Consider the following 65127-nt stretch of genomic DNA (forward strand, 5'->3'; position numbering starts at 1 on the left):
CCGAAGCAGCTCGAACCCCTTCATATGCTGCCAATATCTCTTTTTCAGTTGGAGTATAGCGGGCCTTGGATCCTCTGTATCCCTGACTCCAAAACCCAAGGGGTCGACCTCGAGTCTCCCCTGGTGCTTTCTGCCAGAGGCTCCAGGTAGGGCCATTCTCCCCGGCTGCGGTGTAGAGCACATTTTTTAGGTCTTGCCCTGCCTGGACTGGCCCAAGGGCTACTGCATGAACTATCTCCTGTTTAATTTGTTCAAAGGCTTGTCGTTGCTCAGGGCCCCATTTGAAATCGTTCTTCTTCCAGGTCACTTGATAGAGAGGGCTTACGATCAAACTGTAATTTGGGATATGCATTCTCCAAAAACCCACAATGCCTAAGAAAGCTCGTCTTTCCTTTTTGCTAGTTGGTGGAGACATGGCTGTTATTTTGTTAATCACATCCATTGGGATCTGACGACGTCCATCTTGCCATTTTATTCCTAAAAACTGGATCTCCTGTGCAGGTCCTTTGACCTTACTTTTTTTTATGGCAAAGCTGGCTTTCAGGAGGATCTGGACTATTTTTTTCCCTTTCTCAAAAACTTCCTCTGCTGTATTGCCCCATACGATGATGTCATCAATGTACTGCAGATGTTCTGGAGCTTCACCCTGTTCCAGTGCAGTCTGAATCAGTCCATGGCAAATGGTAGGGCTGTGTTTCCACCCCTGGGGCAGTCGATTCCAAGTGTACTGAACGCCCTTCCAAGTGAAAGCAAACTGTGGCCTGCACTCTGCTGCCAAAGGGATTGAGAAGAACGCATTAGCGATATCAATTGTAGCATACCATTTGGATGCTTTTGACTCCAGTTCGTGTTGCAGTTCCAGCATGTCCGGCATGGCAGCACTCAGCGGCGGCGTGACTTCATTCAGGCCACGATAGTCTACTGTCAGTCTCCACTCTCCATTAGACTTTTGCACTGGCCATATGGGACTGTTAAAAGGTGAACGAGTCTTACTGATCACTCCTTGACTCTCCAGTTGACGAATCAGCTTATGGATGGGAATCAGGGAGTCTCGGTTGGTGCGATATTGCCTCCAGTGCACCGTTGTGGTAGCAATTGGCACCTGTTGTTCTTTTGACCCTCAGCAACCCCACAACAGAAGGGTCCTCTGAGAGACCAGGCAAGGTGGACAACTGTTTAATTTCCTCTGTCTCCAAGGCAGCTATACCAAAAGCCCACCGGTACCCTTTTGGGTCCTTGAAGTACCCTCTCCTGAGGTAGTCTATGCCAAGGATGCACGGCGCCTCTGGGACAGTCACAATGGGGTGCTTTTGCCACTCATTCCCAGTTAGGCTTACTTCAGCCTCCAAGACAGTCAGCTGTTGGGATCCCCCTGTCACCCCAGAAATACGGATGGGTTCTGCTCCTATATAGCTTGATGGCATTAGGGTACACTGTGCACCGGTGTCTACAAGAGCTTTATACTCCTGTGGGTCTGATGTGCCAGGCCATCGAATCCATACAGTCCAGTAAACCCGGTTGTCCCTTTCCTCCACCTGGCTGGAGGCAGGGCCCCCCTAATCCTGGTCACAATATTCATTACCCATTTCTTGTATATATGAGTCAGGAGTTTCTTCATTATAATCAAGAGTAAGATCATCCCTTTTACTCTGTCTGGGGACCTGTCCACTGGAAACCAGAGCAGCAATTTTCCTGGAAGAACCCCCTTTGGTGATTGTTTTTCCTTGCAACTCACGTACCCGTGCCTCTAGGGTTGAGGTAGGTTTTCCATCCCACTTCCTCATGTCCTCTCCGTGGTCACGCAAGTAAAACCATAGGGTGCCCCGTGGTGTGTACCCTCTATATCCTCTCCCTTGAGCAGAGGAACGCTGACTCCTAATAGCTGAGACACTGGTCCGTATAGGTGGGGAGTAGGACTTATCTTCTTCGAGTCGCTGGACCTTCCGGGACAGTTTCTCCACAGCTGAGGCAAGGGAGGAAGAGATACTTTCTTCGTATTCCCGGAGGTTACTAGCAGCTTCATTCACTGTTGGACCATCTCCATCTCTCCAGGTCAGTATTGCCAATGAGTTGGCACACGACGATGGTGCATTCCATACCAACTTCCGCCACATAAGTCTTGTGCACTGGATCTCATCTGGATCTGTGGGTGACTGCACATCGTCCAGATCACCATAAATCACTTCCAGCACAGCTAATTCCCTCAGGTACTGGATACCTCTCTCCATGGTGGTCCATTTCCCGGGGCGGTATACAACATCTTCCTTAAAGGATACCTTTCCTTTATAGCTGACAGGAGTCACCTCCAGAGGCTGCGGGCTGGTTCCCCTTTTCCAATCGCTTTGTCAATGGCCCCTTCCCTAGAAAGGGATCCCAGCTGCTTGGCTTCCTTACCCTCTAGTTCCAGGCTACTGGCCCCGCTATCCCAGCATCAGAGCAGCCAGGTGACAATGTGCTCCCCTGGATGACAGCTGAAATCTTTTCGCATATCTCACAGCTCACTCAGGGATAGGGATCGGGTGGTTTCCGTCTCATTTACGAGTTCTTCGTCTTCCTCTTCCTCTCTCTGTGATGGCCCTGGTCCTTCATCTTCCCTTTCTAAACGAGCTGACTTTCACTTCCAGGATTTCTTTTTATGTATAGGGGTGACTGATACTGACACAGGTTGGTTCTCTGTCTGAACTGCAGTGCTTGTAACAGAGTTGTCTGGAGCAGCTGCAGCTGCAGTGCCTGTCGCAGGGGGGGCTGGAGCAGCGGCAGTGCCTGTCGCAGGGGTAATCGGAGCAGAGGCAGTGCCTCTTGCAGGGGTGATCGGAACAGCCGCAGTGCCTGTTGCAGGGGTAATTGGAGCAGCCGCAGTGCCTGTCACTTTGTCACCAGATCCTTGAGGGTTCTGAATAGTGTTGAACAGGGCTCGGTAGGCATGGGCCAGGCCCCAGCACATTGCAGTGATTTGCGTCTCCCTAGAATTGGCAGGGTGACGACATACTTTTTCCAAATATTCTACTAATTTTTCAGGATTCTGCACTTGTTCAGGGGTAAAGTTCCAAAACACTGGAGGTGCCCAATAACTTAGGCATTTTCCCATGCTATCCCACACACCCTGCCACTCATAACTATCTGGCCTTGGGGCAGATCTCTGGATGATATTCTTAAATTGCTTACTAATCTTGGACAAGATCGAAACAATATTCCCAAGCAATACCAATAGAAGTATCTTAACTACCCAAGGATGTTCAAGTTACTGAAAAGTTATTGCAAGGAAGGAGGAAGCATTGTAGAAGAAAGTAGTGAAGGTACAATTCTGCATTTCCTCCATAAGGTAATACCCGACATACAATAACGGTTTCAGTACAGCACTTAGATTATACCAAAATAAATCCAAGATCACTGTTTTAATAACAAATTTCACAGGCAAAACATCACCAATTAAAGCAGAGCACAGAAACAGCAGCGATGTCCTGGCCATCTGCCAGCCCAGGCGCATGGCCATTGCTGTTATCAAAATGTTCCCAGGCACAGCAGAATAAGGTGATAAGCAGCACAGCAGCACGGCAAGCAGCGAAAGCAAAAAGCAGCCACTAACGAGCCCTAGACTCTAATATACAGTAAGGAAAGCAAGCCTTATGACAAGCACAGAAGCCTGCTGATTAATAGCTAAACAGCAATAACAGCTATAAATTCTATCATCTAGCACATTCCAATCAAATCTGCTGTTATCTCAAACCCTTCGTGCCCCACGTTGGGCGCCAAAAAGAACTGTCATGGTTTAGCCCCAGACAGCAACTAAGCACCACGCAGCCGCTCGCTCACTCCCCCCCGCCCCCGCGGTGGGATGGGGAAGAGAATCGGAAGAGTAAAAGTGAGAACACTCGTGGGTTGAGATAAGGACAGTTTAATAGGGAAAGCAAAAGCCGCGCGCGCAAGCAAAGCGAAGCAAGGAATTCATTCACTACTTCCCATGGGCAGGCAGGTGTTCAGCCGTCTCCAGGAAAGCAGGGCTCCATCACACGTAATGGTTACTTGGGAAGACAAACGCCATCACTCCAAATGTCCCCCCCTTCCTTCTGCTTCCCCAGTTTTATATACTGAGCATGACGTCATATGGTATGGAATAGCCCTTTGGTCAGTTTGGATCAACAATCCTGGCTGTGTCCCCTCCCAGCTTCTTGGGCACCTGGCAGAGCATGGGGAGCTGAAAAAAGTCCTTGACCAGTGTAAATACCGCTTAGCAACAGCCAAAACATCAGCGTGTTATCAATATTATTCTCATACTAAAACCCAAAACACAGCACTACACCAGCCACTAGGAAGGAAATCAACTCTATCCCAGCCGAAACCAGGACACCAGAACAGAACAGTTATAAGGAATTCTTACCAATCTCACACAGAGAAGTTTAGCAGAGATATGGAACTATCGGCACAAAAGCTAGGAAGTATTTGTTTATTTAAGGCCTCCTGGACACACTGTATTAAAGTCTCCTATAGAATTCAGGGTAAACCCTGTGCAACTGGTTATTTTTTTTGTATTATAAAAAAGTAGTTCTCAGAACACTTGCATGTAACTATTCAGTATGGAGTTCTTCTGAGCACCTATCCTTCAAAAGCCTGTGAGATCTTTAAACATGAAGGTTTGTTTTCATGGTGCGGGATTTCATCAACGGGATTTCTTTCAGCATAATTTAAGTTCTGTCTCACAACAATCTACATTTTTAGTGTGATGTGTATTTCTCTTAAGGTGTTCAGTCAAGAAAAACAACTTTTTTTTTTTTTTTAATATTGTCGTCTTTAAGTCCAAAATGAATACAAAACCATGTATTTTCCTTCAAATAGTAAACTTGTTAAAGAATTAGTCTCAGCACATTTTCACATTTATTTGGGCTAAGAGTACCCAGTTATCAGCCAGTATTTCACAGTTGTGCAGTGTAGTTCCATACCACAATCCAATTCTGTATGGTTCTTGTGATCTAGTATACACAGTTACACCTTTTCAAAAAAACATCCAGAAGTTTTAAAAACTGTAGACACACAACTTTTGCTGATGTTGCTGAATAACTAGTTGATCATTAACTAGTTAGTTGGCAGCTTAAAGTTTACCCATACATCTATGATACCAAGCTACAAAAAACTGAGATACCCTGCAAGTGAATACTCCAAGCATTTATAACTGTACACTGAATTTCAGTGTAAAATGTCAGGAATATGATTGCTATTTTGTCCAAAGAATCGGGGTTGTTTTGTTTGGTTTTTTTTCATTCTCTGTTGAAGAAAATACCCATTTTAATTTTCAAGGTACAGCACATTTGCTATAAAGTTGGATTCAAACTGAGGAGTTCAACGGTTTTGGTCACTACCACGGAAATGTGACTAGAGAGGCACAAGAAATTTCTTGGGTACTTTTTTTTCTTTTCTCTAAGCACAGCACTGCTGACAGTTGTTCTAAATTTAGATATGTACCTGGAACTAGAACTTTTGTCTTTTCAAATCAGATCTCCCTCCACATTCTCCTTGGCATCCCTGCACAAAGATTAACGTACCTCCTCTAGCTGAAGAATACTCTTCAAAGCAGTACTCTCTGAAGACAAATAATCTAATTCTGTAAAAATAGTTTAATTTGTTCTAAAAATTGGCACATCAATGAAGGATTCCTCTGAAAAGATTCTATTCTTATGAAATGTAACATCTCTAAAACGTCAAAGTTCTCAGTTCTGAAGTGTATGCCACTTAGAACTGCTCCACATCATGTGCAAAAAAGATGCAACAAGCAGGAAGCATCAGATTTCAGCGAACACTAATAAATAGTTCCAGTGCTTCTGATATCATAGAATCATAGAATCATTTAGGTTGGAAAGGACCTTTAAGATAATTGAGTCCAACCGTTAACCTAGCACTGCCAAGTCCATCACTAAACCATGTCCCTGAGCACCACACCTACATGTCTTTTAAATACCTCCAGGGATGGTGACTCAACCACTTCCTGGAGCAGCCTGTTCCAATGCCTGACAACCCTGTCAGTGAAGAAATTTTTCCTAATACCCAATCTAAACCTCCCCTAGCACAACTTGAGGCCATTTCCTCTTGTCCTATCGCTTGTTACTTGGGAGAAGAGACCAACATGCACCTCACTACAACCTCCTTTCAGGTAGTTGTAGAGAGCAATAAGGTCTCCCTTCAGCCTCCTTTTCTCCAGGCTAAACAACCCCAGTTCCCTCAGCTGCTCCTCATAAGACTTGTGCTCCAGACCCTTCATCAGCTTCGTTGCCCTTCTCTGGACATGCTCCAGCACCTCAATGTCTCTCTTGTAGTGAGGGGCCCAAAACTGAACACAGTATTCAAGGTGCAGCCTCACCAGTGCTGAGTACAAAGGGACAATCACTTCCCTAGTCCTGCTGGCCACACTATTTCTGATACAACCCAGGATGCCATTGGCCTTCTTGGCCACCTGGGCACACTGCTGGCTCATATTGAGCTGACTGTCAACTAAGACTCCCAGGTCCTTTTTCACCAGGCATCTTTCCAGCCACTCTTCCCCAAGCCTGTAGCATTGCATGGGGTTGTTGTGACCCAAGTGCAGGACCCAGCACTTAGCCTTGTTGAATCTCACAGTTGGCATCAGCTCATTGATCCAGCCTGTCCAGATCCCTCTGTAGAGCCTTCCTACCCTCAAGCAGATCAACACTCCCGCCCAGCTTGGTGTCATGTGCAAACTGACTGAGGGTGCACTCAACCCCCTTGTCCAGATCATTGATAAAGATATTAAACAGAACTGGCTCCAATACTGAGCCCTGGGGAACGCCACTTGCGACCAGCCACCAGTTGGATTTAACTTCATTCACCACCAATCTTTGGGCCCGGCCATCCAGCCAGTTCTTTACCCAGCAAAGTGTATGCCCATCCAAGCCATGAGCAGCCAATTTATCCAGGAGAATGCTGTGGGAAACGGTGTCAAAGGCTTTACTAAAGTCTAGGTAGACAACATGCACAGCCTTTCCCTCACCCACTAAGTGGGTATCATAGAAGGAGATCAGGTTAGTCAAGCAGGACCTGCCTTTCATAAACCTGTACTGACTAGGCCTGATCACCTAGTTGTCCTGTACCTGCCGCTTGATGGCACTCAAGATGAGCTACTCCATAACCTTCCCTGGCACCAAGGTCAGACTAACAGGCCTGTAGTTGCCCAGATCCTCCTTCTGGCCCTTCTTGTAGCTGGGCGTCACATTTGCTAACCTCCAGTCAACTGGGACCTCCCCGGTTAGCCAGGACTGCTGGTAAAGGATAGAAAGTGGCTTGGTGAGCACTTCTGCCAGCTCCCTCAGTAACCTTGGGTAGATCCCATCCGGCCCCAGAGACTTGTGTGTCTCTGAGTGGTGTAGCAGGTCTCTAACCATTTCCTGTTGGATTATGGGGGCTTCATTCTGCTCCCCATCTCTGTCTTCCAGCTCAGCAGGCTTGGTACCCTGAGAACAACTGGTCTTACTGTTAAAGACTGAGGCAAAGAAGGCATTAAGTACCTCAGCCTTTTCCTCATCCTTTGTCACTATGTTTCCCCGCACATCCAATAAAGGATGGAGACTCTCCTTAGCCCTCCTTTTGTTGCTAATGTATTTACAGAAACATCTTTTGTTGTCCTTTATGGCAGTAGCCAGATTAAGTTCTAGCTGGGCTTTTACCCTTCTAATTTTCTCCCTGCATAACCTCACAATATCCTTGTAGTCCTCCTGAGTTGCTTGCCCCTTCTTCCAAAGGTCATAAACTCTCTTTTTTTCCCCTGAGTTCCAGCCAAAGGTCTCTGTTCAACCAGGCTGGTGGTATTCTCTGCTGGCTCATCTTTCGGCACATGGGGATGGCCTGCTCCTGCACCTTTAAGAGTTCTTTCCTGAAGACTGTCCAGCCTTCCTGGACTCCTTTGCCCTTCAGGACTGCCTCCCAAGGGACTCTGTCAACCAGGTTCCTAAACAGGCCAAAGTCTGCCCTCCAGAAGTCCAATGTGGCAGTTCTGCTAACTCCCCTCCTTACTTCTCCAAGAAGAGAAAACTATCATTTTGTGATCGCTGTGCCCAAGACAGCCTCCAACCATCACATCACCCACAAGGCTTTCTCTGTTCACAAACAACAGGTCCAGTGGGGTGCCTTCCTTAAGTTGGCTCCCTCACTAACTGTGTCAGGAACTTATCTTCTACACACTCCAAGAACCTCCTGGACTGTTTTCTCTCTGCTGTATTGTATTTCCAGCAGGCATCTGGTAAGTTGAAGTCCCCCATGAGAACAAGGGCTAGCGATTGTGAGACTTTACCCAGCTGCTTATAGAATATTTCATCTGCTTCTTCGTCCTGGATGGGTGGTCTATAACAGACTCCCACCATATCTGCCTCGTTGGCCTTCCCCCCGATTCTTATCCATAAGCACTCAACTCTGTTATCACCATCGTCAAGCTCTAGACAGTCAAAACACTCCCTAAGATCCAGGGCTACCCCACTGCCTCTCCTTCCTTGCCTATCCCTTCTGAAGAGTTTATAGCCATGCATTGCAGCACTCCAGTTGTGTGAGTCATCCCACCATGTTTCCATGATGGCAACTATATCATAGTTTTCCCACTGCACAATGGCTTCCAGCTCCTCCTGTTTGTTGCCCATGCTGTGTTGCCCATGCTGTAGATGCACTTCAGTTGTGCTATTGATCCTGCCACCTTTTCGGCAGGAGAAGCCCTAATTCCTACGTGACCATTCTCAGGCACTTCCATGGTTTCTAACACATCAATAACCCTTGTGTATTTGGATCTCCATCCCCTACGTCCACTGAGATGGCAGACCAAAGGACCTCACTAGCACACTATCCCTCAAACATTGGCATGCCACCCCCAGGCTTATCTCTAGTGAGCCCAGTTTTATCCCCTTCCCCCTTTAAATCTAGCTTAAAGCTCTTTCAATGAGCCCTGCTAACGCCTGTGCAAAAATCCTTTTCCCCCTTCAAGACAGGTGTATCCCATCTGTTGCCAGCAGGCCTGGTGTCGTGTAAACTGACACATGATCAAAAAACCCAAAATTCTGCTGGTAACACCAGGCTTCTTCCCCAATAGCACCAGAGGTAATTGCTACAAACTAGTGCTGGTATTTATTAACATCAGGCATAATAGGGCAGAACTCATGAGAAACAAGCTAAATGTACTGTCCAGTATTCTTTTTTAAAAGGAAGTTTGGCTTTGAAAAGAAAAAAATGCGTATGCTTAGATAAAAGTGCAGGCAGAGATGTCTAGTCCCAGCCAAACTGAAAGATAACTACAAACCACATGTAAATCACCTGTGTGACATGAAAAACAGCTATATACCAAATGCTTGCAAATAAAGTGTCAAAGTAAACCAACAACAAAAATATTGAAATGTTTCTACTTGCTATCTGTAAAGATTTTTAAAAGTGCCAGATAATTCACTCTTCATTTTAAAAAAATAGAAAAATATGAAAAATATTTACTTAAGTAAATGAAGAAAATCTAGACCAGTGCAATGCGAATTACAACAGTAATTCAGTTATTTTTCTAGTTAAAGGCATTAGTTCGGTACATTTTCATGGTTTTACAGTGCAATGTGATTAAGCCTTACTCAGATGATGACTTTCTTATTTGGGACATGCTGCTGTGAACACTTGCCAGTGCAAATCCATGCTATCCAAATGAAACATGGGGGGGGGGGGGGGGTGTGTGTGTGAAACAAGTGATATATCAGAAAAAATAACAAAGCTGATTGTCACATTTTGAAACTATCTTTTTAGCACGAAAGCACTTAAAGTTATCATAAATACAAAATTTAGTAAACTTGTAACCACTATAAAAATTTGTAGTTTTTAACTTACAAATCCAACACGTGCATTTAGACATCTGAACAGTAGCTTACAAAACACATTCTGAAGGTGAACAACAACACAGTAGTATACAGCCCTGTTCTCTCCTCACATGCAGTTCTTTAAACAAATTTCTCAGCCAGCCTAATCTGAAATACAAGCATCTTCAAAGGTTATGACCATCAAGGATTTTAAGCCACTTATTCTGTTTTCTTTGCCTGTCTTTTCTTAACACCATCACGGTGCTGTTCAGAAGAAGACCGGTCACAGACTGAAGAGCCATTGGAAGATGCAGCACCTTCACCCTTCACTTTGGATGGTGTCTTTTGCAAGCCAAAGAACATATGGCCTATTGCAGCCTCAAAGGGAGCAAATGGAGAAGTTGCAGATCTTGTCAACATCATTGTTACCTATGAAGAATAAGGATCAAGTTACAATAAAAGTTTTAATGACTTCACATCAATTGAGAACAAGTTCAAAGCTGAATGGATGTATGGCATTTCTAAATTTCTACATGAGCACAAGGCCATGCCAAGAACAGAGTATGTTCATTTTAGCTTGAATTTATCAAAGAATGCTTTTCTTTCTGACCTACACTCTTCACTCAGCTATACACAAACAATGTGCACAAAAAACTTTCTATGTAAGTTTACTAAAATCATCCTAAGAGTAAACCACATTTAATGTCATACAACTAAGGTGAAGAGCAACTTTTATGTGTAAGTTTTGTACCTTGTTCAAACTGAAGAACTGTAAACAGAGTGGCTACTTCCATTTTAATTGAAAGAATGCAGTGTGTAACCACATAAATATATATGCACAGCCAGACTTTAGTTAGAATTCCAGACAGCCACACTCATTCCATGAAGTTGAGAGATTTAGGTGGAAATTCCTTAGGATACATAACTTGGAATCAGGATAGAAAAACCTGTTTTGTAGATCCAAGTACTGGACAAGTTTATATTGCAACAGCTTCTACAGTTTTCAGAGACTTGAAAAGTTTCTAAAACAAGACACTACTACAGGACTATGCCAGATCCACAACTGTTGCTTTGTTAGTTAAGTGGATGCTCAAGTTCCTGATTGTCAGTATGACCATCAGTTTAAGAACTTATTCACTTCAGTGCAGCCTGACAGCCAGCTTCTGAAGACAGCTGTAATTTCTCACTTCCAGAACAACATTCCTTTACTTGTCCACTCCCAGCATCCCCAGTTCAACAATGCCTTTATTGGTTTAGGTGGAGAATCATGAGTATCAGCTGCAAGTCTTGGCTCCCTAAAGCAACTTCTCTAGAATTCAACTTGTCAGCTACTTCACAGAAAGGGGACTTGAAACCACCACTTAGTCTCTAGTCTGTTAAACAGAAGCTCTGAAGCTCTTAAGATCGCCAGACTTCTGCTAACACAGAGACTACACTGTCTTATTAGCTAATAATCCTGAAGACAGGCATCATCCTGGAAATGAATAAGACTGGAGGGATTAAAGGATTCAATAGAGGAGTAGTATCTATTTTATTATAAAAGTAGTTACAGCTACTTCAAAGTGGTTTTGATACACTTTCTTTTCCCACCTAAACACTTACATTGTGAACACTTTAAGCTAGATGAGAACCTAGTTGGCTTGTTTTGCAAACCCACAGATGACTGCACAGGTACAAGGAAGGCATTAAGCAGCTAGCAAAAGGCTAGAACAGGAGAGTTTCCTTCTACAAGCAGAAGCTTTGTTTGAGATTATGGACATACAAGCCTGGCGTATCAACTGTTGGGTGCCAAAATTCCTGATTTCCCCTCCCCCCTCCGCCACACATTGAACAGTCAGTAACAGAATAGGTCTTCTGTTCTGCTCATGTATAGAAGACTAAACACAGGTTAAAGACTTCAGTAGGAGCTGGCCTTCCCATCCAGAAGCACACATTCTAACTTGCAGTAGAATGTTTGAGAGCATATTTTTTGCTCTGAAATAATTAAATAAAATATTTTCTGTTATTCAGTTATCTGCAACACTTTCACATTCTTACCTTGGAGACGACAAGAAAGACAGTGTATAAAAACACAAGGTTGTGTCTTGCTATTGGCAAGTACTGGCAGTGTTGCAAGGTGAAAAGAACTGCTCCTATCAAAGTTACCTTCACAGGGCTGGAAATCAAATAAACAATGTTAATTTCTCTTCTCTACTCTACAGTGAAAGCTGCCATGGCCTAGAAAGCAATAAATGTTCTTAGTGTGCAAAAGAATTATTTCTGAATAGAACTAATGAAAACTTGCGGTAACAGTGACAAGGTCCAAAACCTAGCTATAACTAAAGACTTTCACTTTATATACTATTACTATGCTTTCTCTCCATAATATGGACAAGCATCAAGTTCAGCACTACTTTACACACCCAGCAAACTCATATTTGACAAATCCTCCTCAAATCAATGCCTCTATTCAGACTCTATACATTAGCTTGCTCCCCTTCTTCCTCTCCCAATGTATCTTACTGAAGGGTTAAATCACAAAGCTTGCACTACTCAGACTAGACCTAAAAATAGGTTCCTCTCCTGTACTCCAGGTGTTAGTTACTCCAAGGAGTTGCTTAGGATGTTGAAGAACAACATAGTCCAAGTCTCAGTCCGCTGTGACACTCCAGCAGTTCTAGGGTTGTAGTCAGCGTATACTTGACTTGAGCCAGGCCTGTTACCAGGTTTTGCCAACATAGCTGTGTTGACTTGAGACATGTAAAGATTTGTATCTTCTAGCTATCTCCATTGTGGTGGTAAATCCCTTGCTAGGTATGCAGTCAGAAAATAAAAGAACTTTGGTCAGTTATCTAAAGTTGTCTGAAGAGAGAGCGCTAGTACACTGGCAGAAAAATTCTGTGCATTTCTTAATCTACATGTGACATGTACAGGTGACATTCTTGTTACCACAGAGCATCTAGTGTAGACACATTCTTCACTGTCTTTTCAGTAACTCAGAGATTTACTGCATCAACTTCCTGCTCAGGAAGTCCAAAAAAACAACTCTGTATACTGGCATCTCATCTGTTTGCAGAATGTTTTATCCATTTAACTTTGTAACTTACTTCTATTTAATATTCTTAAGCTTTATATATTAAAACAAAATTTTAAAAATCCTTTTTGAGTTACTTTGAGCCACATCCACCATGGAGAAGGACAATATATGCAAACGCTGCCACAGTCAGTAAGCATTGCTCTGTAAGTACAATGTTATTCGGGTTTACAGTGCTATTATTGACAGTGACCTCTTCCTTCTGGAATTTTGCTTTCAAGACTGCCACTTAGGCAGTGACAGAGGGAGAGAAATTCTAAATACCTGGAGTTTCAGAAAAAGCCAACAACTAACATAAGCCATCAAAAGTTGAAATATTGCCAAAGGAAAGGCTCCAAATTTCTCTTCTGTTATTCTGTTGCTAAGAGTGGCTGCAGAAAAGCAAGATAACTTAAAAAAAAAATTCTAAAGACCTGACAGTAACATGGGAAAGATCAAATGAATTTTAGGAAATTACCACAGTGAGCTTATCCTGACTTACAATAATAGTTCATGGCTTTCTAGCCTGTCTCAATTCTCATTTTACTGTACAGACTAAACTGGGAGCCATGTAATATTCCCATTCTTTGCTTCTGCAAGAGAAATAACATTTCCTATCTTGCAGTACATTTTTGTTATACTGAATAACCAATTCACACCTTCTCAAATAATTGATATCTATGGAGGAAAACAGTACTGGCAGAGAAAGTAAGAGTGACAACGCTTAAAGGAAGCCATCTTAGTGATGCTCAGAACATGCACCAAAAATGCAGACTTCACTTGTATACTTCTGGTACTACTCTCCTTTCATTTTGGATAGAAGACCATGTCCCTGTAAGACAAATTGAGACAATACTGCTTTCCAGCAACTTCCCACTGACTCAGTACTGCTTTCTGCCAAATAATTTTTGTTGACTTGTCTTCCCATTTGGTGTTCTTGTGCTGTGAACCTAAAATGATTAAAACATCTGCTAAAATTACCAAAGATCATCAACTAATCTTTCACAAGATACACACCAAAACATTGAATACAAACCCCTACTGCCTTTTTTTTTTTAATCTGAACCACTAAAAGTAATTGTCAACACAAGGAGTTAGCAAAACAACAGTTAACATGTTGCACTCTTTTTTAAAAACTTACTAGGACATCTTCAGCAGTTCATTGGTTTCAGGTTTCCACACTCCTCTCACCAGCTGCTCAAAATTGGAAATCAGGCCACCACCAGCTCCTGAAATTGCAGAGATTTATGATAAGCCTCCACTGACTGCTACCACTACGGTGCAACCTATTATTGCTCCCAGCAAAACTTGTTACACCAGGTGCCAAACGTGGCACCCAAAGCTCAGAGTTAAAGAGACTAATCCAAACTTTTATACGTGCATGACTTGAGCAACTGACATGAAGCCTCAGAGGTTTAGCTACTTAGCAAGAACCTCAGGTTTACCTTTATGTGATAGGATCTGAACTGATGCACTCATCAGTACAAATAAATGCCTGAATTGGCAAGGTAAATCTCCAGAGAGGCTTATATCATTCCATTCTTCACGTCATCATGTAAGTACAGAGATCATCTCTATAAACTACAAGGGCCCTCTGTGAGAAAAGTGGGTATGTATTTTTACATTAAAAGAATACAAGACATAAGGAGGTGTTAGACAATCTGGCCAATGAGACCGATCTGTCAGTTACAACCCGGAAAGCTAAGAAAACAAGTTCTCTTCTTCAGCCACATGCAAGGAAAACAGCTCTGAGGAAATACACTGTTGGAAAGTTTAGTAATAGCACTGAAGCTACACGAGAGATCTATTCTTTATTGCCATCAAATGCCCATCCTACAAGTCCTCACAAGACCTTCTGAAGGGATAAAATGAACATCCCTCAAAGTCATTCAATGTCACCCTTAATCCAGGCAGAAAAACTGCTGCACAGGCTTTTCCCTTGAGGGGAAAACAGACTGTATTAGGACTATCATATCCAGCACAGCAACGAATGGTACTACAGTTATGCTGAAGGGCTAGCCATTTAAATACCACTCCAAAACATCACAATTCATCAGAACAAGACATTATGCACGTTACCTCTGGCCCAGCCCACAGCTACCATGACAAGCCAGGCATCTTTGAAGCGACTGTCTGCATGTGCAATGCCAGCTGTTATCTTCCAAGTCCTAGTCACTTCTTTCATTCCTGCAACCAGAAGCCGAAGGGGCAGAAAGGCAAAGCACCGGTAGAGTATGTCTTGTGGGCAGTAAAACACAAGATACCTGAAAATCATGAGAAAACCCATTAGCAGCATTCAAAAGTTTTTGGTAAGGAATTCACTTTCTAATAGCCTTTAAAGATATTTTTGGAATATGCCTAGCAATCCATGATATACTACTGATAACTCACTGACTTGCGTGGCAGACGTATTGGAACAAATGTGAAAGGCTTTTGAACATGCTTGAGCTCTTGCACCAAAATCACCAAACATTATTTGAAATTGTTCTTACTGCCTCATTGTCCCAAAGAAGAATCCATTAAAGTACATGAGAAACAGCATTAAATTTTACCAACTGTTCCATAGTTTACATATCATGTTTTAATAATTCAAATTATTAAATTAGTGTCTGACTGACTTTGTGTGGTTTGGTTTTTTGTGGGTTATTTTTTGTTTGGTTGGGGGTTTTTTTGGGGAGGCGGGGGGTTTATAGGATTACAACAGGGTGCTAAATTACATGATGACACCATGCTTTCATACTAGGTACATGGAACTGTATAACTTCAGCAAGAATGCCTCCACTAGTTAGTGTCATGCCAGATGAAATGCACAGCTATTTTCAAACACATTTCACATCTTTGTAACCACCAATTCTAGCTTTTCCAGCTTGCTACTTACAAGCATGTTTCTTTTTTCAAAGCATTGAAAGCACGGTACTCAAAACTTAATAATATCTTTATCAACTTGCTTTTAAAACAAAGTAAAGATGGCTAACAATGAAATCCTAAGCTGATAGTAAATTTTAAAAGATTAGCTTATGTGGTGTTTTACTGTATCTCTTCAATCATAAACAAAATTCAGTTCTTACAGAGACATTAAAGGTCTCAAAAAAGATAATCAAGTAGATTATTTCAGCACAGGAATAAGAGAGTACCAATTAAGTAAAAGCAGAGAAAGCCTTTAAAAGATGGGAAGGGTACTTTTTCATTTTCTAAAAAAAAACCATACTTGCCTGTTGGTTTAGGCTTCTGCACTCAATCCTGTCTACCAAGAATTTCTAAGGCTTTATCCTCCTGTTTACTTAGGCTGCAATGGAGAGATGCACCTCTTGTAAATAGTTTACTTCATTAGAACTACCAGCAGACACCACAACTAGGAATAGTCATGCTTCATGGTTAGAGATTAGATATCAGGACAGTACTTGGGGTTTGGGGTTTTTTTTTTGGAAAAAAATGTTTATCCTTTACAGCAGAATGCCAGGAAGCTTCCTCCTCAGAAAGGCAAAGTTTAGCTGCAGTCCTTTCCTAGTTATATATTTTCTTTTTCTGCAATGGATATAGTACCTTGCCACTGCAAACTTCTAAAGCTTCATCTCTTCAAGACCTCCCAGAGTGGAGCCTGCAATAGCCTATTTCTCCCATACAAATTATTGGAATTTACATTAATAGCTAACTACTGCTCTGGTGTTCAGTTTTAGCTTTACTTTTGGACTACTTATGTTCTTCCTTTTTCTCCTATTGTAAAGTCAATTGCCTTTGTATGCAACCAAGCTTCAGTCGATATGAAGTCAAAGATGTACAGAGAGCATTTATTTTAATGGCTACTGCAAATAGCCATTTAAGCCACGTATGCAACAGACAACACTAACCAGAATTAATTTACAATTGCAGAATGTGAGTTTAGGACCCTGAAGCACAGGTAACTGGATTGAACTGCAGTCCACCACGGCATTTTTGCTTGTAATTTCTGCTAGCAACACTTACTAACAGTAGATGTCGCTGTCCTACAGACTATTTAGGAGCATTTCTCAAGAGCAGCACAACCCCTCTTACGTACGGCTTGGGGAATTGCGTTTCACATGATTTGGGACGGAGAACTGAAGTCATTGTACTCATGAAGAGAGAACTTTGTAAAACTAGAAGCTTAAAATGTTTCATAACATTCATAGCTCCTCATTAAAACCCCATTTTATTTGTGCACAGCAAATGATATTTGACCACGTTAAGTTCAACAGAAGTCATGTTCTGTTTACGTGTATGCCTAACTCGTGTCATTTGTTAAAACAAGCAGTCATGTTGCCCGCATCAGACTAATATGAACCATAAGTAGATTCTAAAAGCTTTGTTAATACTGCACTATGTATTGCACATTATTCATTTCGCTCATTTGCCTAAATGAAATCTGTCATCTTCCATTGCAACATGAAGACCAGAAGACTAATAAATAGATATACACAGACAGATAGAAACACTTACTTTAATTTTAATGAATTTGCAATTATAAAACCTAAGGGGCTACAAGGAACAGATACTAAAGGATTTCAAGCAGATAACACTCTTCTAAGATAGGAATTGAAATTTTTAAATTCAAAAACCCACTGTTGCTCACAAATTTTGTTAAGTTTGAGGGTTTCTCCAAAGATCACTTTCTGGAACAAATGAACTCCATTGGAAGGCCACATTTATATGAAAACAACTCCAGTGCTTTTTTTTAATTCCAAAACAGGCCAAATAGCTGCCTTGTTCACATACCTGACTTCCCATTCAGCTCTCTACTGTCTTCCACTACAATGCCCATCCATTTGGGAAAGGGCAAAATACAGAAAAAAAAATTATGTCAGGAAGGAGAAACCAGAGGAGAGGAAAGAAGATCTGTGTCTTAGATCCCCAATTACAGAAAAGTTCAAAATGTTTACATCAGCCAGGTTCTGGTCTTCAAGAGCTACTGCTGAAAACTAGACTGCATTTATGACTTACTATATACAGAAAAGCAGTAAGTGAAGTCCACTTTATTCCAAAATAATGTTTTCAGCTGTTTGACCAGGAATACTATAAAAATCTAAGGCAAGTCTAGTCTAGTGACTGAGCATTCTGTTGTACAACAGCCCATAAGAGTTGCTCTCTTACAAGCATTTTATTCTTACAGACCAGGATCGTAACAGCTATTTTGCTGCAGTGACTTTCTGGATGAAGAGACAGCATCCAAGTCCATAACATTTTTAAGTTAAGCTTCTGATTTATATTGAAGCTTGATGGTATAATATCAGTTTACAAAGTATAGCTTCCTCAGAACCAATACTATGCATCTAACTCAACTGTGGCTCCTTACCAGACTGAAGATGCTAGTAGAATATTTGTGCCCTTTGCCATAAATGCTACTGGAGGTTCTGCAAGCATCAACGAAGACAAAACTGAACCACCAAAGCAATAAAGCATAGCACTAAACCAGCAGGCAACTGGACTTCGGACTGAGACTTCCACAGCTCCTGAAACAAAGGGAAAAGATGCATAAATAGAAATAAACACTTGAGAATCACATCATGTTTTAAAAGTCAGTATTTTTCAAATCATGCAGTCCAACATTGTTCCTTTAGGTAAAGAAAAATCCTGCAGAAATCTGTAGGCTTTCACACGAAAAGTCTTCAGAAACACAAACTTCAGAGTACACCGACTTAAGCATAGTTATTTAAATAAAAGTGAAAGACTAACATTGTGTTCTCTGAACATCTTTGTGGGTTGGTTTATTATAACTATTTGGCTACCAGAAGGAAAAGCTTTCAGAGCATGGCTGAGAGGTCTCATTGTTAATAATCTTGGACAGATATATAGTTGCTTTCAAATTTGTATTAAAAATACACAAGTGCCTTTGCTGACCTAGACAGGATTGGTATTGGTAACTTTTGTGAGGTTATTCTAGAAATTCCATTTCTGCTTTTCAGTGTTCATGAATTCAAGGTCACTGTTTCCCTTTTTCCTCATAAGGCCCTGCTAACTGTGTTTGCTGACCAAAATGAAAGCAGTATCCAAAACAATTATTAAATAGTTTCACCTGCAATCCTGAACAGAGAAAAAAGGTTACCTGAAGACATAATAATAAATGTAAGTTTCCCTTGTTATTAAAAGGTTCACAGTTTGGTTTATTTTGTTATCTTTAAAATGAATTATCCCTTTTAAATTGCAATTGAACTATGCCAAAAGAGTATTCAATATCAAAAGGTTACGCTGGAGGTATTGGGAAGGTTACGCTGGAGGTATTGGGAAGGTTACGCTGGAGGTATTGGGAAGGTTACGCTGGAGGTATTGGGAAGCCTTAACCAGTTTCAGGGGGAAACAACACTTTATCAAAGCCAGAAATATCCTCAAGTAGTTGTTTCGACTATTTCCTTCCACTTCAAAAGTCCAATATTGGCAAAGCTTCCCCTTTACACAGGTGCAGAGCTCTGTTTGCCTGAACTAGTTTCATTTTCCATAGTCCAAAGGCTGAAGTTCACAAAAGCAGAGATGAAACCTAGTGTCTGCCCCAAAATGAAATTTGACCTATGTTCCCAGTTTGGAGGAGAAGCTTTTGGTTTTTCAGGCATTTCTGTAGGAAAAGAAGTTTCGTACCCAAGATGAGAAGCTCAAATGTATCAAATTGAATACAGCACTCTCAATACAATTCACTTCATACAAGATTGTTCCAGTTTTAGTGCTGGCACAGCTATCACGTATTGCAGCACTATCTAAATTCCTATGTAACAGCCAATTTATAACAATGAGCACTCCTAAGTATTACAGAATATCTGAATATAAAATAACATCTCATTTTTTTAAACTATTGTGTAATTTATTTTCCATACTGCAGTACCTGGTGCTCCAAGCTGGTTATGCTCAGCTTTGTATTACCACTTCTCCAAAGTAGCTACCAATTATGTTTGTGTGTATAAAATTAACAGGAGAAAATTCTAAAGCCTGCTAACATTACTTAACAGCAAAAGTAAAAATATAAAATGGGCCATTACGTCCAGATCCCATATAACTGAATGTGGACCTATTTTCACCAACATATTTGAAAAGGGTAAGACACTTGCAGAATGTCAATGGTTTGTGCTTACTACATTGAGGTTTCCTCAATTAAAAAAAAAATATCTAAAAATGCTGACAGCCATTGCATTCAGAAAAAAGCACAAAATTATATTAAGTAGACACTCACTGGTCCAAAAGAACTACAGTAGCTTCCTTCTCACATGTAATTATTCTCGTTTGATGATACAGCCGCATTACAAGTACTACTATATACCTACTTTAGCATGAAAGGACTGAATTCCTTTTCTTGCAACAACTAACATCCTGCCCCCACATTTGGCAGTACTCTCTCTGCTGAGTAACTCCACTAAATGCTGCTGTGGCATTATAGCACAAAGTGACCATATAGAGAAGAAACATCCCAAACTTTACAGGACAATGAGAAAACCCAGCTAACAGAGGCAGCCAATGTAAACCACAATCACTAGGGAATGTGTGCTGGAACTGGGGAGTACTGCTAATAGATCAGCTGTTGCGTTATGCACAAGCTTTAACTCCTGGACAGGTGTAATACAGGATGTAATCTGCACAGTAATCTGGTCTTGGAGCAAGACCGGTAACCAGATCATGACGGAAGGTTCCATAACCAAGAACTGTCAACCTCCAGACCAGGTTTAAAAAAAAAAAAAAATCTTAAACTTCAGACATCCATTGTCATGTGCGTGTGCACCTCTTTCATTAGCATGAAGCTTCTCACCTTGCATCAGCAGAGAAGTAATCATCTTAAGATCTTACTGGCGGCCTTCATCAGAATATCGAACTACCTCCTCCCTCCCCACAAAATGCAGCATGACTCAGAGCTAGCTAACTGAAACTCAGCTGCTTCTTCACTTCACCAGGTGTTCAGTCAGATTACTAACATAACAAAAGGAAACCGTTCCAGGTGCTGCGTCTTTGAATTTAACACACTGTATTTTATTTTTCACACACATGGACATTGCCTGCAATTAACAAAACACATCTAGTAACAACTAGTTTTAAGGTAAAAATGGAAGATTCCCATGTATCAGGCTTCAAAAGGTTTACGTTGATTTCTGTTGTATATTTGACATCATTTCTAGTTCAACTTGCCTTCTCTCCTACATACTTTGTGAAAATATTTTCATGATTTTTCACTTCCTATACTAAAGGCCAGATTAAAAAAAAAACTTTAAAAAAATAAAATTCAATTAAATGTTGGAGTTGTTTTAAAAGTAGTTAGCTATCTGTTCTCTTTTCGAATGCATTCCCCTGCCTTTCAGCAATCACCGCTTCTCCAGTCTTCCTTTCCCCCACGACTAGCAGCAAGTGGTTTCCAGTTTTGAGGACACATCTAGGAATTACTATTATTATTACCAGATTTCCCTCTATGAGCAAGCTCCACAACAAAGCATGTAAATTTCTTCATTAAGCTATTATGTGTAAAAGGACAATGACTGGAAACTCTACTGGAGTTCAGGATTTTTCTGTTGGTCAACATTAGAATTTTCTTGGCTCAAACACCAGTATTTAACAATTTATACCTACTTTCTAACAAGAAATATACCCACCATAAAAGGCAATGAGGCAAAAAATGCTAATACTAATTTAAAGCTCATTTTAGCATTGCTACCTAGATTATGGCTGGGATGTAACCTTTCAGCAAAGAAACAAAATTTAAAGTGGGTCACATATTTTTGAACAAGTGGTCATTTATATTTGTCCTCTGGTGCATCCTGTAAAACTAATGAGGCATCATACAACCATGCAAAATATGATCTGCCAAAAGGCCACTAGTCCTGCAAATTGTATAGTTTAGAAAGTAAAGATAAGGTTTCAAAATGCAAGGACTATTGTTGAATACAGTTTTAAATGTTGTTTCTAGACAACAGTAATAAAAAAACCCTTGCCAGAAAACTACTTCTGTCAGTAGGATAAGTTTAACCTTTAGGCTAGTAGGATTGCTTTAACCTTTCCAACATGTTCCAAATAGGCAATCAGGAATACATACCACATACACATCTAAAGAGCAAACCAGAAGGACTTGCAGAAGTTTTTGTAGCACCTCTATTCAACTATATATAATAACATCAATTGCGCTAAAGGATTTATAGAGTCAGATTTAATTTAGCAAAACTATGCCAAAAAAAATGAGTTCTCTTCAAATCACCAGAATCTTGTCATAGAAAACTTGCAAGAACAAAACCAGCACAGTCCTTCCAAATATGACACATCCTCAACCCTCAAGACCTTTTGCTGTCCCTCTATCCCCAAAAAAGAAAATTGCCAGTTCTACAACTAACTGGAGTTACAAATGAGCAACTCCTACACAATCCCAAATGCACTAACCAAGAACTCTTAGTTTAAAACATGTGGGAAGCAACATGTTGGTTGTCACTGCTGTAGTTCACCAGCACTCACAAGTGAGCAAGAAAATCTAGCTAGAAGGACTGGAAAAGTCCCAGTTAGTGTGTGCCCTTCCATGATACAAATACCCACACTGAATCTGATTTTCAGTGGTGTGGGGGGTTGGTATTTTAATGAGACAGTAATCTGGGATAAAACAAATGTGGTTCTGACTTGACCACATACTTCTTAGATCACCAGCAGCTTAAGACTACTCAGTTATTCCCCTGGGAAATATAGCTAGTCTTTTAAGTTTCAAAAAAGAATATATAGTAATGCCTAGAGAATATTAATCAATGATAATATATCCATCCTGAGTATTTCATAATGACTGCTATTTCAGTTATGGTTTAATATTCAGTTCAAACTGCTTGCAAGTGAGCAACAGACCAGCATGCAGTCACCTGAATTACAGTTACTAATTCAAAGCATTAGAGGATACTCAAAGAGTTCTGAACTTCCCAGCTATTAAGCCAAGAAGAAAAAAATTATCAGCACGGATCTGACCAGACTTCTGACAGCATGTCTACTGTCCAGAAGTGCTGTCTCACTAAAGCTATGCTGATGCTAGCGAAGCAGAGAGGCTCCTCTCATCCTGGTCTTTAAGTGTGTCCATTCCAGAGGAAAGTTTAAAGGTAGTGCATGATAATGTCAAATATCTTTAGACAGAAAGTCCCTTTTTGAATGGAACAGTTATATTACACAATGCCACAAGTCAGCACCCAGAAACAATTTTAGCAGTAATAACAAAATTTGGTGAAGATGCTAGCATACGTAAGCATTTTATATGAGTCTTCACAGTCTGCTAAGTGCACTTACTCAGCAGGAAGTAAAAATTCACCTTGACACATTTAGGAAGGGACCAAAGAACAAGCTCTCACTAAACAAACAGCGCAGAGCCTTAAAAATCTGAAACAAGAAGCTCCCAAATCTGCCCTATAATCCTGAAAGCCAGCTTAGTTTCCTACACAGTTATCAGCTGGGATGCACAGTTACTGTATCTGTCCAAAGCCACACCACAAGTAGTTATTCTAAACATTAGAACAAGGCTAGTCTCTACATTTGTGACAACTGAAAACTAGGCTTGGGGTTAACAACCATAGCGCAAAAGATTTTCTAAAAAAGAGCACATAGAGATTGAAGTGTCACTACATGCACTCATACAAAATCCAGAATCCTGTTACTGGTAGTGAAAAGCTTTCCTAATTTAATTTTTCAATCTATGGGTACAACGTGAAGAGTCACTTGCACACAACCTGCCCATTAGATTCCCAACCTATGTTTCCTAGAAGACAGAACTGCCTTAACAGCTTCCTGCATATCCAGTGCGTGTGAAGGATATAAACCCATGAGTTGAGCAGCTCTCCTCTCACCTCTCAGTTGTAATACCTGACAGCAAGTCACTGGCCTGTGATCTGCATTCCTTCTCTGCATGCATAAACCTAACTTCAGCACGTTTATTCTTGGGACTTTTAAAATCTTAAACTGCAAAAAGGTTTTCAACAAAACTCCTGGCTGATTTCACCCGTGCCTCTAGTTCTGAAAAAGCAAGAAAAGTTTGGCTGGGCACTTCCTATGTGGTTTCTGCAGTCAATTAGACATTATTTATTGACAGACGGACTAACGGAGACTGCAGACCGTATTATCCGCACACTTACGGACTAACAGAGAACATCCGGATTTTGATGCAAGAACAGGAGCCGGCAGGGGCAGAGCGGGGAGGGGCACGCCGCTGCCCGCCGAGCCCCCGCGGCAGCCGGCCGCAGCTCTGTGCCGCGCTCCGGCGTGAAGGCTGGAACTTTTGCGCACGGGGCTCTCGCTTCAGAGGCCGCGGGGAGCGCTGACAAGCCTCTCGCTACACCCAACGAAACAGAAGCCACCTGAGACTTTGCGGGAGTACGCACAGGAACTGAGGCTTAGCCACCCGCCGTCATCAAAAACAAATAAAATCCAAAAGTAGCGAAAAAAAACCCCAACACTCTCTAGCGTTTTGCAGGCTGGACGGGCATTGAGGCAAAAGACCCTGGAGGTGCTCTAACACCCACCCCGGGCGAGACACCTGCAGCTCCCGCAGAGACCCAGCGGCAAAGCCTAGGCAAACGCAGGTCACCTCGGACACCACCCGGCACCCCCCGGCCCAGCTCCACTCCCAGCTCCTCTCAGGCACCCCCCGCCATCTTGCGCCGCGGCCACCCTTGCCCAGCCGGGGCTGGGGCGGCCGGTGGCAGGGGGCTCTCCAGCCCCCCCCTCTGGCCTGGCCCATCCCGGGGAGGGGGGACACTGCGGGGCGACACGGGGGAACACGGCGGGAGACACGGGGGAGGAACGGGGAAACATGGGGGGACGACAGGGGAACGCGGGGTGGGGGGGGGCTCCGTCCCGCCTCGCCAACCGCCCCCGCTCACCCCGCTGCTCCTTCAGCGCCATGATGGAGGCCACATAGTGCGCCAGGTCGAAGAAGGGGAACATGGGCAGGCGCGAGAAGAGCAGCGGCACCTGCCACAACTCCATGGCCGGGCGACAACGGCACCGAGCACCGGAGAACAACTGCCCAGCGCGGCGGCGGGCGCCCCAGCGGAAGTTTGGCCCCTGCCGGCCGCCGTCAGCGGCGGGGCGGGGCGGCCGGCTCCGTTCAGGCAGCGGCGGGCCGGTAAAGGCGGCGGCGCGGCGGGCTCTCTTCAGGCGGTTTATGGGGATGTGCAGCCGGTCTTCCTGGTGGCTGTAGCTCGCCAGGCTGGGTGTGCTTGTCCTTGTGCGCTGCCTGGCTCCGTTGGTCCGGCTGAGCCCGCCCAGGTCCTCCCCAGGTCCTGAGGGGTGTTCCCGGCACTCTGCCTGCTCGGGGGCAGTTTCGGGGTAACCCCTGCAAAGGGTGGGGGGAGCTTGTGAAAGCATCGTGTTCAGCTCTTTCTCCAGACCGCCCTGGGCCGCAGCTGTGCCGTTCCCGCTGGGTAGGAGCAGGCTGTGCTTGCGGGCCCGCGGGAGGGAGGATCGCCGGCACCGGCTGCTACGAGGTGTTCCCCCTGAAGGCATTTACCTGCACCTTGTCCTGGCGGCCTTGAACACGGCAGACAACGGATTCCCTTTGCCTTTGTAGCCGTATTTTGCCTAGCTGAACACGTAACGTATCTACCGGATCTTTCGTTTGCCCTTTTTTACAAAATCCTGATAGTCCTGGTTCATGGTCAGCTTGAAATTGGTTGTGGCCCCTCAGAGCCTTTTCTGCACTTGTGCTTCTTCCCAGTCATACATTGCTGCAGCTGGCTTTTCTTACGCACAGGTCGCTATGCTTACCAGGTGTAAGTGTGATTATACCTTACCTTTATCCCTTTTTTCTTTTTTTTTTCTTTTCCCTGAGGAATATTTCTTCAGTTCATCAAGAGTATTTAGGGTTACCAACATGGATGCTCCAACATGTGGTCTTTCCCAGGTTGATAATATCTGTTTATCACCTGCCTAGTAATTACTGAGGGTATTAACGTATACCAGATCCTGGTCAGACCTTGGCAGAAACCCTTTTAATACATCTTCACATCCATTTTGATAGTAAAGGCCATTGTTAACTGTTTTGTCTTCTAAAAGTAGATCTCTAACAAGTTTTGCATCAATCCTACAGTATTTTCAACAAAACTAGTTTGCTCATGAGCTTCCCAAGTGAAACATTATCAATTATCTACTAACTCCAAGATACATGACATCTGCATTTTCTTTGTCCACCAGACTGGCTAACTTGTGATAGAATGAAATTATGTTGATGTGACACTGTTCTTGATGGACCCACGTTAGGAGTTGTTGGTCTCCTCATTTTTTCAGCATACTAACTTTTTTTTTTTCCTGGGGATAGAAGTGAAGTGTACTTGTTTGTGAGTCTTTGGTTTTCCTACTAAAGAAAGGCACCATTTTTGCCTTTTCCATTCAATTTCCATAGCCTGGTGAAAAGAACTGTTGATGGCTCTAAGATTTGCACACTGTGTGGTGAAGTTAATCAAGCTAAGCAGTCTGAAAACACGCAGCTTCTGCAGGTGCTCTTAAACTTGTTCTTTTCCTGAAATTAGTTCTTGGTAGGCAATAACTGGAATAACTGTAGGATCATTTTTGGACAAAGGTTTATGCAGGGAAAGATAGCAAACACCTGAACTTTTCCCAGAATAATTTTACCTCGCCATGAATCAGTACCATATTCACAGAATAAGTTCTCCTTATCCTCAATGCCTCTTCCTTTCTGTTTGTCCAGTGACTCGTTTTCTCCCTAATGCTTGTGCCATATGCCTGTACCTGGTTTCTATTTTCTGGATGTTTCCATCCTGCATTTCATCTACATGAAGGGCTCAAGATTTATCCAAAGTGATCTCTTACTAGTCGTCTTATTAACATTTCTAATTCTTACTTTTTGTTGTGCTTATGTGCAGACATGGAAACCACAGTTTGTTTTCTAGAGCAGAATATTGCTTTGCCACAGTTGATAGATGGTAAGACAATAAATTAGTAAGCTGCATTATCTGGCAGAAATCAGTTTAGCATCATTTTGTTGCCCACTGAACAGTGATATGTGTCTATGCAGCTGCAGTAACAGATGAGTAACTGACAGAGTTTTATACCATGTAGTGATCCTCTACCCATAGGCTGTAGAAATGCTAGACCATTTCTACTCCTTGCAGTACTGTTTTGTTCCCACTGAGTGTCATCAGGTTCATTGCTAGAAAGCAAAAACTATTCAGGCTATCCTGTGCGATCATAGAAGGAGAGGGAGAGGTATAAAAATGGCAATGACCACAATTAATCTATAGTGGCACAAAAGAAAATTGTAATTTGGGCCAGCAACATCTTGTGCCTGATGGCAATGTTTGCACTGCAGGTACCGCCGTGCCTACAACTCATGTAGATAGACCCAAGTTCTCTAAAATGCCAGCAATGATACTGCTACCAATGCAATCATGTAGCAGATTGGCAATAGCTACCTGAATCTTTAGTCAGGTCCTCAAATACATACTGCATTCTCTTTCAGGGGGTCTTCACTGCACCTGAAGCATTGCTTTCCAAAGCAGAGACAGCTAGCGTGAAGGTGGATCTCCACAAGCCACCTTTGCAGCAGTTAGGTGGGAAATGTGTGTTAACTGACACAGCTAAACTAGAAAGACATTTTGGTGGGTTTTCTACCTCCAGCACCAGCAGGAAATAAGAATAGCAGTTTCTCTAAGTTTGCTGATAACCAAGGAGAGATTCCTGAGATTTCTGTGCATTCAGGGCAGTGTCTTAGCAGAGCATAGGACAGAGGAACCCACCAAAGAGCAATCAGATCAAGGAACACAGTCTGTGTAATAAAAGTAGAGTAACAAATAAGAAAACTTAAAATTGTCATTGGTTTTCCAGCTGTCCCAGATATTTCAGGAATAGTTTAAAGGCAGCAGAGGATAAGCACCTCTAAAATAATCCTGTTCATCCTTGGACCAAATACACTGATGCTGAGAGAACTGTGGTAGTGTGAGGGGGTGGTATTAGTGTGTAAGCTGGGTACATTTTTGTGTGTGTGATACACAATTTTTTGTGTTTTGCTGATTTCAAACTGGAAGAACAGATACACCTTTCTTCGTTTCTTGGGGGTAGGCTAGTAAAAAGAGCTGAGCACGCTATGCATATAAGAAATCTAAGGATGGACTGATTAGTATTCTGCTCTGTTGCATGAGTGTAAAGCTCAACATGAAAACAAAGCACAAGCCTGAACTGACTCTCTTGCTCAAGGAATGTTAACATGACCTTAAAAAAAAAAAACCACTGTAGACGGCTGCTGATTAGCTACCCAACTTCCACATGTGCCATAGTACTTTTCAGCAGGATTAGTTGTCCTTTCCTGGACACTGATAGAGGACACTGATAAATTAACGCAAATATTTTCTGAATTTGCTTCAGAAAACAGTCTAGCTGTTCATGAAGTTGCCACATTTTTACTTCTCAAACAGCTGTGAAAGTCTAGGATGTTACATGCCTGTCAGCTATGCCTGATGGCTGCCTTGCTGCATGTCATAACTGATCCTGGATAGACACTTGTTCTTGGTCCATTCTAGGCAAAGCTGAAACCACCATGTAACACCTGACAGTAACAAAGAGAGAAGTAATGAAGACAGTTGGTTTCAAAGTGGGTGCATGTCCACATCTTCAATATCCACAGAGCATAACATCAGTAACCCATTACTCCCTAAATCTTACAGAAGCTGTGGATAACATGAACTAGAGCTGTCATACCTGATTCATTTGTTGTGTCCATTTCATATGCCAATTATGCTAATTTAGTGTTTGAAAAGAAGGTCTGTGTACCTAGCATGGAAGAATGGCTGGTGAAGTTGCTGCTAAATGTGGGATATGTTTATTTAGTGTTTTATTTTGTAATGTCTGGGATCCTACAGACATTGACCTGGAATTCAAAAATGGTGCCTTAGGAAAAAAAAAAGGAGGACTTCTTTAGTCATCACTATGCCTCAAAACTCATACATCTGTACTCACAAAAATTAGGAAATTAGAAATATTCCTATTTTATGGATTATTAGATTAAATTTATTTACCTTTCTTAGAAGATCTGTCAAACTCAAGTCTATGCATCAGAATCAAGTTAGGTGAAAATAGTAATCTTTGCCACATATGAAAATGGACATTCTTATTGTCTGCTGTCATCCTGCTGTGTTTGTGATTTGTAGTCACCTGCCACACTATCTGTCTTATTCCAATACAATTCCCGCTCTGCTCCATAGTTTTCTGCCTCATTCATATTTCCCCATTTTCCAAAAGTCTCTTATCCCCTTCAAGCTGCTTACTCTCATCTTCTAGTGCATTTTCTTCTATTTCCTCTCTCTCTAGCACCGTATATTCATCAACCTTGCCTATTTCTTTCAGTGTCACTCCTCACAGTTATTGTCACATTCCCAGTTTCCCTGATTTTCTTGCTTTCTCCATGCCATCCTCAGCATTTAATCATGGCTTAGTACACCTCTCAGTCTCCCATCTCTCTTTCTGAGAATCTGCCTGTTCATCCCATCTTTGTCACCTTACTCGTGCATGCTTTCAACGAGCACTCATATACTCAGGCCTCACCTTTACCTCTGCATACCTTCCATGACTGTTACCCTCCTTGTTTTCCACAATCTTCCTCCAGCAGGTCACCTTCTCCTGTCTCCTTTCAGTTTTTTCTATGAACTTGTTTGCTAAAGTGCTTTGAAAAAATTAGCTGAGAAAATAAATCATAGGAATTTCACACGGCCATTTTTCTCCTAGCACAACATTACTTTGGTTTATTTTCCTTATGTGCTGGTTGATGCCAATCTAGATTGCAAACTGGAGAAACAGAAATGTTTCTTAAGCTGAGCAGTAGCGTTGCTTAGACTTACATCCGCCTCAGATCCCTCCTCCCTCACACCAGATTAGATTCTCACAAATACTTAAGAATCTATTTAAAATTTCTCTTCTCCTACAACCTTTAAAGCAGCAGCCTTGTGTTGATTCCTAGGTGAAGCCTGGGACTGGGGACTGGAGCAGCTTGTAGCCAATGCTGCTGGCTCTATCCAGGAGCTCCCTAGCATATACCCTTAGGTTACGTCCATGCAATTAGGCAAAGCATGTGCTTCAGGCTCTTGAGTTACATGCTCCATGTATTTTGTATCTTTATTGCAGCAGTAAACTCAGTCATGACTTCATATAGAGCTGAATTCAGGTGGTAGAGGTGTCCCGTACAAAAGTTACGTTCTTGGCTGCAGGAATGTAGCCCTTCTAGAAATGCTCACTAGACTCCTGAGTGCTCAGTTCTTTTCATCTCTGCTTAGGTTTCAATGTTGAGTTAAGCCTCTTTTTAGCACATCTTGTTCCTTAACAGTATACTTTTTGAACAGCGCTGATTTCCAGAGTGGGCTTGAAATTTTACTTACCTTCTTTATCTCCGTACTGCATCTTTAGGTGTATCTTTAGATGCCTAGTTCACAGGACTGAAACAGGTTCCAGCACTCTGTTGATCCAATCAAGGATCAAAGATGTCTTTCCTTACAGTCGTGGCTCACCTTCAGCAGACACATGGGCTGAGGCAATGGCACACAGGAGTGCTGCAGTGTCACCCTCCTGTAATTTCCCTGGTTGAACTTTTAGCCATTGTATTGACTTGTGGTTCAGCTCTGACAAGCCCTGAGCAGCCTCTCTCTCCTCTCATTACATACATGATTCCCGAGAGTGTGTGCTCAATACTCCTTCTGTACCTTTCATCTCTACACGACTATCATTGTAGTTAATTGACCAGTCCCACTCTATCCACATGAGAGTCTGTTCTGGGTCTGAAACTTGTGGGCCTACTTCGACCAACTTCTCGTTTTTTTTTCTGGAAAAATCCGTATCATTAATAATCACTGCTAGCTAGTTTCAAGGTTATTGCCAATAATGGTTGGCAATACATTCCTCTCATATTCCTGTTGCTATAACTGTTATTGTATTAGTATTATGTGTCACAATATTACTTAGGAGATTCAAATGAGCCCAAAGCCCATTGTATTAAACTCCCTATATATACACAGCAAGAGAAACATCCTTGCTTAGTATAACTCACTATCTTTATAAACAGAAAGTTAGGAAAAGTAGTGGTCTGGGCACGGTCACCCTCAGGTCAGGAGAAAGACAAGGCGACAGAGCAAGACCTTCTCCTCTACATTATGCTACTTACTGTGTTTATCTCCTTTGTCAAATCCTCACCAGTCTGATCTCACCCCAGACCTGCTGTAGAAGGGAAGAAAAGGATACAGTAAGACCTCATGCAATACAAATCACCATGCCTCAAACTACTCCTGTGCAGTAAGTCCTGCTGCATGCACTGACTTTTCTCTGTTAGATCCATCAGTAGGGCAAAAGCCTAGCTCTTTAAAGTTCATTCCATATCAGTGGATTTTAGGTGTTCCAATACCTTCAAGAATCTGGCCTTCAGGGAGCATAGGATGTGGGATTACTGATTGTCTCAGATTTCAAGCTATTTGTTTAATCAGATGTATTTATGTGTAATATAACACAGTTCATAAAAATGCCGTTTGGTTTGGCTCACATCTGATAAGCTTCCCTGCTTCCCAGGGAAAAGAAGAAAAGCAAGGGACATTTCCATGCATATTATGAACATAGAGGCTCCAATCAGCATGTGGTAATTTCAAAAAGCATACTCTTTATATTTGAATTTAACCTTTTAATCTTACGTTTCTGATATTTTTTCTGCTCCTGTGCTTAGTCGCTCCACTCACACTGTTTTTTAGAGCTAGTTTTGTTAAATACTGATATATATATTGTAATGCACTACACATTCAGCAAATGAGATCTCGGATATAGAAGAGCAATGCTGGCAAGATACTGCATATTTTCTACGCTATCAAATAAACTACATGTAATCCCCTCTCTGAAACATAATGCAACTGCAGTTGAACCTGAGACTGGACCTGAAACGACAGCTTTAAGACAGTCATTTTTCCTCCTCCATTTGCTTTCATGAAATGGTGTCCTGAAATATTCTGCTTAGGGCTGCAGGACTGAACAAATAGTCTGCTCTGCATGAGAAAGAGGAGCCGTCCTATTTAAGGTGGAGTGCAGAGCAAATGTCTTCCTTCCATCTCCCCTTTTCCCTCTCAATAGCAAATTATTTATCTTCACCAGAGGCAGGAATTGTCTCTTGGAAACTAACCTTTTGAATTTCTGCCTGAAAGGAGCACAGAACAAAAAATGGACATTAAGGAAGCAGTTCATATTCCCCTGTATGCCTTTGGCTAGTAAACAATGTTCACCAGAGCTTTAGGGACAGCAAGTTCAGGCACGTCTCTTTCTGGAAGCGTTGTAATGCTCCCTTCTCTCTCTTGTCATCTCTGCAGGCATGCATGTATAGACAGTGCTTTTATTATGTGTGGAAACAAGGTGCCTCCCTCCAACGATTTGCAGTTTGAAAGACAAAATATACTTCTGGTTTGTGACAAATATACTCAGCAGAGGCAATGGTAGAGTTGTGCTTGCTCACACCGTCTTTGGAACCAGCTCAGACCAACACTCAGTCTTGATCTTGCACCGATACCAGTATCCTGAGGATCAGAGTCCTGCAAGCAGGTCGAGGGAGGTGATCTGTCCCCTCTCTTCAGCACTGGTGAGGCCGCATCTGGAGTGCTGTGTCCTGTTCTGGGCTTCCCAGTGCAAGAAAGACATGGACTTCCTGGAGCAAGTCCAGTGGAGGGCCACAAGGGTGATTAAGGGACTGGAACATCTTTCATAGAAGGAGAGGCTGAGAGAGATGGGACTGTTCAGCCTGGAGAAGAGGTGGTTGAAGGGAAGCTTCTCAATGTGTACCAATATGTGTTGGGAGGGAATGACATATAGGGAGGCAGACTCTTCTCAGTGGTGCCCACTGGCCAGACAAGAGGCAATGGAAAGAAATTAAAAAACATGAAAATCCATCTGAACACAAGAAAAAACTTTTTTAATATGAGGGTGGTCAAACACAGGAATGGGTTTCCCAGAGAGGTTGTGGACTCTCTGTCTGTGGAGATACTCAAAATTTGACTGGGCACAGTCCTGGGCAGCCAGCTCTAAGTGACAGCTCTAAGGGGGCTTGGACCAGATGATCCCAGGAGGTCCCTGCCAATGCAAACAATTCTGTGATTGCCAAAACTCTACCATAGGGTTGCTTTAATCTTGAAAACAATTTTTCCCATACCCTTTATATGTTTCCTCTCAGTACTGTTTCCTGACCAATTCCAGCTGTAGCAAAGGTAATATTGGTAAAACCAGGTTGGGGACACTGTCAGCTCCTGCAGAGGGAGGGTCCTTATTTAGAGTTGTGAGTGTGTGTCTGCAAAGTCACTGCCCATTATTCAATAAATTTCAAGTGCAGCGTCAGTCTAGTTGGACAGATGAGGTTGTATGTGCTCAGAAGCCGTCTAGTGCCATAGCTACCATCCAACGAACAATTTGTGGACCATACTTCAACTACTAGATTCTGGGAAGGATTAGTTAAGGAGAAAGAAAAGCAACGTTCAACAGGAAACAGAGTTCTCATTGTGCCCCTTCATTGTATATTCTCCGTGCTCCCTTTTCTGCTCAGTAGCGCAGGCCAGTTTGGGACACTCTAAATTGTCAAGAGCAGCAAGGGGTTACCCGGAGTGTGCTTTGTTTGGCAATACAGACAGCTTTTTTTGTTAACTGACTTGAACCCATTGTCTGCGCCCCCGCCTCCCATACCCTCTCTCCTGTCCTCACCACCCTCATCCCCAGCCCAGCTCACCCTCCGCAGCAGATCCCCTTACAGTCTTTGGGTTCATGAAGTACAAATTAGCATAATCAGATTAGCTGCATGGGGTTGTTCAGCATGGAGCTGAAAAGGAAGAAAAAGAAAAAGTGGTTCACAAAGAGAAGCACTGAGGAGGGCAGAAGGGGGTGGTATTGCTGTTGTGCTGTGGTGCTGAAAACTTGCACCTGCATAGCAAGCAGATCCTCTTCTCACTAAGGACTCTTGGACGGTATTAAAGCATAGGAATTAATTGGGGGGAGGATAAGGAGGCAGAAAAAGGATGACAGGAGAGCTGGAATGGAGAGGAGAGGAGAGATTCTATTACGTGAATTATCTGGACTGGGAATGTATGGTTTGCTGACAGTGGAAAACATTGCTTGATTCCTATTCATCATGGAGAGGAGATCAGCTTGGTAATCTGGCCTATTAAGATAAGAGTTTTAGAGTCTCTGCAGACTGATAAGAAACATGGTAGGAAAAACGCAAACTGGCTAGGGGCGGGGGGGGTGGGTGGTTGGTTTTTTTTTCCTGGGCATTTTCTGTGGTGGGCTTGCATCGCTAAGCGTAGTAAACAATCATCTGCTTGATTGCCTTAGTGCCTGCCCTAATTTTCTCCTTCTGCCCTTGCTGGGAGAAGAACCCTCCCAGAGCACTCAAGACTCAGATCCATAGCCACAGGTTTTAGAAGCAGCTAGGGGCTTTATATGCTTATGTATTCAGGAGCACGAGATGAAATTACTTGAAGGTGCCTGTTTTTAAAAAATCTTCAGATACCTTCCAAGGCTGCTTCCACACTGCCAGCTCTTCCAGCTGAGTTCCCTGACCAGTCACCCTCGTCTTTCTGAGGTATCTTAAAAGCATGCATGGACAAAGATTACAAGAAAAGCACCCCAAAAAGCAGTCATGACAACCCTAAAATGTTTTAAATTGAGCCCTCAAGATCAAGAGTCTTACTGACAGCCTTAGCCCCAGACTTTTTCAGTACTTCACAGAGTCAGGATAAAAGCAAACATAAATGTCAGGCTAAGTCAAGCTTTGAGGCAGTATTTATGACAAGCCCCTGGCTAACTTAAACCTGCAGTTTTCAAGAAGAAATACTGCCTTTGGTTTGATTTACCTTAACAGCACATGGCAGAGAACTGCTGGAAGTATTTAACTGATGAAGTTGTGATAAAAAGCAAATAAACTTTTTTTACTATTATTTTAACAGCATTTCCATTTCTTTGACTCTAGAAATAAGCAATTAACTTAGAACTATATTGTTAAGGGAAATATAAAACATATTTAGGTAATCAAAAGCATATAATCAATGTTTGTCTGTATTGGTTCAGCAGCCTATACTCTTGGGAAATGTTTGAAATTAATAGGAACCGCTGTATCAGGGCTTTCAGAATTACCTAACTGGTAGTTTGACTTACTTGTTAGATGTCACAGAAACAAGGTGGTGGTGTTCTGTTTTCTGTAGATGATATATAGAGAAGTAATACGGAAGAAGTCTACCCCCCTACAACAAGAGTAGTGTCCATCCAGGTGTGTCAGACATGGAAGAACCATCCTACATGCTTTCTCCCACTTTCACTGACAATTTGTCTTGTTTTCATTCTTGTCATGTTTCTTTTTCCGTAGTCTGAAAGAAGAATAATTTCAATTTTAAAGGCAAGATTTGTGGTTTTCCCTTTGCACGTGACCTTAAGTGAACTTCAACATGGACTGCAAGGAGATAATAAGGGTAAGGTAGACAGAGAGATAGAAAGACAGACAGACAGGCAGAAAGACATATATGTATATATATGTTTTCTAATCTGCTCAGCTATTCAGTTCAAAATCAACAGGTAAAATTATGCTGCTGAAGTTACCTGCCATGAATTTCTTCCATTGCTTCCAAATCTGAGAGCTGGGGAACACCCATTTGCATTCCACATGTCTATGCAGAAATGTGGCCTTTGAGACCGGGTTGTTCTGTGCCAAACACAGTGGCTGGGCATGTTCACCAGACAGCAGCTGGCCACTTTTCTGTGCCTGAAAATTTAGGGAAAACATTTGCAGCATAGCTCAGGAGGAAGAGCCAGAGCGGGTGGCTCCCTTCAGCATTGAGTTATTTCAGTTCCCATTCAAGTGGTGGGAATGTTTCCCACCCAAGCAGGCTGTGCCAGCACCGAGCGCTTTTGGCAAGTCCAACTTGCCAGGCTCACTTGCTCTGTCAGGAACTCTCAACTGGCAACCGACTTTTTGCCATTCAGTTCCATAGCAGTGCCATTCAGTGCCATTCAGCTCTCGTTGCAGAGCCTCTTAGCAGGGCCACATATTTCCTTCAGAAACATCTTTTAACCTACAGGCAGTAAAACACTTCAGGTCACAGTCAGCTGGCCTGAGCTTCTGTGGTTAGCTAGGTCTAATAGCCTCCGCTCAAGGTGCTTTTAGACATTGTTTGCTCTTGAGAGTCTTCAGGTCTTTCCAGTAAGTATAAAACTTTTTAAAGCTTGAATTTAATACTGTGTGGTCTTGAGTTGGGGGAATCTATAGGTTATGTTTTGGTTGGTAGTACATCTTTGTATCGGAGTACAGTAATTCTGCTGTGATTTGAAGGGAGATTTAATATTGGCTGCTCAGCCCTTCTTAGCTCCAGGACTGTGCACTGCTGTCTACCAGGGTTTGCCAAATACATTCACCAACAGAAAATCGATGCTAAACATTGTCTACACCCAGGGTTGGAGGCAGAATGCCTCCCTGGAGACTTGCTGACTGTGGGCTGTCATCCTTTAGCTTTCCATTAAGGTTTTAGGCTACCTAAGAAAGAGTCTGTCTTTCAAGGTCCTTTTGAGTAGGGAATTTCAAAGAAAGTGAGGGATCTTCCCCAGGTCTGAGATATTCAGTGGTGTTCACTGTGCCACTGTTACTCACTCAGCTAGCTGTAATGGAACAGAAAGGTGCATGGGAAACCTCTCCCTGCCCTATGCTTGTGAATACCTCTCTGCATCGCTTGCCAGCATAAAAGTTGGAGACCGTCTGAGGCCCAGTGCAGTCCATGCTGAGATCCACAGGAGTCTCACTGACTTCTTTCTGCCCTTCATCCTGAGCCACTTCTGTCCTGTTTTGTGGCATTGATGCTCAGCAGGGGAGATGTACCCACAGAAAGGTTGGTTGCTCTTTGCCTCTCTTTTTGGCTCTCAGTGCCTGGGGCGTCCCTTTCCCAAAAGATGCTCCCAAAAGAGGCTTATCACAGGGTCCTCAGTTGTGCACTGTTGGGTTTGCAATCCATGGCAGCAAAACAAACTGGGGGGGATGGGATGTGCAGTTGTTTGCACACATGGGAAGGGGGTGGGGGGAGAATACAATGCGATGAGACTAACTCCTTTTCTTACAGAGAAGAGCTGTACCAACTCAGAGTGCAATGAAAATGCTACCTGTGGCTTACAAACAGAACAATAATGAATAAATTCAACCAGATACATGTACCAACCAGATACAGGGCAATCTCTACCTTCTGTAACCCAAATAGTTGTTTGAGCGGCTTCCTCCACCCACCTTCTCCCCTCCGATTCTCTCAGCACCTGCTGTATTAAAAATAGAATTACACCCCTGAAAAGTGACGGATTTAGACTCTGTCACTTTGTTGATGACCTTTAGATTTAAGACTGGCTCCCAAGTGACCCCTGCCCCACAGGTCAGTAGTTAAGTCGCCCATTCTCTCCACCTCCTTTCATCACCCAGCCTTCAAAGAACAAAAGTCAGCTCTGCCTTGCTCACGCTACTTTAGCCATGGTCACTGCATATCATTCCCTAGCAGCAAAGAAATTTGCGGAGCCAGTTAGGTACCAGAAGATAAATGACTAAGTGCTTCATGAATCGTATGCCTCTGAAGCACATCAGTCCTGTAGCTTACGCTTCTTGCTCAGAGCAAGATGCTAGGATGGATCTTGGTGTCCTAAAACAACCCTGTTTTGCCATTTAATTTGGCTGGCTCAGGAACCCTGTGAGTCTCCCTCTGCTATGCTCATTGTACCCTCCTCCTCCCCGATTTAGACTCAGTACAACTAACAAGGCTGCTGAGTTCATGCCTCACCACAAAGTCTTCCTCAGCATGGGCAACACTCCAGAAAAGGCAAGGCACCATGCAGATCTAGGATTTCACTGTGCAATGTCCAGTGCTAGGTGCAGTGTGTTCACATCAGCCAGCATTTGAATCCACTAAATCTCAGGCCAAAACCCTAATCGCAGACCTGCCCTTGATCTAGCCACAGGCTGGCAATCGCTAGCATTCATGCACAAGACTACAGTGTCCTTGCAAGACACAGTTGCAACCTATTTCTTTCCTTACCCAACCCTCTCCTTACCTTACCCTTCAGTTACACTCTGTAGCCACAAAGGAGATACTGAGAAAGTGAACATGATGAACAGCAGTCTGCACAGCAGGCTTGTTCCTGGTGATATGTGGATTATTTTTAAGGACAGTGTACATTGCACCTCTCCTGGCATCAGTTCTCTTAGGTTCTGTGATACCTGAAGAGTGGCACTTGTTTCCTAGCACCCAGCCTCTGAAGAAAGTAATCCTCACTTGACCTGAAATGTGGAGCTGTATTCTTCCATTGATTCTGTTGGAAATTCCAAGTAAAGGAATGTGTCACTGGGATTTCTGCATCACAAAGGCATGGCAGTACACCTCACACCCTCTGTGCAGGTTAGGAGTACCGTGGGTTGGAGGGAACCATGACTCTTTTAACTTTGCATCGTGCCTTTTTGTCATGCCTTTGGAGATACCAAAGATGCTTCTAGAAGATACCACCTTAGCTGGTCTTCCTTGCAATATTGAAAGCTATATCCTCACCAAAAAAATTGTAAAAGGAAAAAAAAGTGCTATTCACACAACTCTGTTTAGCACTGCTAGTTACAACTAGGAGACTCAGTAGGGGCCTTAAGACTAGCGACATTTTTGTCATTTATACTAAAGTTTTGCCACTGCTGCAACATATGTGAGACATCTTCAGCCAGCTCCAAATGACTTGGTACATCTCCATGCCACAAGTCCCATTATCTCACAGCACAGCACCATGTTAACATGGCTATACCATGCCCACTCCCAGAGGAGGCATTGCCACATGATCCTCAGCATACTCACTAATTTGGCATTACCTGCTGTAAGCAGAGGGTCCTCTCTAAGGTGGCATTGCCTTGCTTAGCATAAATACATATTTTGAACCTCACATTTGGTGATTTCATGACTTTTACATATAATCGTTTGAGATGATGCCCTTCTCAGGCACATATTGTGCAGAAATCCCTGTCTTCGTGTATCATAGAGTAGTGTCAAGGCTCTGAGACATCCAGTTAAACGTGAAACTGAAATTAGCCCTGTGTCCCAGTGATTTCCCATCTTTTCCTCATAACTTCTGCATCTGTCACCCTAGTGCTTCCTCTCCCTCTCCCAGACTCATATTCAATTGGGGATTAGGTTGTTCCCACCAGGTGTTAGCCAGAAAGAGCAGCTTTACATCCTAAGCTCTCCTCAACTTTGGATGAGTTTTTATATCTGAACCTGGACTCCAGTCCAAATCTGTCGGGTGTGCCTATCTGAACATCTCCAGATAACGATAAACTCAAATCAGAGTCCAAATTAATTATTTCGGGTGACTTCTGCTTTTTAAAATAGAGTTGGTTAAAATCTTTTGAATTGTGAATATTTGGAAGACAAACAGAACAGTGTTGCACAATGAAATTTTATTTATCTGTCTTTTTCAAGAGCTGGTCAAAATCTTCTCAGCATGTAGACTGAAATGCAATTTAACAAAAAAGTGTAAGAAATCGCACTAAGCAAAGAATTCCTGTCATTCTTCATCATCTGATAATGTTTCTAACATCAAGACTCTGTGTAAGTGCTGAACAGTAGAACGATCCTCTACTGGAAATTACACTGTAATGTTTTTGGTATCCTCCACCAAGTGCTATGCAAATGTAAAATGAAATTCTAGAGAAGTTTAAAAAGACAAAGATGACTTTCTTAAATAATTTATTTGGAATATATTAGATGTTAAATAACATCATATAGCACAAAATCTGATCAGTTACACCATATTTGTTCATGATCATACAGATAAGAAATACACAAAACACGAAGAAGAAACTTGACCAAAAAAAAAAAAATCTTTGGTAGATAGATTTAGTGAGATACATGCCGAACATGAAAGTAGGGAGGTCCTAAATGGAAAGGAGAACAAAGAAAGTGCTGATATGAACCAAAGCAATAACAAGAAGGGAAGCTTTTTAGGATAGAAAATATAACAAGCATGTTATGTTACAAAATCGCCAGGTTTTCTTTCCCCTTCCCTGGACAATAACTCTGCTCACAAGATGTTTTGGCTTGCCTTGGTGATGTGTGTTTCCAAGGATAGCAAGTGGCTGATAGACCAAATAGCACCAACACACCTCACCAATAAGTGCTCTGATTTACTTGGACTAATTTATCCTGCTGTAACTCCCAGCAAGTCAACAGAAAGCTAGGAGGAGGACTTGGCTCATTACCTTTGAGGCTCTGTGCAGAAGAGGCTGTGACTCCATTCAGTAACATTAAAGTGGGCAGAGGCGGGGAGAAAGCAGTACTGATTTCACAAACTGTGCAAAAGCCTCTTCGTGTATTTCCACTCAGCTGCGCTCCAGTGCTGCTCTCCAGTGCAGTCCTCAGCCCTGACAGCTCAGAGGTGCAGGGATAAGCAAACTCAAGATTAGCAGTGTTCAGTAACAAAATGAAATCACCACGTACTCTTTCAGCTTTTTTTTTCTTTTCATCAAAATCTGTCCACTGGCACACCAGCACCAGCTCTGGACGGGGTGAGCTGTGCTCCTGTCAGACCTCAGTCTTTATCAATGCACTGGACAGCCCAATACACACTTAGCAGGAGCCAGCCCTGGCTTCTTTGGTGCACCTGGTGATGGTGAGGCTTTAAAAGGCAGCTCAGCTTTGGGTGCCAAATCCCCTCATGCAGAAAGGCTGTACGTGTTATGTGCACAAACCCTATCTCTGCTTCCTGAAGGCAGCTCATTGTCTCATGAATAAACAGAAACGGCCCAGGGACATGCCTTGGCACATAGGAGCTCCATTTCTTCACCAGTGGTGAATAGTTGTCTCTTCTAAGCATTGACATGTATCTTGGTCCACATGGAAATCAAAAGGACTTGTGTCAGTGGGAGCAGGATCTGACCAGGAAGCAGTTCTCCTTAAACCTGGTGTCATTTTTTCTGTTGCTCTAGGCAGCTTTGTAACTTGCATGAGCAGTCCGGACCTTTGCTGGCACAGGTTATAACTTAATCAGGAAATTAAATTGATCTGTGGGCAACAACCCACAGTGGTCACCTTCATGAAACCCCTTTTCATCCTGCTTATCATCTAAACACCTACAGCACGGTGGTTGGCGTTCCCTACAGGGAACTGACCCACTGAATCAAGTGGAAGACATTTACACCAATTTCTTTGTCCTTGCTCCATTAGCCCATTTGGGATAGTGTCCAGATGGAGGAACCTCAACTACAGCAGGCAGAAGTGGGGAGTTTAAAGGCCATCAGCTGGGTACGGAGGCAGCGTGCCCCTCGTCTCGTCCATGGTCTTGGTACCCCACCTGGGGCAGAGATCAATCCAACTTCACACAGCCCAGCATCACAGCACCAGAGTCTTACAGGTGACAGCAAGGATGTGTGCAGCTCAGTTCTGCCTCTCGCGGCAGCAAAAGTAGGGCTGGTTCAGGAGCTCGATGCCCGAGACCTGTGGCACACAGCCCTGTGCCGAAGGGGCACCACAGTGCACCAGTGGTGCATGGCCAGCACCTTCTGCCAGGCCCAGACATGCTCCAGCTGCTTCTGCACCCCGGCACGGGAAGGGGGACTGCTCACTGGCGTTTCCATGAAGGTTTTCACAGTGCATCACTGAGGCCTTCTCCTGGGACCTCTTTCCCAAAGCAGGACCTCCCCATTGCTACAGCTGTTGAGGAACAAAGACGTTTAGCCACCAACCTGTTTGATGGGCTTTTGAGGCAGCTGGAGTGTAGCTGACCAGCTTCCTTCACATGCACACTGTCACTGCTACGGAGGAGGTTTGCTCTGCCTATTGAACCCACTGAAACTCATCTATGACTATGTCTTCTTTTATTTTAAATTGGCACTTTTGCTTTAACCTAATATTTAATAGTGTTTTTCTCTGACACTAGGGATCCCTCTAGTTTGATGGAGAAAGATGTAGCCAGGTTCAAGGGCTAGGACTTGTATTTCAAAAAAAGAATCACGCTGGAAATAAGATTAACAGGCTCAAGAGTGAGTGCAGTTAGCCCCTGGAACCACTGGTGGACAACTGTGGCAAATACCACATCTCTCAAAATCTTTCACTACTGAGGCCAGATGTCTGTCCTGGACAAACTTTATGGTGCAGTCATCATTCTTGAGTTCAGTAGTGTTTCCTTGAAATAGCATGGGAGAATAATCTCTTTCCCTGCCAGAAACACTGAATGAGTTTCTATGGCCTGATTTACGGAGGAGATCAGGGCAGAAAGCCCTTCTGGCCTGGACTCTGCTGTGACAGCAGTGAGTCCTTCCAAGTTCCCAGGGGCTGCAAGTTCTCTGTCTGGTCTTCCAGGTTGTTGGCTGACCAAGGATTTCCTTTCCTATTATATAAAAATGTATACCAAATAAAACAGTAATAAATATAAATAAATAATAACAATACATAGAGGAGCAACCCACAGATTCTGCAAAAAGAGGGGGACTATGAGACTAACACCAAGACTGCATGTCTCTGCTACGGAGATGATGTCTCTGACCAACACTCTACTATGTTGGTGCTCTTGCCAGGAGAGGAGACATCACAGTTTTCAATCAGTGTCAGCTCCTCCATGCTTTGCAAGCTTGGGCCTTGCTGGAAGAACCCCAGGATGCTGCCCCGTGCTGCCACTGCCGTCTGCTGCAGGCCCGGCTCTCCCAGGACCTTGACAAGGAAGTTGATGTATCTCATAGCTAACCGGAGTGTCTCATTCTTGCTCAGTTTTTTGTCTGGCGGATGGGTGGGAATGAGTTTCCTCAACTTGGCAAAGGCACTGTTGACATTTTGCTGCCTCCATCGCTCCCTGGTGTTGGTGAAGATCTTCCTTGTCATTCTCAAGGTGCTGCAAAGCAAAGGAGAAGGTGAGTGAATGCTAGATAACCCTGGTTTTCACGCAGGCTGCTGATCTGGGGGCACTTTAACCTCTGGGCCAGCTGTGAGCACACAGTGGTGGTGCTAGGCATTTCCAATTTTTACCTTCTGTGTCTGACGCCCTTGTCCTGCATGTCCTGCACAGATTCACCCTAATCCCTAAAGTCATGTCCCCATTTGCAGCCATGATCATAAGCATTGCAGCTGCAACCAGATGCCAGAGTCCAGTAAGAACTTCACAAAGGAGTAAATGGAATTTAATTTCCTCGTACAACCGTTTGGTGCTGCTATGAGCCCAGCTTCTCCAGGCTCCTGAGAGTTCCCCTGCAGCAGAATTCCCAATAGCTGATGCATTAGTCATCCCACCAGGCTGTGTGAGGGACACCCAGGAACTTTTTATGAGGCAAGGCAGGCAGGCCCAGGGCAGAACACATCCATGCTTTCCCAGCCCCAGTTCACACCTTCCTGGGGGCTGCTCCTAGCTGGCCCAAGCTTGGTGACTCGTGGCTGGAGCTAAGCCAGGTGGACCTTCATCATGGGCCTGCAGTGAACAGACAGCTGACACTGCAGACGCATCTGATAATGGTTATTTCAGGAGACTTCTCCAGGGAAGCAACAGTCTGGTTCCCTGCCCAGCCCACACTGACTGCTCACTGCTGGTGGCAGAGACTCTTCACTTTGATCCATTCAGGCTTCTGCTTTAGCCTCTGAGAGCTGCTAAAACTAAGCCACAAGTGCCATGAGTACAGGCTGCAGAGGGAAAGTGCAATTCCTACAAAATGTGCAGGCATCCCAGCCAAAATGTCTACACAGGTGTTACGTGTCCAACCCTGCCTCACAGAGCTAAGCAGCAAAGGGAACCCAGTGCTCAGAGCAGACCTGGCAACAGAATAGCGCTGTGCAAGGGGTGCAGAGTAATTTTAAATGCAATTTACCAGAAAGGTTGTCAAAAGGTCTTGGGGATGCACAAACCCTGCTCCCACCGCCACTGGAAAGAGTCTTCCCTTCTCTCCCACAGCCCTGCAGGAGACACTCAGTTCTCCATTTCTGAAGCTGCTTTTTATGCCAATGGCACGCAGACAGTTGGAGCAGGGAAAAACTATCCACAGCCAAGAGACTAAAGGACAAATGTTTCCACTTACCCTCTTATGCATGTGAAAACCTCAGCTTTTTATATTCATTGGCAAACCCATCCTTATAGCAGTCCCACAGGGGACTGGGGAGCAGGGGGGATAACACCCTTCACCCCCAGAAAGAGGAAACTTAGGGGTGACAGCCCAGCTGTGACCCTGTGTCCATGTGAAGCAGCCTCACACTGTGCAAGACACTTGGGGTTCACCAAAGTAGGTGGTAATAGTCCAGGTAAATAAAGAAATCCCACTGTGACTCAGAGGTTAATTGGGGTGCCCTGGCAGCGATACAAGACATGCATGGCAGACAGGGAAGTTCCCTCTCAGCTCCTTCAAGTCCCAGTCCAGCACTGATTACAAATCACGAGGGAAACACAGCATCATAAATTATGTCAGAGCCATGTTCAGAGGCCTCGGTCAGAGATGCAGCTAATACAGATGCACCCATGTATACTATATATGGCTACGCTCATGCTGCCCATACCTCGCAGGCTCCTCTTGGCCATAGTTTTTACAGAGCTAACACGTTTCTATTTTGGTAGAAGTCTGAAATTACTGTCAGGTGCAGTTGTCTACTCTGCCTTTAGGGGACAAGAAAATTGTCTCATCAAACTGTCCTTGCTTCATGAGAGGCTCATTTAAAAAACAAACCCTCATATTTCAGGTTGCTGAGAGTTTTTAATATTTTTTGTAGACTTACATTGAGACCCATTGCTTGATCCAAATGGGGACTGTATCTCTTTTTTCTATTATTATTATTATCCTACTCCATGTATTATTTTTGGTTTGTGCTATGGGAACATATCTACTTGATACTTTGCACCTACCTGAAACAGCTAGCATGTACCTTTTTTGGCCAGAACACTGCCACATCAGTGATACAGATTTTAAACACTGTCTTCCAGTGCTCCTCTGTACTGCAGCTCATTCACTCCCCAAGGCAAAACTTTTGCCTTTACAGTTTTATTCTTCCAAGCAGCTGCTTGGATCCATGTGAAATTCAGACTGCCACCTGCTTCTCTCTCTTCTCTTTTAGGTGTTGGGGTTTTTTTTAAGACAAATTTATCCATGTACAAAGGCCGTTATTTTTTATAACATAGGGAAAGTTATTCAGGCTTCCTTGTTTCTTCTAATGGGTTGGGTGGACTGTATTTTGCCAACCCTTTCAGTCTCTGCACTGTAATTCTGGTATGTGGGTCTGGGTTTGCTGGACTCCGGTTTACATCTCAGCTACCAATACCAACAGAGGGTCTGCTCCTTCTCTTTCTCCTGCTGCAGACACTCCCCAGCGCAGCACTCCAGTAAAGCAGGTTTGCATCCAGCCCTGGCACTGTGAACATGTCATCTTGTCCTGTTAGCAGTATTATTGGTGGAAAAATAACCCCAGCCTACTCCTTCACACCATGCTTTCTTTGTCTCTCTTCTCTTGCCTTTGGAAAGGACAATACCACGTTTGTGGTCACAAGCCTTGTCAGCAAACAGATGCCTTTGTGAGACCAGCTCCTGCTTTACACTTCAAATACGTGCGTTTGTATTTCTGACATCTATTCAAGATGAGCAAACAACAGCTCCTTTCCTCTCCCAATGCCTCCTCTTGCGCTGATAGCTCCACGGGGAGCTTCATTTCAGGTGTAATCCACGTCTGTACATCTCTCCACCTTAAATTCCTCTCCCCTTTTTCCCTTTACTGGTGCAGGTTTCCTGTTGTGCTCAGAGTTTCAGCTAGAAACATAAGAGAAAAATGAGCCTGGTCCAATCCTGCAGTAATTGTAATGTTTCAGCACAGCTTCTTTTCTCGTATCGTCACCTACACATCCCTCCAGTTCTCTGTAACCACAGCACCTTCCAGTTAAAATGCAGCCAGTTTACTGACAAGGGATCTGATTTCCATTCCTTTTGTCTCATTCCCTTCCTCCTTTTCCCTCCTTCTCTCTAACCCTCCCCACCAAGCTTGGCTTTCAATATGATATTACGTGCAGCTTCAGGTCTTTGCTAATGTTGCACATCTGAGCAATATATTTTTTAGCTTTCTCTGGTGCACTGTATAAAATATCTATTGTCTAGTGGTGGCATGTGGCTTATATCCCACTGGTTCATTTTAAATCTGTGCAGAAATCACCTGTTTGTACATATCATGGACAGATAAATTGCATTAACCTGCAAGCCTGGATTCTGTACTTTCTGGCCACCTTCCCTGTCCACAGGTTAACAGCCCCACATTTAGCTGACAATAAAGAAACCCAGGAAGACAGCAGCTTAAATCCAAGAGGATTAATTCTGCTCTCAAGAATGTAAGTCTGGAAGGTTACACCATTTTCACTGGAGGAATTGCTCTGAAGGGCAAAATGTGGCTACTGAGGACAGGATTTAACTCAGATCAAGAAGACATGTCCAGAAGTAGTAGGTAAGTGCAGTTTCATGAGCTAAGAGCCACATCTGCAGTGTGTAAAGAGAATTGTGCAAAGAAATAGCCCCAGCGCAGCAGTGAATCTGCTCCAACAGCCAGAAAGACAAAAAACAAAACACCACCACCCACCAAACAGATAACTGAAGCTCTTTCCACCCCCCTGCCTACCCCTTTGAAAAATATAAAAATAGGGGGAGAAAAAATACTGGCTGTGGTTAATGCAGCCGCCAAGTGTCACCAGACAAAAGACTAAACAGTAGAAAAGATGAAGATCTCTCCCTCGGTAGCAGCAGTTCTCACAGCCTCTCTATGCAAAAGCCATTCAGGCAGCAGCAGCAGAGCAGCTTAGGCACAAAGCAGCACCATGTCTGCTAGGACATTCTCCGGCAAATGGCCCCCGAGCCAGTGGTTAATGTCTGAGGGCTGGCAGGGGACTCACCAGGAGCCCAACGCTCAGTCATAATTAGCAGGCTGCTATTAAATAAAGATCTTGGATGAGAAAGTTCCTCCCTCAAGTTATACCTTTGACCTCGGTGAAGTTAAATCCATGTTGAAACTGGCCACTGGAGACCTACTCCTGCAAATCTTAATCAGACAGCAGATGCCTGCTGCCAGCAAGAATTGGAGTGCTTCTAGTAAACCTGCAATGCCACACTGTTACTCCACGGGGGAAACCCCGTGCCTGCTAAAATTGGTTATTTAACACATTGCATTGGATTTTGTGAAGTCCCCTCAGCCCTTAAGTAAATGGCAACAGAAGAGCAGATGGTGCCTGTTTCCTATATCAGGCAGGTGCTTGTGAGCCTGATCTGCCACAGGGAGCAAAGATTCCCCAGCTATCACTCCTTGCTGCTGTGCTTTGTTCACTTTGCATCAGTGTGATCTGGAGAAGAGGAGAAAGAGGAAGCTCATTGTTTCCCTCTTCGGTTTCGTGCGAGCCTCAGAGCATGGGACTCAGCTCCATGCAGAGGGGAAGATTGAGCGTGGATGTCACAAGACATTACACTGCCTATCCATAACGTGTGCCTTTTTTTTCCCCCCACTCCTTAGGAGGAATAAGCTCAAACTTGAACCATGCTCTGTTTGCTGCATGGTTGCTTGGATTGTAAGGACTTCTTTTGGGTTGGGAGGGGAAGGAAGGGGAGAGGGGACAATGCATCCCAGCTTGATGGCTTGCAAGAGAAGCAGCACACCTCTAGGTACAGGCTCTTCCCTCCCAGCTTTCCTCAGCTCCCTCTCTCCATCGCCGCCTCCCTGTATCTTGGCACTACACCCCTCCCCAAGTGGCTCCGACCAGAAATCCCACAGGCGCGCTGGTGGACAAGGACACAGAGCACAGTGCAGTGAGCCAAACGCTGGGCTGGCAATCAGGGAACTGAAGTTCTGTCCTCATTTCTGCTGTTCCTTTGCCTCAGGCAAATTCCTTTTTTTTTGCTGCACCTCCGCGTCCCTCCTGCCCGTAATTAGTTTGTCTCAGCTGCAAGGTTTGTGGAAAGGAAGGCATTTTGTGTGTGTGTGTTAGAGCAGCCACGAGCACATGGTGGCCCAGCCTTGCTCAGCATTCATAGGTGCCGTGTTTGTGTAATGACAGAGAAGAGCCTCTCCCAGCTTCGCAGGGCGATTCCTAACACCAGCAGTGAACTTCATTTTATTTCAAATAAGATGTGGGAAGAGGAGGTACTTCAGGAATAAACAAGGGCTCCTTTCACTGCCTCACGCCTCTGTTGGGAGTGTTATCTGACAATCATACCATGGTACAAAGTACAGCAGAGCCGCAAAAGCGCTATAAAAGCCAGTCAGTGCTGACAGACTGATTTACCTTTTTTTAGAGTCTGTAAATCTGGGACAAAACGCACCATGGAATCTCTGCTTCTGGGAGCCCTCCTGTCTAAGGGCAGCATTTACAGAAACTCTCACAGCTCCACTGTACTCTCGTTGAACCTTTAGAGAAAGGGAAATCACTGGAATCTTCAAAAGCAGCTGTGTAAAGGTCTCAAGATTAAGCCAGCCTTCAGGTTTGGGGATACTAGTCTATATGTGATCACAGTTTCAAAAGGCAAGTTTTTCACCTGACCCAGTGTTGCCCCTGGGTTGCTTAGCTTTGTAATCTGGTTGCCCTCCTAGAGGGTGCAGATCTTCAGCGGGGAAGAGAGCTCACTGCTTTCTGAGAAAACAGCCAAGCCTGCAGACTTCATAACCTGGACACCATCCCAGTGTCCCCTAAGGCTGCCTTGGGAAAGGTAGGTCTGTAAAGCAATGGGCTGCCACCTAGCAGGCATTTGGGAAAGCACAAAATGTATGGCTAAGAACTTACCAATAGTGATGAAGAGGTTTACTCAAGGAAAGGTTTACTCTGCACATGGGAGTGATTTTGTTTGTTGTTTTTTTTTTCCTGTGGCTCCCCTCTTGTTGATGCTTTTTATGTTCCTTTGCAGTAAAGTAAAATTATACCACAGCTCTGCACAAAACAAAGAACCCACTCCTGGGCTGCAACAGCTTTTGCTAAATGGAGGTCTACTGTATTGGCATGGACATGACAGCTTGCAAAGCTGAGAAAGGAACACTGTGCCAGGAGGTTTAGCCTTTGTTTGCTGAACTTGCACTTGTGTTATTTTCTATTCAAGAAGATCTGAGAGTCTTGGAAAAGTGCTTCTCTGTCCTCCTGGTCCCATCTCCAGTAAGGCCCTGTTGTGTCAAAGTCTGAACTACAGTTCCAGTGAGTTTCATTTAAAAACAAGTCTCTGCCAAATTAACTTCCCAAATACTACATACAGACACTATCCCTGTGCTTCAGAGTTAACACAGAGAAGAAAAACAGCTTGGTGGTCTTCTGGAAGTTCTTCAGGGACTCATTTTTTCCAGACCCAGTGTGCAAAACCCTGTTCCACACAGATACTTGCTCCCACCTCGTTACAGCACTCATTCCTGCATGCCTCTCTCTGCACCGGCCACCACGAGGCAGTAAGGTAGCCGTCAATAGCAGAAACATGTCCATTTGCTTTAACTTCCTTGCTTTGACTGCATATGTAGGAAAGTCCACATCCTCCTTACTGAAAGTCTGTAGGTAAAGGAGGAGGGGGGACCAGATGCTGCATGTCTTACAACTCAGCAAAGACCGGTCTGCAGCAGCTCCCACTGTTACAGGAGTTGTCAGGAGCAGAGAAGGGAAAATCCAGTGCTGTAAGGGATATTGGCATCGGGGGAAGGTAGATCTTGTATTAGGTTTGGATATGACCCCCAGAGAGTATTTGCTTTTGCATTTTATCCAGGTCTGCTCTGAGGCTGATAGCAAATCTCTCTGTGACTTCAGCAAAAGCAAGACTGAAAGTTTGACAAAATCCTGATAGCGGCATGCAGTGCCCTGTCTTCCTACCAAACACAAGTTAAAACCAGTCTACTGACCACCATGGCATCACCCCAGGAATTAATTGGGTCTGCTGTGCATAAGACCAGATGTCACCATAAGCATGGAGAAACGTAACCACTGCAGCAAATTGTAACTTCCAAAATTGTGACTTCCAAAATTGTGATAGAAACCACTGCAAGACAAGAACCACACTCGTTTTCCCCTAAAGGTCATGCTGCTAACCTCCGTGAGGCTACGCCTGATAGAAAGATCAGGATGAAGATCATCCCTGCCTCAACCCCACTCTTGTGGGCACCTGTATTTATTCCCCAAGCCTGCTACCTGGCATGCTGACTCTGTGAATATTTAATTTCTTGGATCAGCTGCTCATATCACAACTACTTTAATGATTTCTCTAAACAGGCAGTAAAAACAAGCTGCATTTATTTTGGTTATTTTTTGTGAAATGATATAGAAACGCATGGTGGAAAAAGGTTCTCAAAACCAAATATTGTCCTATACTGTTATATGGAAATCAGGAGGGATAGACACAGCTGCTTCAGAAAAATGCTTGTTTTATTGTTTATTAACTTTCTCAGGCAAATACAGCTTTATGCAGAAGGCTACCCCTGGAAATATAAACATGTTCTAGATTGGCAGTTTCAAAAGTTTTTTTACAAATCTGAGAGTTATTCACATTTACCAACAGAAATGAAACTAGTAAAATTGCTAAGCTTTTCCTCCTAAGTAAGTGAACCATTGAGCTGAGCAAAATTCAAATGCATATGTATTTTACATACGCATCAGCTGTAAGACAGACAACCAATAAAGTAGTGGGGATATTTTTAAATATGTGAGGATTGGAATTTAAAACTGTTTCTTTACATCTTTACTGGTTGACACTGTCATAGGATTTCCACACAGTCCAGTGCATAAGGATACAGTAAAGTCTAATGATGCATAAGGATACAGTAAAGCGTAATGAATCCATGATTATCTGTGCTTTTGCAAATAATTTGTTTTAAATATCAAACACCATTGGAGAATTCTGTTAAGTTTTAGTTCTAAACTCAGAGAGTCTATGATGCTCTGTGTAATTATTTTGCACCAGTGCAATAACTCTGATTTACAGCACTTTGCAGTGGTATAAATGAGTTTGCCTAGTGTGTAATTATACAGTTATGATGTAAGAAAACCTAGAAATAGTAGGAACAGTGATTTTAAAATCACATTAGTTTGCTCCACATCTAAGCATCAGCATTTCTTTCAAAAGTAGTAAAACCAATTAACAATTTCTGGCATGAGGTCTGATTCACTGAGTCTCTGCAGATACTAAGAATTTGAAAAGTCCAGGCACAAAAATAGGGCAACACGGTTACTTTGCTTGATTAAACACAGCCACCTGTAAGTGGCTGTTTCTGTAACTATTCTGTTTGTCAGATCAGGTGCCTTACTCTTAACTTTTTGATTACAAGATCCAGAGGTGCCATGATAAGAAATAAAAATCCAGTGGATGGTAAAAGGCTATTGCAGAAATTCCTTCCTTTAAGGATATTCCCTACTCTGAGAGGAAACTTTGGCATTCCTAAGAAAGTTGCAAGATAAGCCCAAAAGAGAGGAGGCAAGGCTGTAAAGAGAAGAGGCTGTTGTCACTTACTTTTCTGGTCACAGGTGCTTGTGGCTCTTGAAACCTGGTCAGCAAAATCGGACGCTTCCTATTTTTCTTCTCCGACTGCTCTCGCAGTGCCTGGCTGCAGAGCTTGTTCTCGCTGGAGTCAGCCTAGCGCTGGTCCTGGCTGCCTCATTTATAGAGTAGCAGGTCCTTTGTCTGGCGCGTGTCACCACTAGTCCTAGCAATCCAGGGAGCTTGTTTTGCATCTCCCAGGAGATTCTCTCTACCCTGCCTTTTCTCTTCTCACCACACGCCCTCTGCCCTTTTCTGAAGCTGGTATTGGGAGGTAGCTGAGACCATGCTTACTAGCCTTAGAGCAACTCTGGCTAGGTCAGGTGCACTTTGCAGGAAAGGATGGAAGCTGCTAGTGGCAAGAATCTAATTTTTCTCTTTTTTATTTCTCTTTTGGGGGGATTGTTTTTTTAATCTATTTAGTCAGCTCAGAGCTTGTAAATGTTTCCAGAGACAGAGATGCAGTGCTCATTCAAAAGCCAGCTTTAACATGACTCAGTACTGAGGAACAGGCTGGTGTATTTATTGTATGCCTAAGCAGGAGATTCCCTCTCTGCTCTGACAGCAAGTGTGGTGAGGTTGTGGGGGTGACCATGTGCAGGCAAATCAATCCTGCACTACCTTTTTTGAGGAAAGCTCCCTAGTCACAGCTAGCACCTTCTGCAGCCTGGAGGACAGCTACAGCTGCTGCAGTCTCAGCGCTGTCCCAAGCCCTGCACTGGCCCTCTGCCTGAGTCTGCGTGACAACAGGAGGCTGCAGGTGTGAATTCACACATCTACCAGCTTGCCCTTCACTTCGGGGCCCATGCAGTGCACTAAGGGTAGGTTTAATTCATGCTTTTACAGCAAAGATGAGCCAGCTCCATACCCATGTGGCTAGGATGCAGGGTCAGTGAAACAGAGACTTCTTTCTCCACTGGTGGGGTGGCCCTAAAACTTCCTTTCAGCTCAGGGACAACAGGCAAGCAAGCTGATGTCTGACTGCAAAAAATCAAAATTGCAGACTAACACCATCTCCATCACTGGAGCATACGTGTCTGTGTCCATAACAGAGACTGGTCCACCCAGCCTCCCCCTCCCTGTGGGTAACAACTCTTCACAGGTGAAACACTGGAACAGATTGCCCAGAGAGGTGGTAGATGCCCCATCCCTGGAAACATTCAAGGTCAGGTTGGATGGGGCTCTGAGCCACCTGATCTAGTTGAAGATGTCCCTGCTCACTGCAGGGGCGTTGGACTAGGTGATCTTTGGAGGTCCCTTCCAACCCAAACTATTCTATGATTCTATGAAAATAGTCACAAAATTGCCCCAGGCACAAGCCAGCAAGGGCATAGCCTTGTTACAAACATACAAAGACTTTGGGACCCATGTGACCTCATCTGCACCTCCATCCACTTCTCCATTTGGTGCTGGGTGTTTGCTTTGGGTGGAGATAAGAGTAAACAGGGAGAACAAGAGAAAGATACCTGCTTACGCACTGGGAGCAACAGGATACTAAAGGGGAACAAGGGATGGGGAAGAAGAAGCCCCAGCTAATCACCCCACTACAGTCATGGGGCAGGGAAATGCCTGCATCCAGGATAATGCAGCTTTAAGCACACTCCACTGCTTTCCTCTGCCAAGCCCCAAGAAAGCTCAGCTCTTACCCAGACCACCTCGCCCAAAACAGCAAGCTGGCTAGGTAGGGCTCACCTACCGGGTTTCTAAAAACACTGAATGTTTCAGTTAACAGGATTGCCCCATAAATATTAACAACCCAGCGGTGGAATGATGTGGTTGCTCTCCGGAGAGAACAAGCCCCAGGTCCCCACCGGGGCAAGTCATTCCCCGCAGAGCTTGACTGAAGGTTCAGCCCTTTCACACGGTAAATTAACAGCGGCACTACAGCCTGAAAGCTGTGTCAACCGCTTCATTTACCACAAGTGTTATGTTAACTAAAGGCCCTATTCCGGAGGGGCCTTTGGCCTCACAGAAGCCTAATTTCCATGTAATTTACATTGGAAAGTTGCGGAGTGCCCCTCCTCTCTGTTACTTCCTCCAACCCATTATTTACCCAAAATCTGCCCTGAGGTGCTCCAGCCAGCACAGAAAGGTAGGGAAGGGGGCTTGCCAGTCCAGAGAGGGCAGGGAGCTGAAGCTCTTTATCCCTAACTGCTTGGATACTTCACTGCCTAGGGCTTTCAAAACCTGGCCAGACAAGCACTATAAAATATACAGCCAGAAAAGTGTCTGTCCTTGCAGGGAGAGGGGCTGGATGGGCTGCTATTCATTCTCACTCGCGTATTCATGCAAGAGAGCTGGATCCTGCTCCTGTTGCTGTCAGATACGTGCCCTCTCCAGAGGCAGGCTCATGGCAAGAAACATGCCTCACTGGGGAAACATGAGGAGAAAAAGGGACATCCTAGCCCCCTCCCATGTACTTCAGAAAAGCCACCACATCTGTTTAGTGTTTCAGCACATCCCAAGGTCTCCTCATCTCCCTCCCGTTGTACAAGGGAATTACTCCTCCTGAACACCTCTGTGGCAGCTCAGCTGATGCTGTGCAACCTGCAGCACCGGGGAGGCCCTCACCTTCCCCTCGCTCTCCTGCTCCCCACTGTCCCCTGGCACCCTGCAGCCCTAACTTCTTTCCTCCTCTGAGAGACCACTGCAGCAAAGCTCTGTGTCTGCTGCTAGCACAGCAGCACTTTCTCCTGCACTGCTGGGACACACCGTAACCCACTGTCAGGCCTTGGGCAGGAGGACCCAGGTGCTGAGCCAGCATTGGTGTCAAGTCATTGGGAATGCTGATGAGACGGCACAGGGATGTTGACTTTTACACCAACTTTAAGGGTCTTTTTTACCCTGTCAGATTGCTCTGACGGGGTCATACATGAGGGTCTGCTTCACTGTTTCTTTATTAAGCTTCCTATTGAACTGTGATTACTTGGCACTGACAAACCACACCAGTCTCATTCAGCTTCCTCTCCATACCTGGCAGTGACATGGCAGCAGGGGGAATACATTATCAATACATCCCTGCAGTCCTGGGATTGCTTTTCCCTAGAGCAATCCATAGTTGCCAGGATAGTATAGCTCAGCCAGGTGCAAGGAGAGGGGAACAAGAGCAGTGAAAGTAATATTGCACCCTGGGCATGCTCTTCCTCACAAAAATTTCTGCCAGGATCCATCCTGACAGTTTATTTGGAGTCTGGAGCAATTCTTTACCTGCAATGGGTCTGTTTTTTAGCAGCCACCCATTATTAGTTCATGAAAAGGCAAGGGGAAACAGAATATATTTTGTAACTTGCACTCTGCCTCCAGACTGCAGTTGATATTAGCATGTTTGCTGGTGTAATGGCCACATTTTCCCTCCTTAGATACTTCTCTGAGAAAGCAGAATCCCAGTGCCCTTACAGCACCGACGAGGAGAGGAGGGTGGGGCACAGTGTGTGTGTAATGAGGTAACTAGGGACATAGAGCTGTTCTGTCTGCAGCTGCAGAAATGGCTGTTTTATTGCAGCAGTGCTGGCGGGCCCTTTCCGAAATGCAGACCCACTGTGCCAGCCAGGTACACATTCTTCCTAGCAGAGAGACATTCCTTGGCAAGTTTGATGAACCAAAAGCAGGGAGGGAAAAGAAAATGTAGTCTCAGCCCTCTCATGGGTAAGAACTGAGGCTGAAGAGGAGAACAGGTACGGACGTGGTCCAGAGGACATTGTTTTCCCCATTTCTGCTATCATGCCCAGCATGTCCTCCCACCAGAGGCAGCACTGAACTCACATTTAGTGCACTGCCTTTCTGAAGGGTCACACTTCAGTCAGCTCATCAGCTTGCCTCAGCACCACAAATACTGGTAACTGTTAGACCTGGATGAAGCAACAGACTGCCTGCATTGTCAGTCATTTACGCAACAGCATTTACACATGTGGCTCTGCAAAGTGGAAGATGTGCAAGTTGGCCACTTTGAAGAAGTCAAGAACATGTGTGTGGCTGCAAAGTGTGGACATCCTCAAAACTGGGTTTCTCATGTCCTTTTTTGAAATTCGGCATGCCAGCATTTAAATTCCAGCCCCTGAGACATCCTAGGGGAGTAACCCTAGTTATTTCTTTTCCTAAAAGGAAGAAAAGCTGTTCCTGGCATATGTGACTGTGCGGTATGCAAGCAGGAGCAAAAGGCTTTATCCTGCTGCTCTGAGCTTCCAGGGCCAACAGAAGCCTCTCCAAGATAGAGTAATGGTCAGATGGAAAAAAAAATGTTTGTGTTTCACACTGGCCCAGACCTCAAACCTTGTCTTTCTCCAGCAAAACTCTTACTGCATATGAGCAGGAAATCAAAGAAAGTCCTGCCTAAATATGGGAAGATATTTCAGAAGGTAGGCCTGGGTTAAAATTATTTTTCCCCCTTTGTGGGGTGACCCCTTTGAGTCTGATGAAAGCAGCACACAGAAAGTGATGGACAGAAAAAGGACAGCAAGAGGCTGCAACACACAGCCACATTATCGCTGTGAGTTCAGAGCCACACTCTACAGATGAGAACAATAAGAAGCAATTATACACATCTGGGCTCCTGCCCTTTAAAATCAGAATTTAGATCAATAGATTTTGAATATACCAAGCTGGAGGAGGCTGCTTGAGGTTCAGAACAGCAGCTGCATGCAGACTGCTGAAATATTAAACTTCCATCATCTGAAGCTTTTTGTAATGTTTTGAATCTCTTATTAGTGTTAACAAAACACTCACATCAGGGGGTGCTTTAAATTCTGGCCACACTTTTCAGCTTAATTCCAGAAGCTAAAAACCTTCTGCTTTTTAATGCTGAAACTTGCCGATAGCCTTGAAGAAAATGTTTAGCCACAGAAGAAAGAGACTGAAAACCTAATGTTTCTCTAAACCCTCCACTGGGTTTAGAGAGAAGGGACAAGCACCTCATTTTCCCCTTGAAACAGGTGTACCTAGCCATTAAAAGTTCTTTGGAAATCACCTAAAACAGAGAAAAACAAGGCAGTCATCTCAGAGAATCAGTAGCTGCCATTTTCACTGGCATACAATGCTGAGCTCAGCCAGGTTGCATGCAGCAATAAGGCCACCACATGAGCATCATCCAAAGCAGGGATTCAAAGAAACATGGAGTTGAATATAAGAAAACATTCCTAGCCAGATTATGTTTGCACCTTCTACAATGGTGTTTCAACTAATGACAAAAAGTAGGGACCAAGAGATTTAATTTCCAGTATGACTTCAAGCAAAACACTCAGCCCCCAGCCATGTGTATTATTTGATGCATTGGGAGTCGCCAGGCTTTTGCAGTCTGGCAAGTTCTCTTTCTTCACATGCAAGTCTTCAAAACCATGTGGCTTGCTCTTTGAGGTGAGCTCTTGCAAGAAACAAGGGAATTTGCTCTGAATCTCCCTAACATCTCTTCTTAGTGCAGATTGCTGCTTGGGAATGGCTGAGGTTGAAATCCTTGAAGGACAGGTCCTATATTTGGTGCTTGAGACTGCTCCTCTTTCAGAACCAGCAGTGCATGTGTGTGCAAAGGGAAACTCCAAGAAACCCAGCCTCTCAGGAGTTCATTATGATTACACAGAAAAACCAGCCCTGCTCACTATTCTGACTCTGAAAGCTAGCTTTCTTCCTTTGCTTCTAAAGTTTTGCCATCCTATTTTTCTGTTATGAATGTATGCCCTTATTACTGCCTTAATGATGGAGAGATGGTAGAATTAATTTCAAATTTCATTTTCAATTGCTTTGTTTGCATTGTTTTTAAATACATCTCTATATTTCAGATGCTCAGCTGGTGTAAACTGATGTACTTTCATTGGTTAATATAGAACAGTGCTGATCCACAGCATGCAGAAATCACTCCATTACTCTTTCAATTCACCTGTATTCCATCATATGACTGTGCTATATGTCTCTTTACTTTCCACTGGCTCTACAAAAGCCAACTGCAGCCAGAGGAAGGAAGACAAATTTTTTGCAAAATTCCTCAAGGTGAGAACTGTGCAATCTGCCTATCTGACCACTTGCATTTTCAAAATGGTTTTGCAAGGTCAGCCAGAAGCTCCTAATAGTTTGGACCAGGGTGTCCGTTCCCCACATGACCAGGTGTATCGTTCCTGCAGAGCTGGTGTCCCAGCCTCTCATGTCCCAGCCCAGGGATGCAGCTCCATTAACACCAGTAAAGTCCTTCATGTACACATTAGCAGGTTTTCACCCCAACTGTGTCACCTGAGCCCATGAAACCAAGGCATGCCCCATGATTAGCTTGACCCATCAAATCAGCAGGGTCTGAACTCTGTATGCGCAATATTTTTAATAGCCCATGAGTAGCTCTTCAGACAGCTTTGCCTACACACTGTGAACAAGATTTAAGTAACACGATGTGTGTTCAAGAGTGTGGAGAAGGACTGGGGAGCAAATTCTCTTGATCATCTGTGAGTACCAAAAGCCCAGTGGAAAACCCTGTCTGGGGTGGAAAACCTTGTCTCCAGTGTGATGCATCTGCCATGAAGAGAGGCAGCCTCATCTTTGTCACAAACAAAAGGAATTGCTTTCAGCCAGGAGTATTATACAGCAAATGTAGGTCAGCTCAGCTTTCTGGGTGGCTTTCAGTGGCTGCACAATAAATAAGCTCTCAGCTCCTCTGTTTTAGTTTTAACTGACCTCTCTTGCCTTCCTCAGCTTTCTACTCCAGTTAGTAAAAAAAACACAACCACTCCTACCTGGATGAAAATGTGACAGGCTCAGAGACCAAGTGTGTGCCATAAGCCATGTTTTGAGTACTGGTGAAACTTGAGTAAGATGCTGTTGTGATTGCTTGGGCTGACAAGTGTTTCAGGAAGACATAATCATGTATGAAACCCAGAGCCAGAGGATATGATTACTTTGCACGCACTAAGCACAAGCGCAGGTTTTAGGTGATACAGTGCATGCATGTCCGGGCCTTGCAGACACAGCTTCAACGCCCATTTTTTATAATCTCCCTTCACTCAGTTTGGTCGCTGTGTTCAGTGACTAAGTCCAGACTGCTGACAGCACCTCGCAACCCAAACCTTGTTTGGAGTGCTGGGCTTTACACTATGAATGAATGAACTCATAACACATCATGAATGCAAAAGAAAGGGCAGGAAGTCACTTTGCTCCAAGGAGGTCAGGGATGCTCTTTCAGAGCACCAAAAGTAACATCACGGGGCAAAGCGCTGGCCTCCAGGAATGCACTGGCATTGCCCTCCTCAATCCAGTACTGAGACACCGTTATACACAGGCAGCACCCACCCCTGGCCTTTAATTTGCTGGTGTCTCCCGCTGCTTTGCCAAGGAGGAATGCCCGTCTGCTCTTTCTGTAACAAAGCCCTGCTCTGCTGCTCATCTCAGCACCCTCTGCCCACCCCTTTCAGCAGCGCTGCCTTTTTGCAGTTTAAATGTTTCTTTTTAGAGTGCCTTTTATTTCCAGCTTGGAGAGCAGGGGGACGAGCGATGGGATAGGGATGCTGAAGTAGTAATTTACATAATCTGATTAACAGAGGATTATCCAATGGCTGCTGAACAGCCTTAGTGTGCTTGAGCTAAAAACCTTACTATTCATTGCTCTCACCACCCTGCAGGATGGCTGCACCTGCAGCATCAGCTAATTCTCTCCTGGGGGCTTCAAGGAAGGAGAAAAGCGGGGGCATATTTTTATTATTATCTGGGGGAGGGTTGAGGAGCTGCAGCTTCTTGTGTGCAGTCCCTAATTGATCTGTCTGCATTAGTCTTCAGGAAGCTGAAATGAAAGCTGAGCCAGTTGGCATTATCAGGAACAGCCATCACCTTTGAAAGGGCCAGCTTGTGTGGCTCCTCCTGGTTTCCCTGTGGGTAGTTCAGTGGGGCCCGTCCAGACCCACCGCAGAAGGGAGCGCATAGAAGGGTCCTGCACATGCAAGAACCAAAAGCAGAGCTTCGCCTGTGCTTGCCAGTACCCCACTCAGCTGAGAGCAAACCAGACCCCACCCTTGCTCTAACTTCACTAGAGAGCTTCTCAGGCTGTAGCCCACACGTCTCCCCCCAGGAACAATGTAGTGACATGGGGATGAGTATGCTCAGGGCTTGCGAAGCCTCACACCCAACATGTTATCTTTTTATCGCTCACGAGCTACCACGTGGTCCAGTTATTCAGGGACTTAGCTGAGGTGGCAACTGTAGGAAGGCCAGCAGTACCAACAAGAGCAACCCAGCTGTATGCTCAGGGGAGAAGGAATAAGCCTGCAGAACAGCTCTCCCACAAGCACAGTCCGAGACCTCCCATACAGGACAGCAGTTAACTCTCCTGTAGCAAGTCAGCAGGCAGGCTAAAAAAAAACTGAAGAGAAGCGAAGGTGAAAGCCATAGCTCCTTGGACATATTACAAAACTCAACAGCGCATAAGGGCATCGGCTAGGGCTGAGTCAAGCTCTCCCAGGAGAGGGAGATGGATGAATTTCACATCCTGGCAAGACAAGAAGAGTTCAGCTGCTGGTTTCAACAGAACCAGGTCTGCACCCCAAACATCCACCCATGATGAAGGGGTGAAACTCCAAGTTGAGAATCATGCTAACTGTAGAATGTAAAGAACTGGAGACACAGCTCTTCAGATTAGGAGAAATAGCAGGTAGCATGAGCTGGACCGTCCCACACAAATTCACATGAAAGCGAAAGGGAAAGAGGAAGCGTTCGGACATTTTTCCATTGTACAGAGCGACATCTGTAAGGCCAGGCAACTGTAAGAGGTTTTTGAGCCTTCCAAGGAAACAAAAACTGGACTTCCTAGAAGAAAAGAGACACAATTAAATTTAATCCTCCAGTAGAAATGCTGCAATATAATCACCCAAGACTAATTGTGAGTCTTTGTTTCCAGGAGCACACTCCATCCTCACAGCTAGGTCTGGAGCTGCTGGTGTTACTTTACATATTCACTCATGCCTGCTGTATTTGTCTAGGGGTCTCTGAAGACCTGCGTGACAGCTGCCATTCACAGATACTACCTAAACAGATTTGCAGTGCAATGTGTCTTTCTTACTCCTACCAACAGCAGTGTGAATGAATAATGCTACATAGTGGTCTAGTTAAATAGGGAGATTGCAGAGTATCATGAAGTCATCCTGCCCGTTTGTTTCTCCAAATTCTCCTCCTCTTCTGAAGCAAGAAGAGGAAACCACTTCAGACTTTTGGGGAAAAAGCACAAGAACAAAAGCTGGGAAGCAGCCACCAGATAAGACTTTGTGTGTGCTGACAGCACATGCACAGTCATTTCCACTGAGTGGTTTTTTTTCAAGGAGCTGCGACACAGAGAGCTGCCCTTTTGCTGTATGTTGCACAGAGAGCAGGGCTCAAGCCTTAGTGCTACCTGGAAACAATAACTGCTCCCAGCTGCTGGCTGATGTGATTTGGCTTGCATAATGTGCAAAGCTGGACAGCAATTGCACCTGTGGGATGTAGCACGTTGTGCAAGGTGCCCAATGTACTGTATGGTAGCGATACCTCCATGCTCCACGGTAGAGGTATCACCAAGATATTTCCATGCTTTGGTGTAATTCATATTCCCGGATTTAGCAGTTAACTAGTATCAATACAAAGGGATAAATTGCATCCTGGGGTACAAAAGCTCTCCTGCTTTGAGGAAGTTCATCTCTGTTGCTAAACTAATCCTTCATACTGGCATCTGCCCAGATGCCAAGAGGAATGAAGAACTGACAGCAACTCCAGTAGCATTTCTCTATACCACGTGCTGTGGGAAACCTGTTTCCTACAGAGCCTTATTTCTCTGTACAACTGTAGCTTAGTGAGGTCCTCTTGCACCAAATGCTGTATCTCGACCCTTGCCTCTTGAGCAGAAAAACATTCAAAAGGGAAATAGGCAAAATAGAGGTGAGGGAACTTGCACATGTTGGTGGATAAAAAGTCAGACCCTTTCTTCACTACGTCTTGTCACTTTAGTACAGGCCTGTTCTGTATTTTGGAATTAAAGGGCTAGGACCTGGTGCATATCATCTGGCATCTCATGGTGTCCCAGGAAGGGAGAACGTCACCACAGATCACAGACACATAGAGACAACAGCAGCATCTGTTTGCTCCATTGTGTGTTCCCAGAGATGGACTTTTATATATATTCCCCAGAGCTCAGCAGCCAGAACAATAAAACTTCCTCACAGATGCAATTACTTTTTTCCATGCTTCTGTCCCCAGAAAAGGCAGCAGAGCTATTTAGCTGTCATCCATTCCCCAGGTACAGAAACTTGACCCACAGGAGGTACAGAAAATACATATACAGCATGAACAGAATGAAGAAAAAACCTTCTCCTGTGCAGCGGGCACGTTTCTCACCATAAATCTTCAACCTACAAATAGCAGCAGCTTCTCCCAAGTACTCAGTGAGCAAAGCTACGGAGCAAAAAGCATGCTAAGGAAACGTATTCAAATGTCAGGGGCCAGGTCCACTGACAATGGTTAGAGGAAGGGATGCATCTGTGTGTATGAGGAGATCGCGCTATCTCTAGCATTAGAGGTTGGCTTAAACATAGACTGTTCTTCCAGAAAGGTGCAACAAATGAGGGACTTCTTCCTTTTTTCCTTTCCCAGCCCTGTCCCCGTGCCCCTCCAGGCTGACTCAGGCTCCCTGCACAGCTGAACAACTGTTTCAAAACACAGGACAGCTCAGCTCTGAAGCCCCTGCGTTATTTATGAGTTTGGAAATCAGAGCCATTCGGTTCACTGCCAGTAAATGGCAATGATTGGAAGGAGGGAGGGGTAGGCTTGTGTGCAGCTCTTCATTCTCTATTCATTGTGAAAAGGGGATCACTCCAGCTAACTGGCCCATGGAGATAAGGATTTCAGACAATCTGCATTAGCCTGATAAGCCAGGTTTGCATTTCATAAAGATTATTTGTTAAGAACCTCAGTAAAATAAAATACAGTCAGAAGGCTTATCAGCACAACTCATTTCCACTCAGACCCCTCTGCCCGCCCCCACTGACATTTTTTTTTCCCTATAAATAAAGCTCCCTGCTTGTGTCCCAGCTCTCTGGGATGGAGCACAGACTGAGGATGAGAAGCAGTGGGGGAGGGCTGGGGAGGACAAGGAAGAATAGCCTGAAACCTCCCAGCTGCGACTGGTCACTGTTAGAGCCGTGGTCCTGAGCCGCACTATGTGGGAGGGCAGCAATGCCCACCTGGTGGGTGGTTTGGATTTGCCCCTTCTGGTGTAAACCAGAGCAGCTGGGCTGGCATCAGCAGCCTTCCCTCTTTGTACCAATTAAGGATCAGATCAGGAAGGATGAGTTTATACCTGTTTCCTTCTACTTCATGTTTTCCGCTTTCCTCACATATAAAAAATTGGCCCCTAACATGCAAAGTACTGGGGACTCCCAAACCCCTGGCAGTCTTCTCTCTTCCCTCTACAAACTGGCCTTAGTCAGGCATTTTGCTGTAAACCAGCCTTGCTGAATAAAGTAAAACTATTAGAACAGCCCCCTGTACTCTCCTTTTCCCCCTTTTCTTCTCAGCACCTTCAGCGTTAGCAGGGAATGTACCAGATCCCCGTTCTGTTCAGACAGTAATTCCTTTCCAGGAGGTAGGTGCCCATTTCTGCACAGACCCTGTGCATTATTCAGGTATCACACAGCAATTCAGATTAAGTCCCTCTCCAGTCCACTCCAGATCATGAGTCCTAGGGGAAAGGCAGCCACACAAATACAAACTGTTAACAACCCAAGCTCTTCTACATTTTGACAGCCAGCGCAATTACAAAGTCACTTAACGCATGTAATCTGTTGTTTCCAGCTGCCATTGCTACACACACTTTTATTAGGGTTTGTTGGCAGAAAGACCTTAGCAAGACAGAAAGTACTCTGTACAGAAAGGGCTTAGCATTTCTACCTTAGTACTTGCTAACATTGTGGAGTAACGCACCAATTAGTACTACGAGTAGGGACAACTCTGTCTTACTCAGACCTTTTGTTTAAGGACTCCAACCCTCTGCATGAGCATCAGTGACCAAGCACAAAAGTTGCATTAGCCCCATTTCAAACACAGGTTCCTCCATTTCAGGCCCATAAGCAGGTGAAATCTGGGCTTGTGTGGCCCCAGTGACAAAGCCTTGTATCTCTTCAGTGCAAGTTCTGCTGAAACCCCTTATTTCAAGAAGTGAAATGGGAGATGTGGCAATCTGGTCACCACTCTGGACAAAATCAAAAGCACTCAGCTCTGAGTTTCAACCAGCTTCATGTCAGTCTACCAGATAAGATAATTAGTAAGGACTGCTTAACACTCAGAGAGGCTCAGAAGTGATATTGGGGAGGGCTTGGAAGACGGGGTGGTCAAAACAAGAACAGGTTTTCTGGGTCCTTCCTTGGCTTGCTTACAGGAGATACTGTGGACCATTACTCCTAGGTCAGAACAGCTCTACTGTACAACAGGGAAAGGCAGGTCTGAGGAGGGCCAAGGGGCAGTAGATTGATTAGCTGACTTCATTAGCTGCTTGTAATGAAGTGGCCGTAAAAGACCAGTAATGAAGAAGCTAATCATGGTCTCAGCACATTGTCCCTTAGCAACAGTTTGATCTCAGCAGGAAAAAACAGGTACTTTTTCTGAACAAACAATGAATGCCTTGCAGAGGTATCGTTAACCCAGAGAAGTTGCCACAGGGTGCTAAAGGCATCAGCAGTGCAGGAAAGTCATCACAGATGGCTACAGCCAGCACATGCCAAGGTCTCTGCTGGAGGTGAGCCCCAAGCTCCTTCACTGATGGTGTTCCTGTGTTCCCAGGTATGTTACATGTCTTTATTAGGTTCACAGAGTAAAACGGCAACACCCAAGAACACCAAATGACCCAACACCCAAGAACACGCAAAGTCACCTCCAACTCCCAGCCAAAAGTCCTACTGACATCCTTTTCCCTGTCTGTGCTAGGACTACGAGTCACAGAAATGTGCCTTTTCTTTCCAAGTGCAGCGTGGGAAGCCATGTCCTTGGGCTGTAAAGGGGTAGAGGCTACATTACAGTGCTGCAGAAGAAGTCAGCCCCTGGGGATGAGAAGGCATGCACGCAGAAAAATGCCTCCTTTTCTTCCAAATAATGCACCAGAACGCACTGCACCCCCTCACCTGGGGAGATAGAGGAGTATAATCTGTACTGGTATAACTCCTCCTTTGAGGACCAGAATGTGAGTTCAGATTGCAGGCATGTGCTTGGTTTACTCCCTCTCCTGCTAAAGCGCATCTGCTCTGGAATAAATGCCTGCATGCCAGTATAACTACAGTCATAATGGGTGTGCTTGGGAATACTACTACTTATTTCAAGCAGTGTCTTTTCATGCATAGACAAGACCTTGGGATTTCTGAGCGTTTCCTCTATGAATATGGCTGGAAAGGAACGTGTAAAAGTAAGTTTGCAAAGCATCCATGTGTACAGGCAAAGAAAAACAGTTTCCCTAGGGGATGAGGCACCATATGTCTGGTCAGTCATGGAGGGCCCCCACCCCCATGCCGCCAATGTGTCTTGGCTTCCCAAAATAAAATAATTTATTAAAAAAAACCAGCTCTGGCCTGGTTCCTGTCTGTACCGGCTGTCACCTATTTAATCTTCTCGCCCTTTCCATGTTTGTTCAGAAATCCCTCTCTTTCAGTGCAGCTGGAAAGGTTGTTACTAACGGGCGACCAAGCCTGAATGCTGACAATGTGAGATGATTACAAGCGCCCAAAGAGCAAACACGCAGATTTTTCAACAGAAGATGCTCCTGCTGCCCTGATGGGCTTCTGAGATACTGCTCCAGACAGCAGCAGTGATAAACAAGGGCTAGTGTCAACTCAAGAGAAGAGGCCACAGAGTTCAACAGTAGCTCTATGGAA

At 44.1% G+C, this 65127-nt stretch overlaps 2 protein-coding genes across 2 annotated transcripts; both read right to left on the bottom strand.

Moving 5' to 3' along the window:
• Positions 1-3986: 3986 nt before the first annotated feature.
• On the bottom strand, positions 3987-25022 carry TMEM38B (transmembrane protein 38B). Its single transcript, XM_072860284.1, has 6 exons — positions 24681-25022; positions 18176-18332; positions 14947-15131; positions 14009-14096; positions 11853-11970; positions 3987-10244 (listed from the first exon to the last, which is right to left on the bottom strand). The coding sequence occupies exons 1-6, from the start codon at positions 24784-24786 to the stop codon at positions 10035-10037; spliced, it is 864 nt and encodes a 287-aa protein (XP_072716385.1). The 5' UTR covers positions 24787-25022; the 3' UTR covers positions 3987-10034.
• Positions 25023-42323: 17301 nt separating this feature from the next.
• On the bottom strand, positions 42324-42681 carry TAL2 (TAL bHLH transcription factor 2). The gene has a single exon (XM_072860285.1). It carries the CDS (start codon positions 42675-42677, stop codon positions 42324-42326), a length of 354 nt encoding a protein of 117 aa, XP_072716386.1. The 5' UTR covers positions 42678-42681.
• Between the last annotated feature and the right edge of the window lie 22446 nt (positions 42682-65127).

The sequence above is a fragment of the Ciconia boyciana genome, chromosome 4 (assembly GCF_034638445.1).
Source record: "Ciconia boyciana chromosome 4, ASM3463844v1, whole genome shotgun sequence".
NCBI classification, from domain to species: domain Eukaryota; kingdom Metazoa; phylum Chordata; class Aves; order Ciconiiformes; family Ciconiidae; genus Ciconia; species Ciconia boyciana.

Coding starts and splice junctions, on each gene's coding strand:
- TMEM38B (XM_072860284.1), bottom strand. CDS start 24,786: ATGGAGTTGTGGCAGGTGCCGCTGCTCTTCTCGCGCCTGCCCATGTTC. Junction 14,097..14,946: donor AGCTGTGGGCTGGGCCAGAG/GTAACGTGCATA, acceptor CTGCAATTTCAG/GAGCTGGTGGTGGCCTGATT. Junction 10,245..11,852: donor TCTTTCTTGTCGTCTCCAAG/GTAAGAATGTGA, acceptor TATTCTTCATAG/GTAACAATGATGTTGACAAG.
- TAL2 (XM_072860285.1), bottom strand. CDS start 42,677: ATGACAAGGAAGATCTTCACCAACACCAGGGAGCGATGGAGGCAGCAA.